The sequence below is a fragment of the Oncorhynchus kisutch genome, linkage group LG14 (assembly GCF_002021735.2).
Source record: "Oncorhynchus kisutch isolate 150728-3 linkage group LG14, Okis_V2, whole genome shotgun sequence".
Classification (NCBI taxonomy): Eukaryota; Metazoa; Chordata; class Actinopteri; order Salmoniformes; family Salmonidae; genus Oncorhynchus; species Oncorhynchus kisutch.
Window position 1 is genome coordinate 56,309,689 of NC_034187.2, and position 72,089 is coordinate 56,381,777.

The following is a 72,089-nucleotide window of genomic DNA, read 5'->3' on the forward strand; positions in this document are numbered from 1 at the left end:
TGGCCGGGGTTGGGGTAGCCAGGTGGAAAGCATGGCCAGCCGTAGAGGAATGCTTATTGAAATTCTCGATTATTGTGGATTTATCGGTGGTGACAGTGTTTCCTAACCTCAGTGCAGTGGGCAGCTGGGAGGAGGTGCTCTTATTCTCCATGGACTTTACAGTGTCCAAAGCTTTTTGGAATTAGTGCTGTAGGATACAAATTTCTGTTTGAAAAAGCTAGCCTTTGCTATCCTAACTAATTGTGTATATTGGTTCCTGACTTCCCTGAAATGTTGCATATCACTGGGACTATTTGATGCTAATGCAGTACACCACAGGATCTGCAAAGAAGAATGGGAAAAACTCCCCAAATGCAGGTGTGCCAAGCTTGTAGCATCATACCCAAGAAGACTGGAGGCTGTAATTGCTGCCAAAGGTGCTTCAACAAAGTACTGAGTAAAGGGTCTGAATACTTATGTAAATATGATATTTCAGTCATTTAAAAAAATGTTTTTGCAGAAAAAAAAAAAACGTGTTTTTGCTTTGTCATTGTTGGGTATTGTGTGTAGATTGATGAGGGAAAAAATATAGTTAATACATTCTAGAATATTGCTGTAACGTTACAAAATGTGGAAAAGTCAAGGGGTCTGAATACTTTCCAAATGCTCTGTATACTGAGACAGTGGGGCACTGTTTGGCCCGCACGGATACTTTCTCCTGTGATGGTTTCAGCAGAGAGGAAGAGGCGAAGCGAGAGGGCTCACTCTTGCCAAAATCTGCTCAGAATACGCCCAATGCGTTTTTATGGGCATATTATGTAGACCTAAGCTTGTTGCCGGCCTTCCTGCCTTTGGGACAACGACTCCCATTGTTTGGGCAGAGACATGAGCATCTCATCATTATATACAGATCTCTGGTTTTAGCTTCTTGCGAATTGGAAGGGAAATATCCAAATCTGAACCAATCATAGACGTCTATGTTTGGGCTAAATAAAGGCCGGTCCATCCTAATATTGAGTAGCACCCCCTTTTGCACAGCCTCAGTTTGTTGGGGGTGGACTCTACAAGGTCTTGAAAGTGTACCACAGGGATGCTGACCCATGTTGACTCCAATGCTTCCCACAGTTGTGTTAAGTTGGCTGGATGTCCTTTGGGTGGTGGACCATTCTTGATACACATGGGAAGCTGCTGAGCGTGGATAAAATCTAGCAGCAGCTGTTCTTGACACACTCAAACCATTGCCTGGCTACCATACCCCGTTCAAAGGCAGTTCAATCTTTTGTCTTGCCCAGTCACCCTCTGAATGGCACACATACACAATCCATGTCTCAATTGTCATGACATGAATAAGGGATCATAGCTTTTTCCTGGATTCACCTGGTCATTTTATGTCATGGAAAGAGCAGTTGTTCCTAATGTTTTGCACACTCAGTGTAGACGTCTATGTTTGGGTCAAATCAAGGCCAGTCCAGACCAAAAATGTACGTCCGTGGACGTTGGTATCGAAGCCGGACAGGACCAAAAAAATACGTCCAAAATACGTCAGTGTCGTTCCGTGCGCACTTCTGCCCTCTGGTGCCCATGCTTTACATTGAAACAGGTCAGATGTAAAGCGTTCTGCAGACACGAAAATCTAGTAGTGAGCAATCCATCCCTAACAATGCTTTTGTTCCTCAGAGAACCCAGGGGATCCAAGGCTTTTCTCAATGGAAGATGGTTCTTCCATTGACATTTTAAGCTAATGCGTCAACAAGTCTGCAAAGTCGCACAAAACTGTTATGGACATTTAAGTTAATGACCACTTCAAGAACAAAATCTCTGCAGAGAGAAAGAAGGCAGGGATAGAAAATGTACACCCCATCCCTCAGTACTTTGGCAGGAGTTACACATAACCTGTGTCATGCCAACACAGCCATGAGAGAGACAGAGATGAAGCTCAAGAGTGGACTGTAAATGATCATGATAATATCAGAGATGGAAACTCATTAGTAAGTTTGCTTAACACGAGTTAAAGTCCCCATGATATCATTTCCTTATTTTGTGGTCCTGACAGATGATATCATTTCAAATATATTACTGTCCCGTTTTTTTATAATACAGTAATAAGGGTTATTTTTTTCTACTTGGGTATTTCTTTCCTTTTTATTATTTTTCTTTCTGGCACACAAGGAAAAAGACTCGTTTTTGAAATCAATTGCTGATGACAGACTATTGTGTGTGTACGGGAACGCTTCTCGTTCTCTCCCACTGTTTTACGACAGTGTCCAGTAATTATCTTATTGCTGCTGAAACAATCTCAGAGGGCTCTTCAAACTCTTTTGATCTTCTCATTCACACACACACATGCAAACCTGCAAATAGATTCTCTCTCACACACGCACACACGCACACACACATTTGTGAAGCTTATTGCAAACCATTTGTACAATGACCAAGAATGGGCTAAAGTTACCCATTCAAATACACACCTATTAAATGTCTAGAGCTGCTGCAATGTGGGTGAGGGAAATATAGACCCATAACAATAACAGTGGGTCCCGGGCACAAATAGCTTTCATGTCAAGGTGGTGATAAAGTCCAACCACCCGGAACACCCTCTGCTTGTAAACACGCCAACTGGCTGGCTGAACATGTGAGTATGTTTGTGTGTCCAGGCATGTATAGTGTGCTTGTGTTTATGCAGATGTGTGTGTCCAGGCATGTATTGTGTGCTTGTGTTTATCTAGTTGTGTGTCCAGGCATGTACATCTGTTTACATTGTCTCCATGTGGTGTTGAGGAAGTGTCAGGGCATGGACAATGGTTTATCTTTGTGTGCTGTGTATCTACCTGCATCTCTCTCTCTCTCCACCGTCCTGAGCGAAGACGAGTTTGTAGATGCGTTCCTACGCTTTAGCGTGGGTGTTATGTCATTCTCTATTCACAGCATTCTGCGCTGTCTTTATAAGCGCAGACCGGAAAGACCTACATACGGTATTTAAGCACTGTGCTCGCTTAGCCTGTTTCAACATGTAGCATGTTTAGGTCTGTCTAACCTGCCCCCCGAAAAATCGACACGCTCCAGTCATTTTATTCAATTGAGCTTCATTTCACTTTTATTTGACTGGGTCTGGTTGGCTTGGGCTACAGCAGTGGAAACTCTCCATTTATGTAAAGCTGGCTTCCTGATTTACGACTGGCGGTCCAACTTGGCCTGTGTGCGCTGACAGACAGTGTGCGGGAGGGGCACTGTCAGTGTGTGTATGTACAGTGGGGTTTGAAATGATTGACACCCTTTGATAAAGATGAACAATAATGTCTGTATAAAATAAAAAGTTGAAATACTGAGCTATATGGTATGCTCAAAACAGTGGAGACATTACGTTAGTACAGTTGCTCAGAGAAAGAGACTTTGTTTAGCAAGTCATTTTCTTTCTTCAAAACGAATTTAGGGGTCAAGATTGACACCGCTAAAAGACTAAATAAAGTAGTTAAAAGTTCCATAATTCCAGCACGCAATGACATCAAGCTTGTGAATCTACTTGTTGGGTGTATTTGCAGTTTGTTTTGGTTGTGTTTCAGATTATTTTGTGCCCAATAGAAATGAATGGTAAATCATGTATTGTGTGATTTTTGGAGTTACTTTTATTACAAATAAGAATATAATAGGTTTCTCACCATTACCAATAACAGGGGAGGTTAGCATGTTTGATCTTTGACCCTCTATAACTTTCTCACTCATCGTTATTCACGATTCATTCAGGATAATAATGGTAGACATCCAAGTGTCTTCTGGTCATTGCGTGCTATGAATATATGGGACCAAATACTCAACTTTTGACTACTTTGTTGATAAGAATCTTTAGGGGTGTCGTTAATTTTGACACCTACCTTTTTGAGAAAAAAAAGATGACTTGTTAAACAAAATCTATTTCTCTGAGCAATTGTATGAGTATAAAGTATTTTTTTGCATTCAATATAGCTCAGCATTTGAATGATTTATTTTATACAGTCATTATTGCTCGTCTTCATCAAGGGTGTCAATCATTTCGGACCCCCCTGTGTGTGTGTGTGTGTGTGTGTGTGTGTGTGTGTGTGTGTGTGTGTGTGTGTGTGTGTGTGTGTGTGTGTGTGTGTGTGTGTGTGTGTGTGTGTGTGTGTGTGTGTGTGTGTGTGCGTGTGCAGGGCCCACGTGTGAGGGGACACACAAACCTCTTGAAAGGCAGAGTCTAGATTTACGCCACCTTGTCCGAGCTGGTGAGTGTGATTTATGCTGTGCGTGCATGAGCCAGTAGTATGAGCACTGAAACAGCACATGTGCTCACTGTTTATATGGGCAGGGAATATGTCCTTGCTTTGTTGTTAAGTGTTGAGCACATGCCCTGGGCATATGTCTGCCCTGTGTGAGCCTACACCGCTTTGTGGGAACGAACATATTCCACACAATAACAGATTGAGTGCTAATGAACATGCAGAGCGTAAAGGACAGCCAAGCCTTCTCCTCACTGGATGTATAATTCTCCACTGACCCCTGTTAAATGCGTTTATCATCTCTCACTTGAACATGTGACAGTTATAACCAATTTGAAAGGACAGCAGAGTTTAAGATGGCTGTTAAATGTCTCTACGTGTTCACAGCGGCTGTGGAAACAAGGCTACCGCTTGTATCCTCTGTTGACTTTGACATTTCAGGGCATTTTCTCGAAATAACACCTTGTATCTGAGCCAGCCCGCTACACTGGAATACGGTGGCAACAAGACTGCACAATAAGACCATTGGCACTGTATTCATGTCACCAGCTCCCGGCTAAAAGCCATCAACGGTCTCAGGAACAATGCGGTTAAATGAACGTCCATAAATGTTTATTTAACATGTTTGGTATGTGTTGGGAGATGTTATGGAGAAATACGTGTAGGATCATTGTTTTCATCAGAGTTGGTTACTCAGTCAAGCTCATCTTGCAATGGTTTGGCTGCAATGGGTTTTATGTACACTCTGTGGCCAATATGCTGCCTTCACGGAAGCTACCTCACATCAGCTCTTTGCCCGAGGGCCCGATGCATCAGCCGCCCCAGACGAGCTTTGACCCATAAATCTGTGTATATGTTCTAACTTCAAGCCACAGGTCTGCGCATAATCAAAGCAGTGTGAAGACCACTACCTAACTGCGAGTTAGGAGGGAGCGAGAGAGTGCAATTGTATTCTGACACGTGTGTACATAGATCCATGTTGTGTGCATCTGACGTGGATGTGGTAAATGTGTTTTTGATAGGGCTTGACTCCGTAACGCTTGTACAGTAGGAACTGACTGCAGAAGACTCAAGACTAGTAACGTTACGTACGTACTGCTTGGATCGAAGTAAGGTAGCATTGTGCGAGAGAGTCGAAACGGCTCATAGGAACTGGAGCCTATCTCCTTATTCTGTGGCGTGAGGTAGCTTGATGTGCAAGTACACCCCCTGGACAGGACGCTAGTCTATCGGAGCTTGGATCGAAGACTGCATCTGAATTTATCATTGACATAAAAGGGTTTTGGTTACAGTTGTACATGCATTCAAGTGTCAAAGATGTATGTATATTTGTGTGTGCGTGCGCAAAATAATATGCAATATATAGGTAATGGATTTAGGCATCCTTGTGTGTTTCATGTCTTTTACTTTGTACTTCATTCACCTCGTGTCTTAACTCAAACCTCAGATTTAAAAAAGTAATTTACCGGAGCCAATGGTCCCAAACCCGGGAGTCCCGGGTCTACAGGCAGCCGATAATTTTAAGAGAGAGCCTTCCTCTCGCTGTCTGGGTATTGTCTCTTCGTCTGTCTCTGTCTGTCATTCAATTTTACCATCAAGAAGCTACATCCCACGTCAAAGCAATGAGTTAGATATTATAGCATTATTCTCATCAGTCGAATCAAAACATGTGGCTTGGATTTACTTTGTTCACTTTTTTTTATCTGTTCTGGCCTGTTTGGATCTGTCCTCCTCCGAGAACCATTCATTTCCTTCATTGGGTGTCCATGTCCCGGCCTTTTTGCCTCTTTCTCTATTTCCTGAATGATAGACACACTACGTGCCACCATTTTGGCTCCAAAGTAATAACCGTCAACTGGGGCTGCTTTGAAAGTGAGATGGACATTGTCAGTTCTGTTTCACGGAATGTGTGTGTGCATGTATATACCTGAGTCTGGAGAGCTGGAAATTAGGCAGAGGCTGCTAGGTCCAGGAACCATGCTGGCTCTATTTAAATGGCTCTGCATGGGGACTATGGCAGTAGGCATGTGTCCATCTTGGCTCTAGCGCTTCACGTGTTTTATGTCTTTCCCTGCAGTGGAAAAAGAGCGAGGAGGGGACACAGGGAGGAAGAGAGAGTTACTATAAATGTCCGTTTGGACAATTCAAGCCCAACTTCTAGGGCAATGCCACCTCAGACTATTCAGCCTTCTTATTGGGGGGACTTTTTTTTTTTTACTTGAAGATTTGCAGAAAAATATTAGCAAAATGGTCATGGTGATGGCGAGAGAGTAAACCAGGACAGGGAAATAGAGAAAGAAAAGGATGAGCGCTCTTTTATAGGAACTGTGTGTCAATGCGTTGGTCTTGATTTATGACCTTTAAGTGTTTTGGCAAAGATGGAATATTGCTGTTATAGCCATAAAGTCCCTTTTTGAATTTTTGAGAGAGAGAGTAGTGGGAGGGAGAAAACGGGGAGAGCGGGTGGAGGGCATACGAGCCTGCAAAGAGTCGGCACACTGAACGTGTGCTCGAGTCAAGATGATAAAGAAACTGGAACAAGCCTTTGAATTCATCCAAAATGTTATTCTCCATGAGGGCATTTCATGGAAGCATGGTCCTAAAAATATTGACGGTTGCTTTTGAGCTTTGTAAAGAGCAGAGGCAGGGAAAGAGAAAAGGATAACAAAAGACAGTGCGAGTGGACACAATATAAACGTCAATCTACGTTCTGCTGGTCAGTCGTTTTTCAAGCTTCAGACAGCGGGTGCCACCAACTCTGTGGAAAGCATTGGGTGGGAGGAAGAGAGGAGGAATTTGGCTGGTAAGCTACAAAGACCTATGTCACCATCTGAAACCATAACATCCAGGCCTTTATTGATTCCATAACTTTGCCTTCCGGGTATAATCATTTTCTGATATGTGCAAATCAACTGTCCCACAAGCCAACATTCCATCTCTAGATTTTTGCTACCATGCAGCCAAAATGGCAAACTTTTGGGAATGGAGAAAGTGTGAAAGGCCCACACCTGCCAGAGTTAGGACAAGTACATGAGGAACTGAGATCGGAGGATGAAAAGGAAGTTTCCCTGTTGCACATAAACTAGACTGAGTGAAAGAATTGGTGAGCTACATATCTCACCGTTGCTGTCACTGCATTGCTCTGCCTTAACCTCAGCATAATGCAGGAAGGTCAAAGGGTAAAAAAAAAGAATTTAATAAAAAAAGGCTAAAACATTTTTTTTACAAAAAAATTCCCTATGACAATGACCTGTTAAAAAAAAGGGGGCTAAAACTCCATGGCACATCAAAACGCCTCAGATTGCTGGCCTTTGTGGGAATTCGATTTAAGAAAATATATTTTACGATTGAAAAACAAATGTTTCTCTGTATGAGGTTATATTAGACAAGAAGGATGGTCTGATCAGATATCCAAATCCTCAGCCTGAAGGCGACCAAAGTGTCAGTAACAATTGACATAAAACATAATATGTGAACTCCAGGTCTGCAACATGGGCACTCTACAGGTTCAGTGTGCCATATTGCCAGTAATAAAATGTTTGAGCTTCACTGCAATGGGAACAAAATGCGTTCATAGACTGTGTCCATGGATGTGTTCATGGAAATTTGGTGACTGGGCCGAGTAAAGGTAAAGTATCTCAGTACTATTTTGCATCATGGGATGGGATTCATAACCCAAAGAGCGGCTTTCATCTTATAGCAATTTGTGTTCATGCAACAGTGCAAAGTTTGCAACTCATTTTTGCAGAAGAACAACACCTTAAAAACATGAAACGATTGTCTATCGTTACTTTACTGTATTGTCTTAATATTTATATGAACATCTTTTGGGATCTTTTTGTTCTACCAGTGCCTGTTTCCCTTTAAGTTTTTGAAAAGCATCTATCTGAATTAAATATAAGTACTACATTTATTCTTTGCTAGGTTGCTAAGAACTTAAATGGGAATAGCTTTGTATCCATCATTGTTATTCATTGTCACCTTCTCTGCTTCTGTGTTGACCAACTTTCAAATGATTTATCGGGCCGGGACGGAATGTTGATGATGTCATTAAGATCTCGTGCAGTTCGCCGAATGCTGACTATAAACCACACTTGTCTTATTGTAACTTCTATATGTGAATCTGTCCGCACTGTAAGATAGTAGACTGATTGGAGGTGTTTTCCCCATAGGGAATCATCAGCTGGGACGCTCAACCTTCGGAGTGTATCTATTGGGCAACTTCATCCTGGAACCACCTGACGAGGGTTAGTGGTGCGTCTGTCTCATAGCTACCTTGCCTCATTACACCGTCACCCACAGAGCAATGCACGGCTGAGTGCGTCTGGGATGGAGGAACCTGCCGGCCCTTGGGTCCCCCAGGGGCCATTCACAGCCTGGTAATGTGGAGATAAGACGGACTGGTTCCAATGTCAACAAGGCTATCGCCGAGAGAGACATATGTAAATGACATGTCAAACGAATGTGGAAATGACGGTGTCATATCGGACTACAGAGAGAACTGCAGAGTGATGAATTAGCAACTGGCGCTCTCGCCAGCAGGGGAGGAGACGGGAAGAGACTGTGTATAAATATAGACGCCTTCACCCTTTCTACAGAAGCTCAGGCGGGCCATTATAAACTCAACACTCGCACAGAGAGACGGGAAGCAAAAGAGAGGGAGAAAGAGACACACCTGGAAACCATTAACCTGACAGCTGCGTCTCCAAAGGGGAGGGACTTTGGGGGATGCGTGCAGTCATGTGTCCCCAATAAAAAGGTTTCCCTCCATGGCCAGATGTTTTGCACTGATGGGTTTAACAGCTGCTGTGAAATATGCATCGATAATGTAACACAGGCACACACTTAGCTAAAAAACAATGTGTGGGAGCTCACAATCAGACAACGGATATTAATTGATATATCTCAAACACATTCTACGATGCTGCTTTCTAGGGTTTATCATTAGCTCATAATGAAAATACAAAACATCTGAAACGGATCGATGTTATTCAATTGCAACTACCTTTGCCCTACTTGGCAAAGGGTCCCATGTGGCTCAGTTGGTAGAGCATGGCATTTGTAATGCAAGGGTTGTGGGTTTGATTCCCACGGGGGACCAGTATGAAAATGTATACTCTCACTACTGTAAGTGGCTCTGGATAAGAGTGTCTGGTAAATGGTAAGAAAATTACTTGGTGTTTTACCTACTACAATGTAGAGATGAAGTAGGCACATACACCACAATGTAAAAAAAAAAACTATATTCTTAATTCAATCACTGCTACGTGATAGCTACAGTATGTTTGGCCTAGGAAACGTCCTTGGATGGAGATACTTTGGCAGCTTTGTTTAGTTGGGTTGTTTCTGTTATGAGTGACGGCTACATAGTCTCAGGAGATGGTGCATGTCACAGTTAGAGGGAGTAAACCAGGAGTGAAATACTTAGCCTCTGGGTCAGTGGTATCCAGCAGCCTTTGCTCTCCACTACAGTGACTAACCAATAATATATGCTAGCTAGGCCACACAGAAACGCAAATACATGTATATGCCAATAAAAACACAAACACATTTACAGTTTGAACAAAGATATATACATGATCAAAACACATTCACAAATGCTACATGCTCTCTAGCTTGCTATTAAATGCTTATTAATGAAACACACACGGAAACACTTTTCCAAGGACACATTCTGTTATGTCTCTTATGAGACTAAATTCCTTTTTGGTCAAGTCGCTCATCAAAATTGTACCAACTTTAGGAGTGTATTTTCTGTTAATTATTTTAGTAATTTTTGTCGTTTACTTTTTGGCCAACAATACTGAAGTACCAATACTGACTCATGCGCCCCCTCAGATGCAAATCGTTGTGGCATAGAGGTCGGCAAGTGTCAACAGAGATTGGTTGTGTTTTGCTCATTCAAATGACCTACAGTAGCCACAATAGAGCTACTTATAAGGAGCTTGCTGTAACTCACCGGATTGGGTTCAATTCATCAGCTTCACATACAAGCACTGTGTATTGCAACATCCCTAACAGTCAGGAACAGGAAACAACTTGTTAAGGGCCTTTCTATGTTCTGTTACTACTTCAGTGAAATTAGCATGTTCAAGTTTTTGGGACCAAAGTAACTGGTGGGACAAACACTAGGTGTAGGTGCATAATGAACATAGACAGGGTGAGGAGTGAAGGTAGAAGAGGAGTGCAGGTGGGAGAAAGGGTGAATTACAGTGGGGCAAAACAAGTATTTAGTCAGCCACCAATTGTGCAAGTTCTCCCACTTAAAAAGATGGGAGAGGCCTGTCATTTTCATCATAGGTACACTTCAACTATGACAGACAAAATGAGAAAGAAAATGATTTTTAATTTATTTATTTGCAAAAATAATGGTGGAAAATAAGTATTTGGTCAATAACAAAAGTGTATCTCAATACTTTGTTATATACCCTTTGTTGGCAATGACAGAGGTCAAACGTTTTCTGTAAGTCTTCACAACGTTTTCACACACTGTTGCTGGTATTTTGACCCATTCCTCCATGCAGATCTCCTCTAGAGCAGTGATGTTTTGGGGCTGTTGCTGGGCAACACGGACTTTCAACTCCCTCCAAAGATTTTCTATGGGGTTGAGATCTGGAGACTGGCTAGGCAACTCCAGGACCTTGAAATGCTTCTTACGAAGCCACTCCTTCGTTGCCCGGGCGGTGTGTTTGGGATCATTGTCATGCTGAAAGACCCAGCCACATTTCATCTTCAATGCCCTTGATGATGGAAGGAGGTTTTCACTCAAAATCTCACAATACATGGCCCCATTCATTCTTTCCTTTACACGGATCAGTCGTCCTGGTCCCTTTGCAGAAAAACAGCCCCAAAGCATGATGTTTCCACCCCCATGCTTCACAGTAGGTATGGTGTTATTTGGATGCAACTCAGCATTCTTTGTCCTCCAAACACGATGAGTTGAGTTTTACCAAAAAGTTATATTTTGGTTTCATCTGACCATATGACATTCTCCCAATCTTCTTCTGGATCATCCAAATGCTCTCTAGCAAACTTCAGACGGGCCTGGACATGTACTGGCTTAAGCAGGTGGACACGTCTGGCACTGCAGGATTTGAGTCCCTGGCGGCGTAGTGTGTTACTGATGTTAGGCTTTGTTACTTTGGTCCCGGCTCTCTGCAGGTCATTCACTAGGTCCCCCCGTGTGGTTCTGGGATTTTTGCTCACCGTTCTTGTGATCATTTTGACCCCACGGGGTGAGATCTTGCGTGGAGCCCCAGATCGAGGGAGATTATCAGTGGTCTTGTATGTCTTCCATTTCCTAATAGTTGCTCCCACAGTTGATTTCTTCAAACCAAGCTGCTTACCTATTGCAGATTCAGTCTTCCCAGCCTAGTGTAGGTCTACACTTTTCTGGTGTCCTTTGACAGCTCTTTAGTCTTGGCCATAGTGGAGGTTGGAGTGTGACTGTTTGAGGTTATGGACAGGTGTCTTTTATACTGATAACAAGTTCAAACAGGTGCCATTAATACAGGTAATGAGTGGAGGACAGAGGAGCCTCTTAAAAAGAAGTTACAGGTCTGTGAGAGCCAGAAATCTTGCTTGTTTGTAGGTGACCAAATACTTATTTTCCACCATAATTTGCATATAAATTCATAAAAAATCCTACAATGTGATTTTCTGGATTTTTTTTTCTCATTTTGTTTGTCATAGTTGAAGTGTACCTATGATGAAAATTACAGGCCTCTCTCATCTTTTTAAGTGGGAAAACTTGCACAATTGGTGGCTGACTAAATACTTTTTTGCCCCACTGTATATTATTTTAATGCCAGTGGGAGTTGGAGTGGGGCTCCAATACAAGCATGGTCCAACAGCACAGCTTCAATGGCCCTACTGTGTCTAACATCATGTTAACCCTGTCATTAGCTCCGAGTCAACAGCCAGGTAAACCATCCTCCTCCAAAGCACTGATGTTCAAAAAAGTTCAAATAAACGCTCCCCCTCTCTTGTCTCATTTTTCCTGCCCCAGCTCTGATATTTATTTAATGTTTCTGCATCCCTTGATTTCCCCTCTCTCTCTCACAGCATTACTCAGATTCTTCATATCCTTTTTTCTGAATGGTCGGCTTTGAGTTTGTGAAGAAAAAAATCTCACTTTTCCTCTATTCCTTGTTACAATGGTGCCCTTTCAGGTCCCGGAGAGACAGAAATGTATTTTTCAAGGACATTTTTTCCAAATTTCCCTTCGCCAAAATGCCCAACCTCTGCCACCTTGTCTGTTTTATGACAATGATAGTCGCCAATTATTGCCCATACTGTATGTCATGTGAATAATATCTAGTGAGCTTTCCCAGAGTCTTAGTCAGCTGAAACATATTCCATTCCTGGCTTACATCCAATTGCGAAGACATGCCTAAATCAATGGGAAACTTTTACCCTTTAAGATGCTAATGAAATGCTTCCTCAAGAGCCAGTCCACTGACAAATCCATGCTCTGAGCTAGACCAGTTGCAAATTCCAGGGTGGCTTGGAGAGACGAGAAAAATTACCAGAGATCTTGAGCTTATTAGGCAAAGACATGGATTTGAATCATAAATCCGAACCCTATCCCTACGGTGAGGTCATAGAATAGGTGCCTTAATAATGTGGTTTCTACACCAATATTAGTGTTAGCGAAGCAGATACAGATGCAGGATCTTAATTTGATCACCCTGTTGCAGGAGAACTTTCCTGCAATGCAGGAAATGTAACACTTGTAGTATATTTGAGGTTTACAAAGGCTTCAGAAGTTTGTCATTTCCACTTTGAAATTTTCCCTTACGAAATGTTATGAAATTTTCCCTTACGAAAAATGTATCAACCCTTACAAAAATGTCTGTTAATTATAATCCAAATAATTTATTTTTTAACTTTGATTTAACTAGGCAAGTCATTGAAGAGCAAATTCTTATTTACAATGACGGCCTACAGGATTGCAGGATTATTTTCCTGCTGTAGCAAACTGGCTCCAATTAAGGTCCTACATCTGAAGCAAGGTATTATAGTATCTAATAGAAATGTTTGAAAAGGATATTCAGTAGGCCTGGCAAAGCCTCTATCCTGACTAAAATCCAGTACATCCAGTAGTTACCTCACAGTCTCTAGTTCTGTTGAACATTAAAGCAAAAACCCAGTAAATCCAGTAGTTACTTCATAGTCTCTAGTTCTGTTGAACACGATGGCAAACAAATCACTGGTAAAAAAGGATTCAGTCAGAGGGGAACTTAACACACTTGACACCATTCTAAAACTCAGTGAGTAGCCTTGGTGTAAGAGCTAGGCCCCTTTCAGACTGTCTGCTCTTTCTCTTACAGATGTAGGATCTTGGTTTCTTCCCTCTTTTGTTGCTGAGAATTTTACTGCACAGCAGGAAATGCAAAGTTGTAGTGTATTTCATGTTTAAAAAAGCTTCTAAAGTTGGTCATTTCTACATACATTTTGTTGACTTGATTTGCCGTTTTCTTTATCAACACCTACAAAAACTTTCCATTAATTATAATCCACATAATAATTCACATTTCCTGCTGTAGCAATCTGGCTCAAATTAAGATCCTACATCTGTAAAATCACGGATTATGACTTAAATATAGAGATGTTGTAACCCCACCACAGTGTGAATGTCTCAAGACTCACTTCTATTTGTAAAAGGACCATGTTTTCCTGCTCACTCCATGTTCCCTGTCCTCCAGGCTTTCATAGGAGAAAGAGCACCATATGCCAATTTAAAAAAAACTCTGAATGAGAGAGATAGTGGCTTGTCTTGTAGTCTGCCTCCATGTCTCTCTCCCCCTCTCTCTTTCTCTCTCTCCCCCTTCGATCCCTCTCTGAGGAGTGATAGCTGTCTCAGTTTCTTGATGTTCTTCCAGTCCCTGCTCTGACTTCTGAAGATGGACAAAACAGAATTTTCCTACCAAACCCCCTCTTAGTGTAACATATGGGATTCACTGTTCAGTTTGGATTTCCATAGTAGGGAGCATCCCGATTGCCCCGTAAAATGTATACATTACTTCTTGTGTGCATCTGTTTCTGTATCCAACGTGTGCAACAGCCAATCATGTAATTCAAGGCAAGTCCTCCATTTGTGAACAACAATCAGAATTCATGGTGACTTGAAGTCACAAAGCTCTACGATTGACTCTCACATCACTGCTGCTTGAAGCTTCAGGATGTGTGTGCTGCGTGTTTGTGTATGTGCACTCACATTCCGTTTACCTACCTGGAGCGGTGCAAGTTTGGATTGCGCCAGTGGAAAGTCTGAGTCGGGACACAGCGGATGGCGCTTCCATCTCTATGTGTGGCCAGTAAGCTCTGACCCCTGAAAAGAGCCTGGGTATATCGGATCACAGAGGGCAGGCAGGTCACGTCTGTATGGCACGTGTGGGCGGATATGTGGATGTTTTGTCAGTGCTTGCACAGGTGGGAGCCCATTTCTTTCAGAAAAGGGGTGCTACAATGAGTGTCCAGTAATGCAAACACAAAGTGGTGCTACAAGTACCAAACGACCAGCTCTAGTATTTCGACTCAGCCTCAGAGACCAGTGAGGTCTCTATCGTCCAGTGGGCCATGAAGTCAATGGACTGACCCGCCATTGTGTCAAACAGCAATATTACGGCCCATGAGTAGAGAGTGGTGGTAGAGAGCGCGTAGAGAGCGCGTAGAGAGTGCGTAGAGAGCGCTTGCCTGGTAAAGGAGTCCTATTAAGGGTTTCACGTGGGCTCAAGACCAGACAGCCAAGTCCTGATAGTACAGTGAAACAGAAAAGTAACACACGTATAAAAATATAATCCTCTGTGACGTAAGGCATCCAGTCACTTGTTATTTACATGAGACCCCAATCCAGAAAACAGCATGGATGGCCATTATGAATATGTGCTGAGAATACTTCAACAGATGGTACCAGTAAACTTTCTGAATATGAAACTTGCAACTATAAATTCCTTAAATGGCATGTGATAATGCATTTTGAACTATGGGTAAACTCGTAGAGCCTGATACACCCGGCGTTATTACATTCCCTTTATGTTCACCTCACATTTGAGTGATTTCTGAAGGAAAAAAAAGTCACCTTCACATATTGTTTGGGGGAACCGGAAAAAAGCTTGTCCGGAGAAGACAAGATGAGTGCTACCATCAGTCCTGTGTCATGCCAACAGTAAAGCATCCTGAGTCCATTCATGTGTGGAGTTGCTTCTCAGCCAAGGGAGTGGGCTCACTCAGAATTTTGCCTAAGAACACAGCCATGAAAAAAGAATGGTACCAACACATCCTCCGAGAGCAACTTCTCCCAACCATCCAGGAAGAGTTTGGTGATGAACAATGCCTTTTCCAGCATGATGCAGCACCTTGCCATAAGGCAAAAGTGATAACTAAGTGGCTCGGGGAACAAAACATCGATATTTGGGTCCATGGCCAGGAAACTCCCCAGACCTTAATCCCATTGAGAACTTGAGGTCAATCCTCAAGAGGCGGGTGGACAAACAAAACCCCACAAATTCTGACAAACTCCAAGTATTGATTATGCAAGAATGGGCTGCCATCAGTCAGGACGTGGCCCAGAAGTGAATTGACAGCATGCCAGGGTGGATTGCAGAGGTCTTGAAAAAGAAGGGTCAACACTGCAAATATTGACTCTTTGCATCAACTTCATGTAATTGTCAATAAAAGCCATTGACACTTATGAAATGCTTGTAAATACTTCAGTATTCCATAGTACATAGTAAATAACATAGTAAATATCTAAAGACACTGAAGCAGCAAACTTTGTGAAAATGTATATTTATGTCATTCTCAAAACTTTTGGCCACGACTGTACAGTATGTGTGGCCCAATGTCCATTGCATAAATATGTATGGCGCTAATGTGCCTGCCAATCATTGATGGGGCATCATGCTCCTCCTGTATGTATTAGCATGGAAAACTGTGAATACAGAGTGAGCTTAACTTACCATTGACCTGGAGGCTCTGTGATGTGGTTTTGCGGGACGGGTGGAAGTGGCAGTTTCATGTGGCCTGAGACTCACTGCCATAGGTGAACAACGTCGCAGAGGCACATCTATGACACCCCCAAGACGTCTAGGACTGCCGCCCCCCACTCAGAGTCAGCCACACAGTCGCCTTTCAGTTACACTAGGCCACGAGCTTTCAGGCCACAAGCTTTCAGGCCACAAGCTCTATTCTGATGAATGGAAGTGAGACACTGATCTAGGATCAGTAAGTTTATCTGTGCTAATGAAAAAAAAAGACGTTCATTTCTAAATCTCTAACTGTACACCATCCATGGTAGACTCACTGTAAATTCACAAGGGGTATGCAATGGAAGGATGCAGATAGCGTAGCACATGATCCAATTGTGAAACTGTTCCATTACAGATGCTCTGATTATTTGGAGTAATACGGTCGCTGAAGTTGGAGACTTTTATTTCCCTCAACCAACTTTAAACATCAACTTATCTGAGCAGCTAACCGATCGCTGCAGCTGCACATAGTCCATCTGTAAACAGCCCAGCCAATCTACCTACCTCATCCCCATACTGTTTTTATTTGATTTACTTTTCTGCTCTTTTGCACACCAGTATCTCTACTTGCACATCATCATCTGCTCATTTATCACTCCAGTGTTAATCTGCTAAATTGTAATCATTCGCTCCTCTGGCCTATTTATTGCCTACCTCCTCATGCCTTTTGCACACACTGTATATAGACTTTCTTTTTTTTCTACTGTGTCATTGACTTGTTTATTGTGTTATTGGCTTGTTTATTGTTTACTCCTCCATGTGTAACTCTGTGTTGTTGTCTGTGTCACACTGCTTTGCTTTATCTTGGCCAGGTCGCAGTTGCAAATGAGAACTTGTTCTCAACTAGCCTACCTGGTTAAATAAAGGTACAATTAAAAAAATATGTAAAAAAAAAACAACAACTATGAATAAAGAGCACAATGCTAGATGCAGATGTCATTGACGTGATAGACATGAACGCAGCGGTTAACGGACAACCACTGATAAACCAACAGGATGCACTGTACAGCTCAGCCAGACACATTCATACAGGCTAGCCAGGACACAGATATTCAGGATTTCTCAAACATCCTTAGCATACTGTCTTCAGTGCCTTACCTGCAGTCGATTGACACACCCTGTGGTTAACCACAGCAAAAACATTCAATGACACATTGCCCACAACAAGCCATGCTGAAAACATCAAAAGATATGCACCCGATTAGTGTGAGTAACCTCTTTACATGCACCACGGCCGCCTTGTCTTACGGTCCAACCCTTCGAGTCTAAACAGAGGGGCTGTTTACAATGTGTTCGAATCGTTTCACTTGATTGATAGCCCTCGCCAATGGTGCTCACACATACGGTACATTCATCAAAAGTTGGCCTGGACAGCTGAACATGAAACGAGCGTAACAGATCCCCTCCACCCCTCATCTCCTATATTTTGCTTCTCTGTGACGAAGTAAAAACATGCAGGGTTTGGTTTTTGCCATTAACAGGACCCTGGGGAAATAGCCTGGAGGGAAACATGTTTTGAAAATACAGGAAACAGACTGGTGGTGAGGGTGAAAATGAAAAGAAAATAAGTTTGGCTGCTGAAAATACTTAAGAGGACTACATCTGTGCATTAGTGGTGTATTAGCTGACCTGTTTTGACTATGAGCAGCACTGAGCGGATCTCTGCTCATTGCTGGAAAACATCAGGAGCACCTCTCCTTCCTTCCTCCGATCCCTGGCTCTTGAACTGGACGATTTCAGCTTGTGACGGTAGTCTGTTGAGGAAACTACACTGAACAAAAATATGAACGGAACATGCAACAGTTTCAAAGATTTGCTGTTTAATCAGCTTCTTGATATGCCAAACCTGTCAGCTGGATGGATTCATTTGGCAAAGGAGAAATGCTCACTAACAGAGATGTAAACACGTTTGTGCAAAACATTTGAGAGAAGTAAGCTTTTTTTGCACATGGGAACCGTTCTGGAATCTTTTCTTTCAGCTCATGAAACATGGGACCAACACTTTACATGTTGTGTTTATATTTTTGTTTAGTATACTTCAGTTAGAAGTAGAGTTGAGCTGAACCAGAATGTATCCCTGTGTCCCTTCACTCAGCCACACAGCTGGCCATTTGTAGGTCAAATCATTGAGAAGAAAATTCATGATACAATTAAAGGTGCAGTTATAAAATGTGATTTTCCTTTTCTTTTTTTAATGATAATTCCACACTATGAGGTCGAAATGACACTTTGAAAATGAGAAAATGATGATAATTCCCACATCATGACATCACAATGTGATCTGATTATAATAGACCAATGACTGTTCATCTGGGTAAGGGAGTGGGCTCTAGACCATCCTAACATCCAATCAGGGCTGTGTTTGTAAATATCTTCAAATTTGTGTCCTAATGTCCACACGGTCAGACTGAGCATTTGAAGGGCCAAAGGAAGCTCAGGGAAATAAATGACTAAATATATATTTATTTATATTTATAGTTATTTTCATTAAATATTAAAGTTTTGAGGGAGCGATTGCAATTGGCATGTTGACTGCAGGAATGTCCACCAGAGCTGTTGTCAAAGAATTTAATGTCAATTTCTCTATCATAATTCTCCAACTTCATTTTAGAGAATTTGGAAGTACGTCCAAAAGGAACACCTCTGCCGATGACATAACAGTGGTATGCCTGATCACCAACAACAACAAGACAGCATATAGGGAAGAGGTCAGAGACCTGGCCGTGTGGTGCCAGGACAACAACCTCTCCCTCAACGTGATCAAGACAAAGGAGATGATTGTGGACTACAGGAAAAGGAGGACCGAGCATGTCCCCATTCTCATCGAAGCGGCTGTAATGGAGCAGGTTGAGAGCTTCAAGTTCTATGGTGTTCACATCACCAAAAAACGAACATGGTCCAAGGACACCAAGACAGTCATGAAGAGGGCACGACAAAAACCTATTCCCCCTCAGGAGACTGAAAAGATTTGTCATGGGTCCTCAGATCCTCAAAAGGTTCTACAACTGCATCCTGACTGGTTGCATCACTGCCTGGTATGGCAACTGCTCGGCCTCCGACTGCAAGGCACTACAGAGGGTAGTGCGTACGGCCCAGTACATCACTGGAGCCAAGCTTTCTGTCATCCAGGACCTCTATACCAGGCGGTGTCAGAGGAAAAATTGTCAAAGACTTAGCAGACTATTCCCTCTGCTACCGCACAGCAAGCGGTCCCGGAGTGCCAAGTCTAGGTCCAAGAGGCTTCTAATCAGCTTCTACCCCCAAGCCATAAGACTCCTGAACATTTAATCAAATCGCTACCCAGACCCCTATTTTACACTGCTGCTACTCTCTGTTTATTATCTATGCATAGTCACTTTCATAACTCTACCCACATGTATATATTACCTCAATTACCTCGACTAACCGGTGCCCCCCGCACATCGACTCTGTACCGATACCCCGTGTATATAGCCTCTCTATTGTTATTTTACAGCTTCTTTTTTTTAAAGGTATTTTTGTTAAAACCGCATTGTTGGTTAAGGGCTTGTAAGTAAGCATTTCACTGTAAAGTCTACTACTCCTGTTGTATTCGGTGCATGTGACAAATACAATTTGATTTGATACATTGATTTAGAAAAAAGAAGGAAGGGAAATGCTCCAAGGATGCAATAGTGGGTCTTTGTAGATAGAAGGTGCTCTTTGTTAAAAGAAAGGAGGACCAAGGCTCTCTTTATATAATTCATTAAAATGCCTTTATTTGTATGGCATGTTCAATGGAACAGATTTTAATACTCCAATGCGTTTCGGCCGCATGGCCTTCGTCAGGGAGAACAAAGATACGATAATACAATGTCTTTTTTTCAACAAAGCATTTTCCAAACAAACCTGATTGAAGAGGGAGTGGTTACAGAATAGATAATAGTCAATATTCATTGGTCAACACCTAGTAAACAATACCATACATTCAGAAGTGAAATTAGATATGTCATCAAAATGCATTTTAATATTAAAAGTTTTCTAACTATTAGAAAATACAAATGATTTTAGAATAGGAGTGGGCAAAATGGCGAGAGTAGGAGAGCACACTAGATCACAGCAAACATATATTGATTTATTACACATACAGTGAATATTTAAAAATGCCATTAGAAAGACTGCATGTTTTTTTTTTTCAAGCCACGTGTTTCCTTTTTTCACACATTTCAAAGATCCAGTCTTGTCATTGACAGTGACCATAAAGAAGTGTTGAGGACCAACCATCCGTTTGAGCTCAATAATAAACTTAATTGCCCTTAAGCCTGTATCACTAGGCCTGAAACAACTCAAACTTCTATTCCACGCCAAATATGCAGTGGCCTGTAAACATCTTCAGTACTTTTAATCCATGGACTAAAAGGTCGACACATACTGAGTTTGATCCAATGCAATGAATATGCACACTATGAACCAAAATAGACTTAGTGCCATGTAAATTGTGTTTTTGTGACTACTTGTCACTCTTTGTCCCCATTATCGATGTACAAACATGGCTGGTGAAAGTGTTGCCATGGTGACCCCAGAAAACTGACATGAATATCAAAGGAACATCTGTAACACTTCTGGTACACTTGACACAGTATGCCTGTTCTACGCTTTTGAACAAAGGGCACTGCGTGCCTTGGATCAGACTGATGCCTGTGCATTTGAAAAGGTCTTCAAATGACAGAGGATGGTGAATTATGTGAGGTAAGGGATCTGAAGTGAAACAATTGAAAAGCAGATGAAAGATGAAGAGGCCTGACCATGTAGACGAAAGAAAGGTCTGACCACCATGGCTGCGTTTAGACAGGCAGTCCAGTTTAGAATTTTTTATTTTTACACATTTTTCAGTAATACATTTTGACCAATCAGATCAGCTCTGAAAATGTGAAAAGATCTGATGCGATTGGTCAAACGACCAATTAGTGGGAAAAAATATCAGAATTGGGCTGTTTGTGTAAACGCAGCCCATGAATGATACTGTATAATGTATCCATCCAGATGGAAAATGAGAAACACGGGTGTCATTCATCAGAGACCAATTAGAAAGTGAAGGATGACTATCAGAGGATGATCATGTTGATAATGATCATGAGTGGTGGTATCGCATAATATTGATAATTAGGAAAACAACAAAAAGACTGTATGATGATATTGAGGGGAAGATATGTTTATGCCTACTTTCTTTTCTAAATGATGGAACAAGGTGAATAGATGACAAATTGAGAAACGTGTTTTGTTCAGGAAATGTTCAACAGGTCACAACGAACACAATTTAGCTGTGCTACAGTAGCTCTTGCTTTTGTCACATGCTAACACACTGGCAACGAGTTGTTGTTTTCCTAAACATTGTCAACTCACTATCAGCACTTCATTCCTCATCTCTTGCCTCATCTATTGAGCTGTTTTCATCATTAAACAGAAATGTCACCTGCAAAGTTGAGCTTTTCTATCAGCTGTTCTATACTTGCATAAAGTATATCAATTGACTCAAATTAGACTTCTGTACCTGAGTGGGACGCCCAAATTAAATTAAATTCAAATTAAATGTCCATTCCATCCTAAACTCAACCATAAATTGAGGTGAAACACCACGGGTTCCACTGGAACACACCTCTGACATAACCACTTTGATTGGCTGCCTGGCACCCTCTGGTGTTGTCAAAGATGATTGATTATATAGACGAGTGACCGCTCTAACAATGGAAATACATGTCCTCAAAGATGGAAGGCAGGCGGGAGGAGGTCAGATTAGGTGGGACTATTCTAAGTATCCGAAATACCACATGCTTCCACTTATATCAGTGCATTCATAACAACCTAACCATTACAAAACTTCTATTTGTTCAAATAAGCATCATATAGCAAATTAGCAATTACATTTTTTCATTGACCACATTCTAAGCTCTCATTGAACTCCACTTGTTTTCATGAGCAGATTTTGGGTGGAGTAAACCCTCTTGCTTTGCCTCTTCCTCTCTGGTTTTGTGTCCCAGGGTGCCCTTCGACCCCAGTCTTCGGTCTCTGTGAACTTGATGGGGTCAGGCGAGGCGGGGAGGGTGGGCCAGGCAGGGAGCAGGAGGAGGAAGGATGGGAAAGAGACAAACACTCAAATACATTTTTAATTCAATTCAATTGATTGCTACAAATCAAAAATGTTAAAAAGGAATGACCCCTACCCCGGTAGATGGTTTTAACCACAGCAGAATATCTTGTCAATGGAGATCTTCAATTGTAGGCTACTCAGATAGCAAGGGAACATTTATCACATGGGAGTGGTAACAACAAGTGAGAAAAACAGCATTTGTAAAAACTAGGAGCTACTTTGGGGTGAGAATGTGGACGATACTGCAGGTGGGAAAGTATGGAGGACAATGATGAATGGATGGATGAAGAGTTGCACTATTGTCAAATCGAATTTGATTGGTCACATACACATATTTAGCAGATGTTATTGTGGGTGTAGTGAAATGCTTCTGTTCCTAGCTCCAACAGCGCAGTAGCATCTAACAATTCACAACAAAACACAAATAAAAAAGTATAAGAATGGAATTAAGAAATTTATAAATATTAGGACAAGCAATGTTGGAGTGGCATTGACTAAAATACAGTAGAATAGAATACAGTATATACATATGAGATTAGTAAAGTAGTATGTAAACATTATTAAAGTGACTAGTGTTCCATTATTAAAGTGACCAGTCTATGTATATAGGGCAGCAGCCTCTAAGGTGCTGGGTTGAGTATCCGTATGGTAGCCGGCTAGTGATGGCTATTTAACATGATGGCCTTGAGATAGAAGCTGTTTTTCAGTCTCTCTGTCCCAGCTTTGATGCACCTGTACTCAAATAAAATAAAATAAAATGGTATTGGTCACATACACATGGTTAGCAGATGTTATTGTGAGTGTAGCGAAATGCTTATGCTTCTAGATCCGACAGTGCAGCAGTATCTAACAGGTAATATCTAACAATTCCACAACAAAAAATAATATCTAACAAAACCTAATACACACAATCTAGCAAAGGAATGGGATAAGAATAATATAAATATATGGATGAGCAGTAACAGAGCGGCTAAGATGCAATAGATAGTGTAGTTTACTGTATACAGTATATACATATGAGATAAGTAATGCGAGATATGTAAACATTCTTAAACTGGCATTATTAAAGTGACCGGTGTTCCATTTATTAAAGAGTACTGACCTCGCCTTCTGGATGATTGCGGGGTGTCCTTCCTGTGACTTCGGGTGCTGTAGGTGTCCTTGAAGGCAGGCAGTGTGCTCCCGGTGATGCGTTGGGCAGACCACGCCACCCTCTGGAGAGCCCTGCGGTTGTGGGCAGGGCAGTTACCATACCAGGCGGTGATACAGTCAAACAGGATGCTCTCAATTTTGCATCTGTAAAAGTTTGTGAGGGTCTTAGGGGCCAAGCCGAATTCCTTCAGCCTGTTGCGCCTTCTTCACCACACTGTCTGCGTGGGCGGATCATTTCAGATCGTCAGTGATGTGTACGCTGAGGAACTTGAAGCTTTCCGCCTTCTCCATTGTGGTCCCATCGATGTGGATAGGGGGGTGCTCCCTCTGCTGTTTCCTGAAGTCCACGATCAGCTCCTTTGTTTTGTTGACGTTGAGGGAGGGGTTATTTTCCTGGCACCACTCCACCAGGGCCCTCACCTCCTCCCTGTAGGCTGTCACATCATTGTTGGTAATCAGGCCTACCACTGTTGTGTCATCTGCGAACTTGATGATTGAGTTGGAGACGTGCGTGGCCATGAACAGGGAGTACATGAGGGGGCTGAGCACGCACCCTTGTGGGACCCCTGTGTTGATGATTAGCGAAGTGGAGGTGTTGTTTCCTACCTTCACCACCTGGGGGCAGCCCATCAGGAAGTCCAGGACACAGTTGCACAGGGCGTGGTTCAGACCCAGGACCCTGAGCTTAATGATGAGCTTGGTGGGTACTATAGCATTGAACTCTGACCTATAGTCAATGAACAGCATTCTTACATAGGTATTCCTCTTGGGATAGGGCAGTGTGCAGTGCGATTGCATCATCTGTAGATCTATTGGGGCAGTAAGCAAATTGAAGTGGGTCTAGTTTGCCAGGTAAAGTAGAGTTGATCTGATCTGATCCTTAACTTGCCTCTCAAAGCACTTCATGATGACATAAGTGAGTGCGGCGGTAAGGCCTATTGTGGGACTAAAGATGCGTTTCAATGGTTTCGGAGTTGGAAAAGAGGGTAGTCTATTATGCGAGGGTAGGGCTGAATACTAGCCCAGCTAGGGTGAGATACTTTTGTAAGACGAGAGTGCTTACTATGAGAATAACAGAAGGAAGTTGGGGATGTCCTATGGGTTGGTAGATAGACGCTTCATGGTGCTATCTGTAAATGCCATCTGACTTGACTTTCCCATGAGCTTTTCATACATTTAACAATGCATCTATAAAATACACCAAGTTAGAGATGGCTTCCCTTTTCTCACAACAGATATCAGACAATTCCATATTTTCACTTCCCAGAATCCCTCAATAACCCAAAAGCCTAAAACCGCATTTCATCCACAGCACAAATGTAATATATTACGACTGTTTTTATTACGGCCATACAGGGTACAGAGAATACAGCGACGATGCATATTGCAAAAGTCTGAGAAGAATATGCACTCACAAGCCCTACGTGCAAATGTGGTGTCTGAAGAAACAAATATGACTGATATGTAACTGTATGTTTTGTCAACTGTCAATAAAAGGACAAAGGGAAGATAATGAGGAACGTCTCACTAACATCTCATAAAGCGTCTAAGGAGAGGACAAAGATGAGTTCAAACGATATTGAGGATTGGTCCCAGTCGTTCAAAACATCAAACAATTCAGATGTTTTCCATCGAAATCCACCGCCCAAAAGGGACCCGTAAAGCACATAGAATTACATCAGAGAAAAAGAGGTAGAAGAGAGAAAAGTGAGAGAGAGAGAGGGAAAATTCTTGAAGTATGAGAAAATGTTACTTGCTCTCCTCCTCTCTCTCTCTCTTTCCTTCTCTCTCCCACTCTCCTATCCACCCTCCCTTTCTCTTGGTCAGTCAAATCAGAGCTTTCCAAGAGCAGGGAGAGGGAGCTTTGGACTGACTGACAGACATTGGTCAGGGAGAAGGGTACAGTCTAGCCAGGTAAGCCTTATGCATTTGTATTTTCATTGCCAGTTCTTTAATTCTAAAATTAATATTGACAATAAATGCCTCAATAAGAATAAATCCATAAATAATAAGTTATATTAATAAAAAGTAGAGCAGAGTACATTATTATCTGATCATCCTATATGTACATTTGTACAGTTGTAAGCGATGCATATTCGTGTAAGTACTGAATAATGGTTGTAAATATGTTATAGGTAAGATAGAATCCAAATTACCTTGGCCTGTAAACATTTTATATATATGTACTGAATTTCACAGTTTCTATGTAGACATCAATGGAAGATTGTGCGGGATTAGTGCCAATATACAACATAATGCAATCCCCATCCATTATACAATCCAAAACCAATACAATACCCTGGTGTATTGACAGGCATTTAAAAATATATATTTCATTGTACATTTTAATGTGTGTATGAGTGTGCTTGAATGTGAGAGAGCTGGAGAGGGGAGAGAGGTGGGTTGTGGGAAGATGGTGCAAAATCCCAAAAAGGACGCAAAGCAACTGGAAAACACTTGACAGTGCATTTGACACAGATTTCTGCAGACAGAATTCCTATAAAATATATTGCTTTATTTTGTGACTATAGTGTTATTACCAGCTGTCACAGGTATTAATAAGGAAACTGTTGGCTGATGTCAGGATTTTGAGTCTACTACTGAGTTTCAGACCAGGATGGAAATCCCAGAGAGTTGGAAACAGCAGCTTCACTGTTAAAATCACCATTCTACCTATCACTCAGAGAGATGGCAGTAGGCGCAGTAGTAGCTGACTAAACTCAACTCCATAGTGAAGGAAATTTCTGATGAACTCCACCAATGGAGTTGAGCAGTGACGAGGCATTATGGAATTCAGCTCCGGCTACATCGATTCGCCACCGTCAAATTCTGAAAATGATGAAATGCTTACCTTGTACATATGTTTGTCCTCTGTAGTTTTGTGCCTTTCTTTGTTTGCTGAAATCCATACTTTTTCAATATACGTTCATCAAATACAACCACAGACTGTTTGCTCGTTTCTGTTTCTCGAAGATGGCAACTCAGTGTGAATGTGCATGTGCCAATTTAATCTCAGATGATTTAGGCCTAGATTGTGTGATTTGATTGGACAATGGGTATTTGGAGATCTTGGCATTCGCGCTGAGTTGCCATCTTCGATAAACAGAAACAAGCAAACAGTCTGTGGTTGTATTTGATGAACGTATATTGAAAAAGTATGGATTTCAGCAAACAAAGAAAGACACAAAACTACAGAGGACAAACACAGATACAAGGTAAGCGTTTCATAAATGAAATGTTTTGAAGTATTGACCTTGGGCTGATGTAGTCGGAGCTGAATTCCACAAAGCCTGTTCTCTGCTCAACTCCATTGGTGGAGTTCATCAGAACTTCCTTCACCATGGAGTTGAGTTTAATCAACTAGCGCAGTAGCAACCATCACTGTAGAACCTAGGTGCACTTCAGTGTTTTTCCCTCTGCCTAATCCTCTTCTTCCTACCTTCCTTCCTCCCTCCCTCCTTCTGTGATGTTAGCCATATGTTGTGACCGTGAGTAAGGCTGTTGTGAAGTTTTGGTATTCCCGTGCCAAAGATATTATACGATTGTAAACCCTGAGATTCATAGCCTCGCGGGATTGGAGGCAGTGTAGCTCTGAGGGACTGAGTGAATCTATCCCTGAGTGATGAGTGTCTGTGAGTCTCCTCATGCTGACAAGATACTTGCCCTCCGAGGGCCTCGATTTATGAGGTTTTTGCAGGCTGCCGAAAATTGAATAACCTGTTGTCGTTTCCTGCTGCTACTTTGTTTCCTATTCTCCTTTACTACCATTTCACCCCCTCATTTTTTGGTCTCTATATATTTATCTTTATCCCTCACTCAACTCTCTAGGTGCTATGACGTTATGCTGCTCTTGAATGGTCCTGCATTTCCAGGTTGAGAAAGGCAGGGCCTGGTTAATGCATTGAGAGGAATGTTACTTGGGCTGTACTGTTTGTGCACACAGATAATTTGAACAGGATCCACTTTTGTGCTTATCAATTCTGGGGAATTTACATAATACATAGTAAAGGTTACTGGACATATAGTAGGTCGAGGCATTAGGCTGGTGATAGGGCAGCCATGGCTTTCCTTATTGTGATACACAGAAGGTATGAAAAATGCCATTGCTGAGAGGACTGAGGATAGGCTGGTTAGGGTTCAGTCAGGTGAGAGAGGGAGAGATTGTGGGTACACTGCCTCTGGCCTACGTGGCACGGATTGAGACTCTGGTTCCAGTTCAGACCATTGCATCCAAACCCCCTACTGGAATGTGGATAGTGACCTTATTGGGTCCCACCGGTAAACCACATTATCCTGCATGGCTGTACATTGTCCAAACACAAGCCTAACCCACACCAACTGGGCCTTGGGATGAATCCCATCCTTATAATGGGCTGTTAGTGAATGGCAAACTGTTCAGGACCAGTCCGTGGTTCGACACGTGCCACAACCACGTTGCTGTAGGAAAATAGGAACGCTGGTCGCAGAGTATATTGAATTAGTCTTCAAAACAAACATGTTTTGACAGGGCCATAAACAACTACAATTATATTCCAGCTCATTATAGCCACTGTGATAGTTGTTGTTCTTACATAAATTCAGGGGAATGTTTATTCTTAACTCTCTTGTTTCCTAGGGAAATTCTTTGAGTCTTTGAATATCCTCCACTTTGAGGCAACGGTTCTACAGATTCCCATGAATAAGACAACCTCTTGATAAGAAAACCCCTTGACCTGTAGGCACCGCCACAGCAGAGAGTTCATCCGTCTGCCCCGGCCTTTCCTTGAAAACTGTCATTTTTTGAAGTGATCTACTCTCAGTTTCTCATCAACCAACAAAGACAATTGCCCTCCCCCTCCACCTGAAGGCAGCTTCCAGCCAAAAATGCCTCTTGTCCCATCCTTCCTCATCCTGCTCCTCACCTGCCCTGCCCTCCTGACCCCATCAGCTTCCCAGGGCCTGCAGCCTGGGGGTCAAAGGGCACCCAGGGACACAAAGCCAGAAGGTGGCGGGCAGCCAATCAAAGTAGTGATCTCTGAGGCGTGTGTTCAGGGGGACTCCAGTCAGACCCAGGGCAAGGAACTGGACCTTGAGCCTGGTTCTGCTCTAGTCCTTACCCATCGGATCCGACTGGTTCCGGGGTCGTGCGCAGGCGGGTGCGAGGCCGAGTTTGCTGCCCTGCGAGACCGTCTGGAGAGGCTGGAGAAGGAGGTGTCATCATTGAGGGAGAAGTGTGGAGGCCCAGAGGGGGGCTGCTGCACGTCCCAGCAGAGTAAAGGTACAGTAGTACTGCTGCCAGGTGACTCACTGATCAACTGGGTCTGGTTTTGACCATCACACGGCATCACCTCATAGCTCCTCCCATCTCACTGAATCACCCAACTTTTTCTCATTTGAGCACACACACATACGCAGGTTGCACACACACACAGCTCTCACGTGAATATAACAAACTATCAATCACTTACTTCAATAATGATCACATTTTGACCTGGCAGACTACCTCCATGCTCATATGATCTAACTAACCTGAGTAATGAGGACTCTGCTAACAGGCTCAACCAATCAAAGCAAGTATAGGACAAGGTCCAGCTCTAACTTGCTGCCCAACGTGATCTCAGACAATGCTCTTTATCTAGCTCTCTACCCTTCTCTCAATGCGGGACACTTTCAGCGGCAGCACCAATAGTGTATCCACTAATCAGTTCAAAATATCAATACGCTGTAGTGTCTTACCGCTTTACTCTGCGTCTGTCCGAACCACCTCTCTAGGTGCAGAGTGCTCCATCAAGCCGGAGGGAGACGAGTGTCCTAATGAGTGCAGTGACCAGGGACGCTGTGAAGACGGCAAGTGTGTCTGCTTCCCAGGGTTCAGTGGGCCCGACTGCAGTTTGTCTGACTGCCCCGGCAACTGCAATGACAAGGGGAAGTGTGTGAACGGGCAGTGTGTGTGTGACCCAGGTTTCACGGGGCCAGACTGCTCTTCAGAGTCCTGTCCTGGAAACTGTAACAACAAGGGGCGATGTGTGAACGGGCAGTGTGTGTGCGACCCAGGTTTCACAGGGCCAGACTGCTCTTCAGAGTCCTGTCCTGGAAACTGTAACAACAAGGGGCGATGTGTGAACGGGCAGTGTGTGTGCGACTCAGGTTTCACGGGGCCAGACTGCTCTTCAGAGTCCTGTCCTGGAAACTGTAACAACAAGGGGCGATGTGTGAACGGGCAGTGTGTGTGCGACTCAGGTTTCACGGGGCCAGACTGCTCTTCAGAGTCCTGTCCTGGAAACTGTAACAACAAGGGGCGATGTGTGAACGGGCAGTGTGTGTGCGACTCAGGTTTCACGGGGCCAGACTGCTCTTCAGAGTCCTGTCCTGGAAACTGTAACAACAAGGGGCGATGTGTGAACGGGCAGTGTGTGTGCGACCCAGGTTTCACAGGGCCAGACTGCTCCACCAAGGCATGTCCTGGAAACTGCAAAAACGGGGGGAAATGTGTGAACGGTAAGTGTGTGTGTGATAGCAGTTTTACAGGCCCAGACTGCTCCACCAAGTCCTGCCCTGGCAACTGCAGCAACCGTGGAAAGTGTGTGAACGGCCAATGTGTCTGCGATAGCGGCTTTACGGGGCCGGACTGTTCCGCCAAAGCATGTCCCAATAACTGCAGCAACAAGGGAAGGTGCGTGAACGGGAAGTGCGTGTGTGAAGTGGGCTTCAGCGGACAGGACTGCGCCGCTAAGGGCTGTCCCAATAACTGCAGCAACAAAGGGCGCTGCGTGAAGGGGAGGTGTGTGTGTCGCCGTGGTTTCGCCCCCCCGGACTGCAGCCAGTGTGAAGCTGGGTTCACTGGAGCTGACTGTGGCACCGGTGAGTCATCCAAATATTCTCTATAAAACTCTCTCAAGGCTGCAATAGCCTTTTATATTGTCCAGTGAAAAAGAGTGCGTACTGTATTAGCCACAGGGCAGTGTTGATATATCATAGTGTGTGGAATATAGTATTCCCTTCTATCCAATTCCACATACTATTATATTTGCCACGCTATGCTTTCAAGTACCGTATGGACTTACAGTGTGTGGACCACTACCATGTGTTGCAGCTTGAGACGCTGGGTAAAAGGGTAAATCCCTTTAGCTAATGCAAGGAAACATTGTATGGCATTGCTGGCTTGAATGACTGGAATTAAGCACAAAACCCCTCCCCTGTCTCTAGCCATGTCTGGTGTGTCCCAGCTCAACACCAAGGACATCACTGAATCCTCTGTTACCCTCTACTGGACACCACCTCCAGTCCAGTATGACACCTACCACGTCACCTTCGCCAGCCAGGTAACAACACCCGACACACCCTACTCACAATTTCTTAAGAGGTTGTGAGTTGTGAATCTGGGTCCTAACTAAAGCACAAAGTAAACTGAACTTGAGAAACAACTGTTAGACAACAGATATACATTATTGGGGCAGTGACATATGTTTTGTTGGTTTTGGCTCTGTTCTCAAGCACTTTGGATTTGAAATGATACAATGACTATTGAGGTTAAAGTACAGACTGTCAGCTGTTATCCATATCGCGTGAACCATTTAGAAATGACAGCACTTTTTGTACATAGTCCCCCCGATATTAGGGGATCAAAGGAATTGGGACAAATTCACTTATATACACACTAAACTATTGACTACTTTAAGGCTGAGATCCTGCTAACGGGATCGATATGGCAACAGCCAGTGAAAGTGCAGGGCGCCAAATTCAAAACAACAGAAATCTCATAATTACAATTCCTCACACATATAAGTATTTTACACCATTTTAAAGATAAACTTTTTGTTAATCCAACCACCGTGTCCGATTTCAAAAAGGCTTTACGACGAAAGCACACCAAACAATTATGTTAGGTCTGCACCTAGTCACAGTAGAACACAGCCATTTTTCCAGCCAAAGAGAGGAGTCACAAAAGCAGAAATAGAGATAAAATGAATCACTAAGCTTTGATGATCTTCATCAGATGACACTCATAGGACTTCATGTTACACAATACATGTATGTTTTGTTCGATAAAGTTCATATTTATATCCAAACATCTGAGTTTACATTGGCTCGTTATGTTCAGTAGTTCCAAAACATCCGGTGATTTTGCAGAGAGCCACATGAATTTACAGAAATACTCATCACAAATGTTGATGAAAATACAAGTGTTATGTATGGGACTTTAGATAAACTTCTCCTTAATGCAACCGCTGTGTCAGATTTCATAAAAGCTTTACCGAAAAAGCACACCATGCAATAATCTGAGTACAGCGCTCAGACAACAAAACAAGCCATACAGATATCCGCCATGTTGTGGAGTCAACAGAAGTCAGAAATAGGATTATAAATATTTGCTTACCTTTGATGATCTTCATCAGAATGCACTCCCAGGAATCCCAGTTCCACAATAAATGTTTGATTTGTTCGATAAAGTCCATTTATGTCCAAATACCTCCTTTTGGTTGGCGCGTTTAGTACACAATCCAAACTCACGACGCGCGGGCAAGTCCAGGCAAAAACTAACTCTCATGTGAGCGCGCGTGACCAGCTCATGCCACTCTGGCAAACCTCTGACTCATTCAGCTCCCAATCCCCCCTCCTTCACAGTAGAAGCATCAAACAAGGTTCTAACGACTGTTGACATCTAGTGGAAGCCTTAGGAAGTGCAATATGACCCCATAGAAACTATATTCGATAGGCAAAAAGTTGAAAAACTACAAACCTCAGATTTCCCACTTCCTGGTTGGATTTTTCTCTGGTTTTTGCCTGCCATGTGAGCTCTGTTATACTCACAGACATCATTCAAACAGTTTTAGAAACTTCAGAGTGTTTTCTATCAAAAAGTATAGTATGCATATATTAGCAACTTGGCCTGAGTAGTAGGCAGATTACTCTGGGAACCGTATTCATTCAAGCTAAACAATACTGCCCCCAGCCATAACAAGTTAATAAACACAAGTGATTTTTTTAAATTCGTAGCACGCAATGATTACATCAAGCTTGTGACTCTACGAACTTGTTGGATCCATTTGCTGTTTCTTTTGGATGTGTTTTAGACGATTTTGTGCCCAAAAGAAATGAATGGTAAATAATGTATTGTGTGTCATTTTGGAGTCAATTTTATTGTAAATAAGAATATAATATGTTTTTAAGAACTTCTACATTAATGTGGATGCTACCATGATTGCGGATAGTCCTGAATTAATCTGAAAATCTTATTTACAACGGCCTAGGAACAGTGGGTTAACTGCCTTGTTCAGCGGCAGAATGACAGATTTTTACCTTGTCAGCTCAGGAATTCGATCTAGCATCAGTTACTGGTCCAACTCTCTAACCATTAGGCTACCTGCCACCCCAACTCCCCCAAAATGGGGGGACTGTGTACAACAAGTAATGTCATTTCTAAACGGTTCATCCGATACGGATGAAAATACACTCAAAAGTGCTGGAGTACAGAGCCAAAACAACAACAAATGTGTCATTGTTCCAATAATTTTGGAGCTCACTATATTAGCTGAGAATGGTCTCATGGCATGAAGCCCAGTTCTCATTCCAGGTTTTAAGACTTGTTTTGGGGGCAAATTTAAGGTCATGTTGAAAAGTCATGGTGCTGCGTTATTTCCATTACAAATCCCCAAAATGTTTGCCTAACATTTCCCTGAGAGCCCAAGGGAATTCAATGATGACATACAGTAGATTACAACATGCCATGTAAAAAAAACATGGACTCCTTTGCCTTCAAAACCAATCAAATGTATTTGTCACATGCTTCATGAACAACAGGTGTCGACTAACAGTGAAATGCTAACCTGTGTGGCCTTCCCAACAACGCAGAGAGAAAAAAAGAGAAATCATAGGAAAAAAAACACAAGGAATAAATACACAATGAGTAATGTTAACTTTGCTATATACACACATGGGCTAACAGTACCGAGTCGATGTGCAGGCGTACGAGGTAATTGAGGTAGATATGTACGTATACAAGGCATTTGGAAAGTATTCATACCCCTTGACTTTTCCCACATTTTGTTACATTACAGCCTTATTCTAAAATATATTAAATAAAAAATGTTCCTCATCAATCTACACACAATACCCTATAATGACCAAGCGAAAAATATATAGTGTAAAAAAATTGATAAAATACCTTATTTACATAAGTATTCAGACCCTTTGCTATGAGACTCGAAATTGAGCTCAGGTGCATCCTGTTTCTATTGATCATCCTTGAGATGTTTCTACATTTTGATTGGAGTGCCCCTGTTGTAAATTCAATTGATTGGACATTATTTGGAAAGGCACACACCTGTCTACAGTGCCTTGCGAAAGTATTCGGCCCCCTTGAACTTTGCGACCTTTAGCCACATTTCAGGCTTCAAACATAAAGATATAAAACTGTATTTTTTGTGAAGAATCAACAACAAGTGGGACACAATCATGAAGTGGAACGACATTTATTGGATATTTCAAACTTTTTTAACAAATCAAAAACTGAAAAATTGGGCGTGCAAAATTATTCAGCCCCCTTAAGTTAATACTTTGTAGCGCCACCTTTTGCTGCGATTACAGCTGTAAGTCGCTTGGGGTATGTCTCTATCAGTTTTTCACATCGAGAGACCGACATTTTTTCCCATTCCTCCTTGCAAAACAGCTCGACCTCAGTGAGGTTGGATGGAGAGCCTTTGTGAACAGCAGTTTTCAGTTCTTTCCACAGATTCTCGATTGGATTCAGGTCTGGACTTTGACTTGGCCATTCTAACACCTGGATATGTTTATTTTTGAACCATTCCATTGTAGATTTTGCTTTATGTTTTGGATCATTGTCTTGTTGGAAGACAAATCTCCGTCCCAGTCTCAGGTCTTTTGCAGACTCCATCAGGTTTTCTTCCAGAATGGTCCTGTATTTGGCTCCATCCATCTTCCCATCAATTTTAACCATCTTCCCTGTCCCTGCTGAAGAAAAGCAGGCCCAAACCATGATGCTGCCACCACCATGTTTGACCGTGGGGATGGTGTGTTCAGGGTGATGAGCTGTGTTGTTTTTACGCCAAACATAACGTTTTGCATTGTTGCCAAAAAGTTCAATTTTGGTTTCATCTGACCAGAGCACCTTCTTCCACATGTTTGGTGTGTCTCCCAGGTGGCTTGTGGCAAACTTTAAACAACACTTTTTATGGATATCTTTAAGAAATGGCTTTCTTCTTGCCACTCTTTCATAAAGGCCAGATTTGTGCAATATACGACTGATTGTTGTCCTATGGACAGAGTCTCCCACCACAGCTGTAGATCTCTGCAGTTCATCCAGAGTGATCATGGGCCTCTTGGCTGCATCTCTGATCAGTCTTCTCCTTAGCTGAAAGTTTAGAGGGATGGCCAGGTCTTGGTAGATTTGCAGTGGTCTGATACTCCTTCCATTTCAATATTATCGCTTGCACAGTGCTCCTTGGGATGTTTAAAGCTTGGGAAATCTTTTCGTATCCAAATCCGGCTTTAAACTTCTTCACAACAGTATCTCGGACCTGCCTGGTGTGTTCCTTGTTCTTCATGATGCTCTCTGCGCTTTTAACGGACCTCTGAGACTATCACAGTGCAGGTGCATTTATACGGAGACTTGATTACACACAGGTGGATTGTATTTATCATCATTAGTCATTTAGGTCAACATTGGATCATTCAGAGTTCCTCACTGAACTTCTGGAGAGAGTTTGCTGCACTGAAAGTAAAGGGGCTGAATAATTTTGCACGCCCAATTTTTCAGTTTTTGATTTGTTAAAAAGGTTTGAAATATCCAATAAATGTCGTTCCACTTCATGATTGTGTCCCACTTGTTGTTGATTCTTCACAAAAAATACAGTTTTATATCTTTGTGTTTGAAGCCTGAAATGTGGCAAAAGGTCGCAAAGTTCAAGGGGGTTCGAATACTTTCGCAAGGCACTATATATAAGGTCCCACAGTTGAAAGAGCATATCAGAGCAAAAACCAAGCCATGACGTCTAAGGAATTGTTCATAGAGCTCCGAGACAGGATTGTGTCAAGGCACAGATCAGGGGAAGGGAACCAAAACATTTCTGTAGCATTGAAGGTCCCCAAGAACACAGTGGCTTCCATCATTCTGAAAAATGGAAGAAGTTTGGAACCACCAAGACCCTTCCTAGAGCTGGCTGCCCGACCAAACTGAGCAATCGGGGGAGAAGGGCCTTGGTCAGGGAGGTGAGCAAGAACCCAATGGTCACTCTGACAGAGCTCCAGAGTTCCTCTTTGGAGATGGGAGAACCTTCCAGAAGGACAACCATCTCTGCAGCACGCCACCAATCAGGCCTTTATGGTAGAATGGACAGACGGAAGCCACTCCTCAGTAAAAGGCACATGACAGCCCACTTGGACTTTGCCAAAAGGCACCCTAAGGACTCAGATCATGAGAAACAAGATTCTCTGGTCTGATGAAACCAAGATTGAACTCTTTGGCCTGAATGCCAAGCGTCACGTCTGGAGATAACCTGGCACCATCCCTACAGTGAAGCATGGTGGTAGCAGCATCATGCTGTGGGGATGTTTTTCAGCGGGAGGGACTGGGAGACTAGGCAGGATCGAGGGAAAGATGAGCGGAGCAAAGTACAGAGAGATCCTTGATGAAAACCTGCTCCAGAGTGCTCAGGACCTGGCTGGGCGACGGTTCACCTTCCAACAGGACAATTACCCTAAGCACACAACTAAGACAAAGCAGGAGTGGCTTCCCGGACAGGTCCCTGAATGTCCTTGAGTGGCCCAGCCAGTCCGGACTTGAACCCGATCAAACATCTCTGGAGACACCTAAAAATAGCTGTGCAGTGACGCTCTCCATCCAAACTGACAGAGCTTATAGCATCATACCCAAGAAGACTTGAGGCTGTAATCGCTGCCAAAGGTGCTTCAACAAAGTACAGTGTAAAGGGTCTGAATGCTTATGTAAATGTCATATTTCATTATGGTGTATTGTGTGTAGATTGATGAGAAAAACAAACAATTTAATCAATTTTAGAATAAGGCTGTAACATAAAATCTTGAAAAAGTCAAAGGGTCTGAATACTTTCTGAATGCACAAAACATTAAGAACACCTTCCGAATACACCTTCCAATTCAGTGGGGCATGGACTCTACAAGATGTCGAAAGTGTTCCACAGGGATGCTGGTCCATGTTGACTCCAATGCTTCCCACAGTTGTCAAGTTGGCTGAATGGTGGACCATTCTTCATACACACGGGAAACTGTTGAGCGTGAAAAACTCAGCACTGTTGCAGGTCTTGATACAAACCAGTGCGCCTGGTACCTACTACCATACCCCGCTCAAAGCCACTTCTTTTGCCTTGCCCATCCACCCTCTGAATGGCACACATACACAATCCATGTCTAATTTGTTTAACCTGTCTCCTCCCCTTCATCTACTCTGATTGAATGGGATTTAACAAGTGACATCAATAAGGGATCATAGCATTCACCCGGATTCACCTAGTCAGGCTATGTCATGGAAAGAGCTATGTCAGTGTGTGCTGCGTTTACCGTGAATGCAGTCTCCGCTAATGGCGGAACATTGCACAGAAATTATAATCATGTTGTTACCTTGAACCTCTACGATACGGATTCAATAGAGCCCTTCATTTTCTATACCAAAGAGTGGAAAATCATGCCAGAATAAATTAATCCAAAAAGTTTGACCCTGAGAACAGTAGCACACCACAGTTTGACAGCTGAGCAGCAGAGGTCCATCACACAAATTAAAGGTGAGTCCATACGCAACACTTACCAGCAGGGGATCCTCAGGCCATGTCAGAAACAGATTATTATGTTTTTCAATTTCAATTCAGTCATTAATTTCACTAAGCCTTTGAAGGCTTTCAAATGGCAAAACATGAGTTTCACTGAGCAAAACCCATTAGTGGACTATTGGAGTACATAACATGGTTTATAGATGCTGTAAATGTGCAGATATTCAAACGCTTTGCCAAAAGAATTAGCAGTGGAGATTTTTGGCAGTTTCTACTTAATGACGTTTGGCGTTAACAAACGGTCACCTCAGTAAATACTGGTTTGCTTCTACTGGTTCAACTTATATCATTATATACTGGTTCAACTTATATAATTATATACTGGATCAACTTATATCATTATATATTGGTTCAACTGTATATGGTTGGATTCACAGCCATAGTAACCACAGAATGGAGGACATCATATTTTAAGTGTGTTGTTGTATTCAATTTGTTCAGCAGCTCATGGTATCAATAAGTGGATTGAAGAGATCAAATCCAGTATCCAATATCAAAGGTAGCTCATGGATGAAGTAATTGAATTCCAGTGAATTCACAGAGACATATGCTACCAATTGCATTCAAAGCTGCCTTTGTACTCTTTATTTTGAGTATAGGATGTTTGTAGTGTTTCAATGATTTGCACTACATGAATGATGTAATGTAGTACTGAACGCTTTACTTCCTATTGAGTTCCAGTTCAGTTAACAGACAGTAGCCTGGACACTGTGTATTAAAAAAAAGCCTACATTCTTATGATCTAATAGAATATCCGGGACATGTGTGCAAATGTCCCACTGTAATTGTCCCTTAAAGGCCTAGTGTAGTCAAAAACGTGATATTCCTGTGTTTTATATACTGTATATTTCCACACTATGAGGATGGTATAATAACAATGATGATAATGCTCTTTTAGTGTAAGAGCTGTTTGAAAAAACTGCCTTAAATTTCAACCTGTTTTTGGTCCTCCTGTGTGGCTCAGTTGGTAGAGCATGGTGCTTGCAATGCTAAGGTCGTGGGTTTGACTCCCACGGGGGACCAGCATGAAAAAGTACAAAAATGTATGCGCTCACTACTTACTGTAAGTCGCTCTGGGTAAGAATGTCTGCTAAATTACTCAAATGTGGGATGGAGTTTGAGATATCACCTGGCGGTAAATTAGTTAATAGACCAATAAGAAAGAAGTCCAAACCTCTCTGGCAATAACAGCTAGTTCTCAATTCTCCTCAGACAGTCCTAGCAAAATTCTTGCTTGAGAAATTGTATTTTTAACCATGGAAATTGAAAAGAATCACTGAAAGGTACTTAATTGATACCCAGAAATGATATGATTTGAGATTTAAAAAAGAAAATGGCTGCATTGGAGCTTTAATAAAACATATGCTCCCAATCTGCACAGAGAGGTGATGTCAGACTTACACAATGACAAACTGGATTGGTACTCATCATACACATGTTGTTGGACCTTGCTATTAGAGCAGACACAAGCACTCTCGAGAAGCAGTGTCTATGTCATTAAAAGACAAATCTACAACCCTGTAACAAAGAGAAACAGCTTAATGGCAACCAAAAGGACCAGAGGGAAAAGGTAGGGAAACGGTAACAAGATTAAACAACCTAGCGCAAATCCCACTCCCCTCTTTTTCCGACTTATTAATATAATTCTTTCAATGTGTGAATGAGATTATTGTTCTTCATAAAAGGGTTCCAGAAGAAAAAGAGAGAGAAAAACAGTAAATAGAGACTATTGTCGGTTAGTCGAGTGACGTTTTGGCCACAGCATCAGCACCAGGACGCATTCCCTAAACTCATCTCAAAACAACAACAGGGGAAACAGGCTATTTTTCCATACAATGACAGGGGTAGGTGTCAGAAGAAATATGGCGTTAGGGAGAACATCCTTGTACAGGGAACGCATAAAACTGAACAGAGGAGAGAAAATTAGGGATGAGGACAATTGAGCAAAGGAGAAAGTCAAGGGAAGGATAATGGGAGAAAGAGCGAGTGGGCAGCAAGGAAGAAGAAAAGATGCAGATGGGGGATGCTTGTTGCTAGGGCAGCCATAAACACTGTCAAAAACATGGCCCTGGCCAGAGAAATGACTTCATTGGTCGGCAGCTGTGACACATAGCAGAAGAGAATGAATAAGGGAGATATACATTTATCTCATGTTTACAGATAACAACACAAGGACACAAAACGGGGAGAAAACCCCACATTGTGCAAGGTAAAGCACAGCAACACACTCATCTCTTGAAATAACTGCTGAAAGAATTAGAGGCGTATGACACACAGACACTGAAGATCAATGCTGGGCAACCTGGCAACCCAGCTGGGTCCGATTTCCCATATGAGAAAATATATTACACAATGGAGAAAAACTTGGAGAACACCCCCACATTGGAGTAATTGGGTAAGCCCTTAAACTACTGCTTTTAAATGAATGGAAATACTGGCGTTTTCCAATACATAGATTGAAGAATAACAACCTGATACTGTTTTTGTTTTAATAGCATCTTTTATAAGTTGGTTTTTCAAATGATCACATACCAATAAAGGATATTGTGAAAGTTGGAACGGTTGACTATAGTTGAGTGGGGTTGCCAGATGCTTTGTGAGCTACTGGATTTCCCATATATGTTAATAATGAAATAGTTTCACAATACTACTATTACATCATTGGAATATGAGGCTGTTTATCTCATTGCCAAGAAAATAATAATATAAAGAAAAGCTGCCCAACCAAGTTATAATTCCCAACAGAGACATCATTCTATTTTGTCTGATGATGTTGTACTGCATAGCTGTTGAGTTCTGTAGTAATGTGATTGTGAGGCCCCATTGTGGACAATCAATTGGAGTCCAGTTGCTAATTTAGAGTTGGCTTGGTTGACGTTTCCAAAATATCTGAATATAGGCTTCGGCATGACAGAATATGTAAATTACTACTCCCCCTGCTGGTAAGCATACGGTACATGCACCCATTCAAAATAATATTTAACACAGGTTCTGACTACCATTACTTTAGAAAATTAACTGAAATACCAGTAGGCCATTTCATCATAATTATTGATAATCGTCCTGATGTCCGTTCTAACATTAACTGTATCGTTTTCTGTGCCACACAGAAAGAGGGCGATCAACAGATAACATCTCAAGTTGGAGGGAAGCTCACGACCTACACCCAAACAGGACTGGCGGCCGGGCAGGAGTACACGGTGACAATCAAGGGAGAAATAAATAGGAGAATGGGCACTGAGAGCACAGTAGAATTCACAACCCGTGAGTCAGGAAACCACATTTTGTATCCCCTTATTAACATATGTTATTTTGGTTATCAATAGATATAAATGCTAAGTCGTTTTCCCCCCCATTGCTTTTCCCCGACCCACCACCCAGTTATCTCTGGACCCACAAACCTTCGAGTTGTGAAGACAACCACAACATCTGCAGTTGTCCAATGGGAACAATCGCAAGGACACGTCGACAGGTATCGCTTAACTGTTGCACCCAATCAGACAGACGGAACAGCCAAGGGAAGACAAGACCTGACCCTGCCCCCTGAGAGGGACTCTGCCCAGATTGACGGTTTGGACCCGGGACATTTGTATGACATCACACTAGTGGCTGAAAAGGGCGGGATCAAGAGCAAGCCAGCAACAGTCCAAGTCACTCCTGGTGAGTTTAATTGGATTGGCTTACTTTAGTTACTACATTGCATATGAAAAAAATCCAGGGACTAGATTGTATTTAGAAGCAATCTTGATTCATTAGGCCATATTCTTTATTTGTTTATTTGGAAATGAAGACCATAAAAATAGTCAAATATTTTAAGATAAGAGTTATAGTCATGAAACAACAAATAAATGGTGAACTAAGCAGAAGAAGCAGGAGAGAAAGAGAAAGTCATCATTATGTTTAAACGAGAGAGAAATCTCTGAAACAAATTGGATTCCCTGGCAATGTGAATGAATATGCAAGAGAGGCCAGCCCTGCTCCTGTGAACTGTTATCCCACTAAAGTTAACATGTCTAGACACGTCATTATTCAATAGAGCAGGTCATTGGAAGTGAAATTAAAATAGCTTGAAATGAATCGAGGTACCGTATAAAAACTGCTCCTGGTGCTAACCTGATCTCTCTTTGTAAAATATATTTTCATTTTCATTTTTCATTCTCTCTTTCTCGACAGTAGCGGCACACACTTAACTCACAACATTGAATATTTCAGCACCCGAACAATGAATGGCAAGGTTGTTTTGATGACCAAATGTAATACTCTTTCCACTTCTCCCTGCAGGTTTGGACAGCACATAGGGCAACTATTTATTGCACTAATGTCAATGCAGGTGTTGTTGGAAAACAGGATAATTCAAGGTGTTCAGTTCAAAGATAATATTTGTTGATTTTCCCATTTGGATCTAACAGTGCTTCCCTCTTGTAGTCGGATCAAAAAAACATATTGTTTTCTTTGGTTCCAAATGATCGCTTCATGCCTTTAGGAAAATCCACAAAGACAATATCCAGGGTGACCATGGACACTGTGACCATGCAGGTAGCACCAGGAGTAGCAAGCCATGAAGACCCAGCAGGGAATACAAAGCCTGTGAAGGCCATCTACTACTCAAAAGCCAAGGGTGAAGAACCAGAGAGTGGAAAGAATAGGAGTGGACCCGGCTCTGTAACAGTCAAAGGCTCCAATGGAACCAAAGAGGACCCATCTGTCACAACCAGTACAAGACCACTTGTCAACACAAAATACATGGTTGTACATAAACCAGGTGATAGAATAACCTTGCCCAGGAAGCCATACATTGGAGACTCTATCCGTTGTAATGGTACAAGTGTAAGTCAGGGTGGGAGCAGAGTGGGTCACAGTCTTCTGAAAAGGCCTTCAAGCAGAAACCCATTGGTGGGGCCAAAGGTCACGGATGCCTTAAAAACTGACGCTAAAACAGAAAATCCCATTGTTGGGGACTGGACTATAGTTATAACTGTGAAAAACACTAAGCTGAAGACATGTCCTCTTGGAGAAAAAGATAGAACTTCGACAAAGACATATCCTGTTGGAATCCTTCCTGAAAATGCCACTCCGAGTTCTGGTTCTGAACAACCAAAAGTGATTCCCGGCTTAAAGGACCTACCTGATAGAAAAATGGGTACAGAGACTGAAACAAATGAGCCAGGGCAAGGGACTGATGGCTTGGAGAGATGGCTTGGAAAATGAGGACAGTGCCCTAAAAGTGTCTGAAACAAGACATTAAAAAATAGCATACTCAGATGTTTTATTTTATTTTACCTTTATTTTACTAGGCTAATTCTTATTTTCAATGACGGCCTAGGAACAGTGGGTTAACTGCCTGTTCAGGGGCAGAACGACAGATTTTGTACCTTGTCAGCTCGGGGATTTGACCTTGCAACCTTTCGGTTACTAGTCCAATGCTCTAACCACTAGGCTACCCTAGAGATAATGTTGCAGAAGTGGGTATCAACAGAGATGGAGAGAAAACAACTGATGTGGGATTGTTTGGAACCAAACAAAACGAGACAAAGACTGAGAGTGGGCGGCTCACCACCTCTTCGCCGCCTCACTCCAAAGGGCCCCTAACCAACACCGCTCATATCTAAATATGAGACCATTCCTAAACAGGACACGTTCACCTTCTTCATCTCCCACAAAACTAAATGAATCAAAGACCGGTATGGGTCAACCCATAACTGACAAACAAGTGGTGTTTGCAAAGACATTGCCTGTTTCCCAATCCTCAACCCTCCATCCAGATGCTGAGCCAGAGAGGGCACCAAAATCATCCATTGAATCAGAACAGAGTGGCAAAGAAGGCTATTCATCCTCATCCTCCACTTCAGAGGAATCAGACTCTACTAAAGAAAATGCTGCAGTGGCAGAGAATGGTATTGCAGTAACAGTGGACGGTATAAGCAGACGCAGACAGGGCCACTGACGTGGTGTCGTCTGGAACTGAACGAAACAAGTCAAAGACTCGGACAGTGGGCAGCACACCACCCTTTCGCCGTCTACCTCCAAAGGGCACCCAACAACGCCGCTCACACCCAAATATGGGACCATTCCAAAACAGGACACGAACAAACCTGAGACCCCCATCCATCAAGAGGTCCCATTCGCAGACCTTTCCAACCTAAACTGACAAACATGGACAACGGCATCGTCATTCACACCACTCAACCGGAGGAGCAGGGCACCTACAGCACCAGCCAGAATGACACAAACACAGACCTTAAGCCCGAAACTCTCATCAAGAGAACAAATACCACAGCTAGTAAAATAGCAGGAGATCATGCATATATTAGAAATAACGGTAGCTTGAGCCAAAGGAGCCAAGATTCAAAAACAGGTCATCGTGACAAAGGGAGCCAAGTGAGTAAGACTGCTGATTCAACAGACAGAGCAAACCAGATAAATGGATCAGATGCTACTACTACTGGGAAAAACAGGCCAGCCTCTAAACTCAGTGGGGGTTCAGAGCATAACCTCGGGAGGGTTCGTACTTGTTTGGGGAGCGCCAGAGGGGATGTACAGAAATGTCATAGTAACCCGGGAAGAGCATGGAAGTAAGAACGAGGCGGAGGAAGAGGAGGAAGAAGAAGTGGAGGAGGGGAGAGTGAGTCAGAGGAGGATAGTGAGGAGGAAAATGTCATGGGGGTGAGTCAAGGTAAGGAGGGAGGGGAGGAGAGGAGAACCCTGATACCAATAGCAAAAGTGATAACCAGAGACAGAACAGCAACAGTAATACTACGGCTAAAGTTGGTGACAGGGGTACAATCAAGTTCTCCAAAGTCCTTTCAGGGTCGGCTCGCTCATTCCCATTCCAGAATCTCCATCCACAGACACGCTATTCCCTGTCCGTATTTGGGAAGGGTCCCGGAACTACGAGCCAAAATTCACAGACTCATCGTCAGCACAGGTACTGGCCATAGTTAAAATCTCTACCAACTACTACAAGGGTTCATTGGCTCATTGTTCAAGCACAGGACTTCTCTTTTCTTGAACTATGCAAGTTATTCCAGACACCCAGTTAGATGCCGATACATCCTCACACCATTTTAGGTGAGGTATACTTGCACAGCTGCTTGATCCATGTCCATTTCAAGAGTCGTCACACTCTTGATACTGTAACTTCCTGAATTACAGTACTTCATCATGTCTGTCGTTAATTTGCCTCATCTGCTTATTGATACCGTGAGCCGTGTTTCTTTTGGTTTGTCCTTGACAACCAAGAGCTTTTAATTCAAATAAATGGTAAATAATTCCAAAACTTTAATTACAAATTATAAACTGGGTGGTTTGAGCCCTGAATGCTGATTGGCTGAAAGCCGCGGTATATCAGACCGTATACCATGGGTATGACAAAATATAGATTTTTACTGTTGTAATTATGTTGGTAACCCGTTTATAATAGCAATAAGGCACCTCTGGGGTTTGTGGTATATGATCAATATACCACGGCTAATGGCTGTATCCAGACACTCTGCGTTGCGTCGTGCCAAAGAACAGCCCTTAGCTGTAGTATATTGGCCATATGAACCACACCTCCTCAAGCCTTATTGCTTAAATATACAATGATCAAATAAACATGGATCTGTGCTAATCATTTGTATTTCGTGTTAACCCCTTGCTTATACCATGCTGTGCAGTGATTAGTGCAACTGTGATGTGTGTTGTTCATACTGGGTGCATTGTGGAAAAACAGGTATGATTGCCAAAACACCCAGAGAAAATGGGCTGTTGCTAACTGGGGAACTATCTGAAGCGCATCCCATCAACGAAATGTGAGCATGAGTTCATCATCTTCAAAATGTAGGTTATGCTGAGGGATGCTCTCTAATATATAATCATTACAGTGCTAAATCTTACACAATAAACCCGGGATTACATAGCCTCCCTGGTCTATATACGACATGTCATATACAGCCTGTTGTTTTCCATTTTGTACATGGACAGTATGTCAACCCAAACACATCCATGTGTTAAGCACGTACAGAGCCTTCAGAAAGTATTCATACTCCTTGACTTATTCCACGTTGGGTTACAGCCTGAAATCAAAATGGATTCAATATATGTTTTTAGAAATTTGACCAAATTTATTGGAAATGAAATACAGAAATATCTATTTTACATAAGCAAAATCAATACTTTGTAGAAGCACCTTTGGCGGCGATTACAACTGAGTCTTTTTGTCCAGCACCTGAATTGTACAATATTTGCCCATTATTCTTAAAAAAATTATTCAAGCTCTGTCAAGTTGATTGTTGATCATTGCTACAGTAGACTGACATTTTCAAGTCTTGCCATAGATTTTCAAACTGATTTAAGTCAAAAATAGTAACTAGGCCACTCAATATTCACATTCGTTTTGGTAAGCAACTCCAGTGTAGATTTGGCCTTGTGTTTTCGGTTATTGTCCTAATGAAAGGTGATTTTGTATCAAAGTGTCTGTTGGAAAACAGACAACCAGGTTTTCCTCTAGGATTTTGCCTGTTCTTATAGTTGTATTCTGTTTCTTTTTAGCCTAAAAAACTCCCCTAGTCCTTGCCGTTGAAAAGCATACTCATAAAATGATGCAGCCACCACCCAGTTTGAAAATATGAAGAGTGGTACTCAATAATGTGTTGGATTTGCCCCAAACAAAAGGTTACTATCTTTGCCACATTTTTGTGGCAAACAGGATGCATGTTTTGGAATTTGTACAGACTTCCTTCTTTTCACTCTGTCATTTAGGTTAGTATTATGGAGTAACTACAATGTTGTTGATCCAACCTCAGTTTTCTCATATCGCAACCATTAACCTCTAACTGTTTTAAAATCACCATTGGCCTCATGATCAAATCCCTTCCTCTCCGGCAACTGAGTTAGAAAGGACGCCTGCATCTTTGTGGTGACTGGGTGTATTGATACTCCATCCAAAGCCTAATTAATAATGCCACCATGCACAAAGGGATATATACAGGGCCTTTGGAATGTATTCTGACCGCTTGACCATTTCCACATTTTGTTAGGTTACAGCCTTATTCTAAAATTGATTAATTCATTTTTGTCCCTTGTCAATCAACACACAATACCCCATAATGACAAAGCAAAAACAGGTTTTTAGTTTTTTTAAATAATTTATTAAAGATAAAAACTGAAATATAAAAAATTTACATAACTATTCAGACCCTCTATTCAGTACTTTGTTGAAGTACCTTCGGCAGCGATTACAGCCTCGAGTCTTCTTGGGAATGACGCTACAAGCTTGGCACACCTGTATTTGGGGAGTTTCTCCCATTCTTCTCTGCAGATCCTCTCAAGCTCTGTCAGATTGGATGGAGAGCGTTGCTGCACAGCTATTTTCAGGTCTCTCCAGAGATGTTCGATCAAGTTTAAGTCCGGGCTCTGACTGGGCCACTCAAGGACATTCAGAGACTTGTCCCGAAGCCACTCCTGTGTTGTCTTGGCTGTGTGCTTAGGGTCATTGTCCTATTGGAAGGTGAACCTTCGCCCCAGTCTGAGCTCTGGAGCAGGTTTTCATCAAGGATCTCCCTGTAATTTGCTACGTTCATCTTTCCCTCTATCCTGACTTTCCCCAGTCCCTGCCGCTGAAAAACATCCCCACAGCATGATGCTGACACCACCATTCTTCACTGTAGGGATGGTGCCAGGTTTCCTCCAGACATGATGCTTGGCATTCAGGCCGAGTTTAATCTTGGTTTCATCAGACCAGAGAATCTTGTTTCTCATGGTCTGAGAGTCTTTAGGTGCATTTTTGGCAAATTCCAAGCGAGCTGTCATGTGCCTTTTACTGAGGAGTGTCTTCTGTCTGGCCACTCTACCATAAAGGCCCGATTGGTGGAAAGCTGCAGAGATTGTTGTCCTTCTGGAAGGTTCTCCCATCTCCACAGAGGAACTCTAGAGCTCTGTCAGAGTAACCATTGGGTTCTTGACAAAGGCCCTTCTCCCCCAATTGCTCAGTTTGGCCGGGTGGCCAGCTCTAGGAAGGGTATTGGTGGTTCCAAACTTCTTCCATTTAAGAATGATGGAGGCCACTGTGTTCTTGGGGACCTTCAGTGCTGCAGAAATGTTTTGGTACCCTTCTCCATATCTGTGCCTCGACACCATCCTGTCTCAGAGCTCTACGGACAATTCCTTTGACCTCATTGCTTGGATTTTGCTCTGACGTGCACTGTCAACTGTGAGACCTTATATAGAGGTGTGTGCCTTTCCAAATCATGTCCAATCAATTGAATTTACCACAGGTGTACTCCAATCAAGTTGTAGAAACATCTCAAGGATGATCAAGGGAAACAGGATGCATCTGAGCTCAATTTTGAGTCTCATAACAAAGGGTCTGAAAACTTATGTAAATGTTATACATTTACAAAAATGTCTAAAAACCTGTTTTTGCTTTGTCATTATGGGTTATTGTGTGTAGATTGCTGATAATCATTTTTTTATTTAGTCAATTTTAGAATAAGGCTGTAACGTAACAAAACGTGGAAAAAGTCAAATACTTTCTGAAGACACTGTATATATATATTTTTACACATCTACCAATCGGTGCCCTGCTTTGTGTGGTTGAATCTGTGCTTAAAATTCACTACTTGATTGAGGGACCTTATAGATAATTATATGTGTGGAGTACAGCAACTGGGGTAGTTACACAAAAATCATGTTAACCACTATTATTGAACACGGAATGAGTCCATGCAACTTTTTATGTGATGTGTTAAGCACATTTTTACTCCTGAACTTATTTAAGCTTGCCATAACAACGGGGTTGAATACTTATTAACTCAAGACATTGATGATGATTTATTTTTTGATCAATTTCAAAGATTTTCTACAAACAAAATTCCACTTTGACATTATTGTGTGTAGATCAGTGACACAAAATCTCAATTTAATCAATACAAATCCACGCTGTAACACAACAAAATGTGGAAAAAGTAAAGGGGTATGAAAACTTTCTGAAGGCGCTGTACTCATGAAATTTACTCTGATATTCATGAGACCATTCAGCTACAACCGCCATTCACTGCTGGTCTGATCTTCTCTCACTTAGGGTAAGCTTTAAGTCAGCAACCTTCATTGACTCCCTTCATCACTCACAAATCCCAGGGTAAGACCACGGTTGGTCCCTATGGTTTTTCCTGATCTTAAGCGTGAAATGTACAGATTTTAATCCTATGAGACTTTTTTAAATGTATTTGTAAAAAAATTAATAAAGAACAAAATTCTACAAGGTTTTAACGATTAGCTAGTTTTTTTTATATATATATTTTTTTACAGAGGGCGAGGTCTCAAATGGTATTTGGAATCATTATGGCAGGATTCTGCTCACTCATGGTTGAAAATCTGTTGGTCAACACATTTCTTATTCCTTAGAAATGATCTTTCTCTTGCTTTATCTCTCCTATTCTTGTATTCAAATTATTTGGGGTATGTATTTGTTATCAACATCTCTTCGATTTTTCCTGTCTTCTGTTGTAACCATTTAAACGTTTCTCTTTCCTGCCAACCTTTCTTCTTTTTTTCAGGATCAAAAGACCAGCTCAACATTAATATCTCATCCTTTTCCCTTGCTGCTTTCCAGGGTCCAACATCTGCATTTAACAGTGACACCTTTGTCTGTTTTAGTATATGCTGTACTGTGTATACTGTATATATGGTTGCACTGTACATATATACCCAAACTCAATGGGAGCACTAATAATAACAGCGTGAGTAAACAAGAAAAGTATGAGTGCACCTACATTTTAAGGTATATTGATCTTTCTTCTCCTCACATGTAGTATGACTTACCTCAAGTCTCCATTTACTCTTTCTCAAATACATTGTAGCTCTGTTTCCATGTCCATCATTTTTCTCTCTTGATACTTTTTTCTTTCTTTTTTACAGTTTTTCTTTGTTTTCATGCATCTTTCAGTATATGTTCGTCTTTCTATCTTTTGTTTCTCTTTTTCGCTCTCAAACACACTTAATATTCCCGTGTCATGCCCAGGTCCAGAGCCTCCCTCAGGTCTTGTCTTCAGTGAAGTGACTGAGACGTCTTTCTCTGTGTCCTGGACAAAGCCAAAAGGTCCCGTGAGTGGCTTCAAGGTCACCTACACTAACACACAGGAAGGTAGGTGCTTACACTAAGGTTCTGGGGGTCAAAATCCTGGCTGTTGAGTCACGTCAGTTCATTGTGCATTCACATCGCAAGTTGCCCGTTCTATTCCAGGGGAGCCTCTCTCCGCAACGGTGGACTCTGGGGATTCCACTCTGGCACTGTCAAAGCTCTCTCCAGGGTCCTCCTATGAGGTCAGTGTGATATCCGTCCTTGGACTGGACGAGAGCGATGCAATCAAAGACCTGGTTATGACACGTACGTTTACTTCAGTCATACGGTTGACTTTCAGTTTTAGGATGAATACTAATTTACAGGAAGTTGTCAGATTGTAAATTATAGGAAGTTAGACTATCAACATACCCTTTTTTTTGGTCCTTGGTGGTGTCTTGGTCAACGAAATTAAGTTAAGCATTCAAAACCACATGTATTTTTTGTTTTGTTTCTTACTGTCGTGTGTATAGTGTTTTCTCTGCATTTATATGGGTTCTGTGTTCATAATTGTTCTAGCAGGTGCAGGATCTGGGAAAGATCTGTGCATTTTCAAATTTTCTCAAAGTGTCTATTCTGGAGCTGTTTAAACTTCAATTTTCTTTAGCAAGAATGAGATTAAAATCTAATGATGTATCGAAAGGATTTGATTTCACGTTGTGATAACTAATGCTTCCTTTCTCTTGCCTTCATTTTTTTCAAACCCAAACCGATCTCAGTCCCTGACCCTCCGAGGGATCTCCGGGCCATTAATGTCACAGACACCAAGGCCTTGCTGCTATGGCGACCAGCACTGGCAACAGTCGACCGTTACGTCATAGTTTATGGCTCTGAAAAAGGTAAAGGGGTATCAGAAGTTGGATATCCATTACAACAATACCCTGTGGGGCTTTTAAAAGCCCGAGCCGTATTAGAGCTTTTCCTTTCCAGTTGGAGCTTTCACACAGGCCACAGGCAAGATGAGATCATAGTATTTGTATTGGACAGTCAGTTTATGACCACCCCAACAGCATTACAATATAAACACTGAGAAATAAATTAAATCCTGCTGCCTACCTCTCTCCACTGCCAATCACCTGCTCTCTCTTTCCGCTGCTTACTTGTTTCTGTGTCAACCAAGGGTCAGATGATGCCAAGATCACTGTATCGGGCAATGCGGCGGAGCAGCAGCTGAAAGGCCTACAGGGCTCCACTAGGTACACCGTCACAGTCACCAGTCAGCTGGGCAACCTGGACAGCTCTGCCGCCATCACCGTCTTCACCACCACCGGTGGTCAGTCCGCACAGACTCCTTCTCAAACTACCTTAATGCTTAAACCAATCAACTCACCCGAGACCGAGCAGAAAAGGAAGGCTGATGTTTTCATTTAATTATACAACTGAGCTTCTTGTGATTGTGTCCATGTCCATCTGGCAGGATCCAGGGGAGACGGGGAAGTTCCGCGTGACCTGAAGGCCAGTCAGGTGACTCCTCGCTCAGCGCTGTTGACGTGGAAAGCACCCTCTGCCGCCGTGGGAAGCTATAAGCTGACCTATCAAACGGAGGGACAGGAGATAAAGGTGAGGAACACTGATTAAAAGGTGGAGACAGACACACATTCTATTTTATTCAGGACAGTAAATTCGGACAAAATGCAACAAACTCTGGTCTAGACAGATGACCTATTTCTTCTCAACAGGAGGTTACCATTGACTCCACAGTAACAGAGTTCAAATTGACCAGGCTGCATCCCATGTCCAAGTACACCGTGCATCTACAGGGGGAGAGGGGAGGGAGCTATACTGCTACAATTTCCACTGAGTTCACCACAGGTAAGTGGTCAAATATATTTGACTTTATAAAGAAACTTAAACAAAACGAAATACATACATCGAAAGCACAGTTTCATAAAGTTAGGCTCTCTCTTTGATTTTGTCTGTCAGGGAATCTCCGATACCCCTTCCCAAGTGACTGTTCCCAGGAGCTGCTAAACGGGATACACGAGTCTGGAGAGGTGGAGATCTTCCCCAGGGGAAGGCAGGGGAAACCAGTGCTGGTCTACTGCGACCAGGTGACTGATGGAGGTGGCTGGACGGTAAGAGAAGATGACTGTGTGAGGGACCATGTGTCTATACTGTTGGTGAAGAGAGAGATTGCTATTTAAAATGTATTCAGCTGTAGACAATAGGAGTGGCAAATGTAATACATTTGACTGCATAATAACTATGTCCCTTAAAGGAAAATACCACTCAAAAACTAACTTTTGCTATTTGGTATTTCATTAGTCAACAGTTGATACAGTCCCAAAATGTTTTGCATGTCAGCAATCAAGTTTTCAAGATATGGAACTTTCAAAATAAGTTTATCTTGAAGACATGATTGCTGACATGCAAAACATTTTGGGACTGGATCAACATTGGACTAATCAAATACCAAATACCATAATAGTTTTGGAGTGGTATTTTCCTTTAACTGACCTGAGAGGGAGTTAACAGTTGATTAAGGATGGTATATGTCCGCTGTATGAGTGTGTGTGCTTTACAGGTTTTCCAGAGAAGGATGGATGGGAAAACGGACTTCTTCAGAGGCTGGAAAAACTACAGCAAAGGTTTTGGAGAACTGAGTGGGGAATTTTGGCTGGGTGAGAGTCATTCGTCACGCTAAGTTTGTTTTCACCCACTTCAGCAGCAGTGCACCAGCATTACATCAAACAGAACTGCTATATTGACGACGCAAAAGCTAAACTATGTCACTTTTACGTAAACAGTGCAAGCCCTCGTGACAGATCAACTCTGTAAATAGACCCGTTGCTGGGCAGATAAATTAAACAGTATAACGCCAGATGAGAAGGATCAATTTAATGTGGAAATTTATGGCAAGACGGTAGAAAAAAAGTGACTACTAGCACTATTGGTGCACAAACAGAAGGACAACCAAGAGCAGTAGCAGAGGGCCTATCACTCTTCAAAACCCTTTAACTTTTTTGGAGCGATTGGCTGGGCATTAACGCCGGTAGCGCACTATCCACTATTCATTCTAACATTGAGGCGCATCATGCTCATTTCTACTGTGTAGATCTGGTGAAAATAAGTCTTCAGCGCCCCCTAGAGCCAGTACATATAGTTTACTTCAGGAGCTCGGCAGTAAGCAGTTTTTTGTGTGCTATAACACCTTGTTTCCCACTCATCTCTGTCCATATATAGGTAATGAGAACCTACACAATCTAACCAGCATGGCACCAATGACCCTACGTGTGGACCTCCGTGCAGGGGACGAATCAGTGTTTGCCAAGTACTCTGCATTTACAGTGGACACTGTTAGAAGGAACTATGCTCTCAAAGTGTCTGGGTACAGCGGTACAGCAGGTACGGACAGATTCTGTCCACTGAAAATGATGGACCTCTTATTGTGCATACTTCCACATAATCATTAAACCCGTCGCTTATTGTTTTCTCATTATCCCTCTATTCCACACCTACTGTTTCCCTCCTCACGCCTGCCATCGGTCTTTCCACTCTACTTCCCTTTTCCCCTTCCCTCTTGACTTTTTCATCCCGGTAGGTGACTCTATGAGTTACCACAACGCGCGCATGTTCTCTACCAGAGACAGAGACCCCACGCCTTTCATCACCCGCTGCGCCATGTCCTATAGGGGGGGTTGGTGGTACAAGAACTGCCACGAGGCCAACCTTAATGGCCTCTACGATACCAGTGTCAATCACCAGGTAATGCCAGCCGACTTCATACCTCATTTCACTATTTCAGAGTCTATATCACCAAAGTAATCCAAGGCAACTTTTCCAGAACAATCAATTACATGTTCGGGGTGGTTTGCTAACTGAATCGTCTCTGTGTCTCAGGGTGTGATCTGGACTGCCTGGAAAGGCAAGGACTTGTCCATCCCTTTCACCGAGATGAAGCTCCGACCAACATCTTTCACCCCTCCAACTCAGGGATAATGACAAAGTGGTGGATGGAAAATGAGAAGGGGGGAGAGGCAATGTTTATGAACACACACACACACACATCCAGGTAACTGCTGAAATAAAGGAAACACCAACATAAAGTGTCTCGATAGGGCGTTGGGTCACCACGAGCCAGAACAGCTTCAATGCACCTTCGCGTAGATTCTACAAGTGTCTGAAACTCTATTGGAGGGAGGCGACACCATTCTTCCATGATAAATTCCATAATTTGGTGTTTTGTTGATGGTGGTGGAATCTCCCATCTCCCCAAGTGTTCAATTGGGTTGAGATCTGGTGACTGAGACACACACACACACCCTTTAAACCCCCTATTCTCCTTTGAGACCTCTCTTTCAAAGTCACTGAGATCTCTTCTTCTAGCAATGGTCGCCAAAATAATGGGCAACTGGCTATTTTTATACATGACCCTAAGAATGATGGGATGTTAATTGCTTAATTAACTCAGGAACCATACCTGTGTGGACGTACTTGCTTTCAATATACTTTGTGTCCCTCATTTACTCAAGTGTTTGCTTTATTTTGGTAGTTACCTGTACATAGGCACACATGCAAACCCACGCTCAGTCATGCATGCATACACAGTACATGCACCTATTAGCTACCGTTTGAAAATCTCCCAATGCCTTGCTCTCCAAACTAAAGCAATTGGATTTTTTCAAATGTATAGAGGACAGTTATCTGTATGTTATATTGTACAGTTCCTAGATTATCTTTGAGATTTCCATTTTCTTTTTTTACTCTAAGTATTGTGGCACCCCTTGCGTAAGCTGTAAAAATGTATGCACTGTCCCCTGGCTATGAGGTACAAGCGTGGAAATGAGCGGTGAATAACGGAGATTTCTGTTTGTACTTGACTGGCAATTATCGAGTTTTGGTGTTTGTCCTTTGTTTGTCTTATTTGTGGTTATATGTCCTGTATTTTCCGTTGCCCCAATTCTCAAATTGTAGTTGCTACAATAATAAAATAATGGTGGAACATGGGCGGCAGAAGCACTGGGTGTTCCGTTGTATGAGCAAGTACATGTACGTGAGTGAGGTTTTCACTGATATAAGCTAGGTGATAGATTTGGAGGCCTTGAAGATAAACTGTGCAGTGACAAGGAGTGACAATACAGAGTTATTTTTGACGTTGAATACCCAACACTCTACCAAACTCCCCAAATTGTCCCAATGCATTCCCACTGGTCATTACTCATTGCCAAAGATGACACCTACTGCACTTTTACTCAAATGAAACAGTACCACTACTACAAGGCAATTCATGTCCACAATCAGATCTATTTGAACATTCTATTACTACATATACACTGAGTGTACAAAACATTAGGTACGCCTGCTCTTTCCATGACATAGACTTTCCAGGTCACTTGTTAAATCCACTTCAATCAGTGTAGATGAAGGGGAGGAGACAGTTAAAGAAGGATTTTTAAGCCTTGAGACAATTGAGACATGGATTGTGTATGTGTGCTATTCAGAGAGAGAATGGGAGAGACAAAATATTTACCTGCCTTTGAACAGGGAATGGTAATAGGTGCCAGGCGCACTGGTTTGAGTGTGTCAAGAACTGCAACGCTGCTGGGTTTTTCACGCTCAAGCTTCCCGTGTGTATCAAGAATGATCCACCACCAAAAAAGACATCCAGCCAACTTGACGCTAAATGCAAAGCAATTAGGAAGGTGTTCTTAATGTTTTGTACACTCAGTATATATAGTTGAAGTCTTTTACATACACCTTAGCCAAATACATTTAAACTCAGTTTTTCACAATTCCTGACATTTAATCCTAGTAAAAATTCCCTGTTTTAGGTCAGTTAGGATCACCACTTTATTTTAAGAATGTGAAATGTCACAATAATAGTAGAGAGAATGATTTATTTCAGCTTTCATTTCTTTCATCACATTCCCAGTAGGTCAGAAGTTTACATACACTCAATTAGTATTTGTTAGCATTGCCTTTAAATTGTTTAACTTGGGTCAAACGTTCGGGTAGCCTTCCACAAGCTTCCCACAATAAGTTGGGTGAATTTTGGCCCATTCCTCCTGACAGAGCTGGTGTAACTGAGTCAGGTTTGTAGGCCTCCTTGCTCGCACATGCTTTTTCAGTTCTGACCACAAATTTTCTATAGGTTTGAGGTCAGGACTTTGTGATGGCCACTCCAATATCTTACCTTGTCCTTAAGCTATTTTGCCACAACTTTGGAAGTATGCTTGGGGTCATTGTCCATTTGGAAGACCCATTTGCGACCCAGCTTTAACTTCCTGACTGATGTCTTGAGATGTTGCATCATTGTATCCACATAATTTTCCTCCCTCATGATGCCATCTACTTTGTGAAGTGCATCAGTCCCTCCTGCAGCAATGCACCCCCACAACATGATGCTGCCACCCCCATGCTTCACGGTTGGGATGGTGTTCTTCAGGTTGCAAGCCTCCCCCTTTTTCCTCCAAAAAGTACGATCTTTGTCCCCATGTGCAGTTGCAAACCGTAGTCTGTCTTTTTTATGGCAGTTTTGGAGCAGTGGCTTCTTCCTTGCTGAGTGGCCTTTCAGGTTATGTCGATATAGGACTCGTTTTACTGTGGATATAGATACTTTTGTACCTGTTTCCTCCAGCATCTTCACAAGGTCCTTTGCTGTTGTTCTGGGATTGATTTGCACTTTTTTCACCGAAGAACATTAATCTCTAGGAGACAGAACGCTTCTCCTTCCTGAGCTGTATGACGGCTGCGTGGTCCCATGGTGTTTATACTTGCGTACTATTGTTTGTACAGATGAACGTGGTACCTTCAGGCGTTTGGAAATTGCTCCCAAGGATGAACAAGACTTGTGGAGGTCTACAATTGTTTTTGAGATTTTGGCTGATTTCTTTCAAATTTCCCATGATGTCAAGCAAAGAGGCACTGAGTGTGAAGGTAGGCCTTGAAATACATCCACAGGTACACCTCCAATTGACTCGAATGTTGTCAATTAGCCTATTAGAAGTCTCTAAAGCCATTACATAATTTTCTGGAATTTTCCAAGCTGTTTAAAGGCACAGTCAACTTAGTGTATGTAAACTTCTGACCCACTGGAATTGTGATTCAGTGGATTATAAGTGAAATTGTCACAATGCCTGGAGTGGTGGGTGTGGAGTCAAACGCAGAGAGCAGAGGATACTGGGAAAACTGGACTTTATTTTGGTTTCCAATGCGAACGCCCAAAACAACAGGCAAAAATTATAATTTTTGCCTGTTGTTCAGGGCACAAACGGACAGGAACACTACACGCACTACCTGACTAACAGAAAACAAGCCCGCACAAAAACAGGCAGGCCTAACAGGCTTAAATAGTACTGAATCAAAAAACAAAATAAGAGACAGGTGCAACCAATAAGACAAAACAAACAGAAAAGGGGATCGGTGGCAGCTAGTAGACCGCCGCCCACGACCGCCGAGCGCCGCCCAAACAGGCAGGGGAGCCACCTTCAGTGGGAGTCGTGACAGAAATAATCTGTCTGTAAACAATTGTTGTTAAAATTACTTGTGTCATGCACAAAGTAGATGTCCTAACCGACTTGCCAAAACTGTAGTTTGTTAACAAGTCATTTGTGGAGTAGTTGAAAAACGAGCTTTAATGACTCCAACCTAAGTGTATGTAAAATCCGACTTCAACTGTATGTACTGTGTTCCATTTAATTCTGTAGACTGAGTTTTAATATTTCATTCTATCGGATTGATACCATTAGACCTTCCATTGTTCACTTCATGTATCACTACATGCAAAGTTCCAAGCACACACATTTCCTCAAACAGGTACACATTTCCTTCAGATCCACCATGCTGAGGAGAGGGAGAAAGGTATAATTTTTAGGTTGTAGAATTATCAAATAAGAAAATTGTAGAAAACATTGATAATACAGATTATTCTTAAACTTTTATCGTTTATTTATGTACTGCTAATGTAAATACGATAAACTGTGTTTACGTGTACACATTTCTCACAATACACAGAAGAGAACAAGAATCCCGGCTAAATCTACTGAGACTCCCAGGTAATGACCTCTATTTCTACCTAACACACACACAGACAGAGTCCATCTTACCTGGTTATATGGTCAACTCTGCACAGGGATGCTGTAACACACCAGGTGGAGGTTCCTGTATCAAACCAGGTTTCTGATCAGGTTTCAGATCAGATTAAATAGTTTGGATGGCCCAGCCAGAGCCCGGACTTGAACCCGAGCGAACAACTCTGGAGAGACCTGAAAATAGCTGTGCAGTGATGCTCCCCATCCAACCTGACAGACCTTGAGAGGATCTGCAGAGAATGGGAGAAACTTCCCAAATACAGGTGTGCCAAGTTTGTAGCGTCCTGTCCAAGAAGACTCTAGGATGTAATCGCTGCCAAAGGTGCTTCAACAAAGTATTGAGTAAAGGGTCTGAATACTTATGTAAATGTGATTTCTGTTTTTTTATATACCTGTTTTTTCATTGTAATTATGGGGCATTGTGTGTAGATTGAGGAGTGAAAAACAAACTATTTAATCCATTTTAGAATAAGTCTGTAACATATCGGGGTGGCAGGGTAGCCTAGTGGTTAGTGTTGGACTAGTAACCGCAAGTTCAAATCCCCGAGCTGACAAGGTACAAATCTGTCATTCTGCCCCAGAACCGGCAGTTAACCCACTGTTCCTAGGCCGTCATTGAAAATAAGAATTTGTTCTTAACTGACTTGCCTAGTTAAATAAAGGTTAAATAAATAAATTAAATAAATCGTACTAGGTCATTTAAGAGTCTAATGTGTTACATAAGAATAATATGTTGACATAGGATATTCATTTGTATAGCAAATTACAAAATTACTTTCAAAATCCTTGTAATTTAATTAATTGTAGCAAGCCGTTGCCAAACCATTTGAAGCTGCTAGGCGACAAGGCTACAACGTGGACAAATTTGAACAAGTAACCAGCATAACACCCTTCTGGCTCAATGTGGCAGAGACATTCATCAATGATGTATGCAGGATTACAAGTCTAAAAGGATCCCTGTAGATCTCTCTCATTTCGCTTCAATTCAAGATGCTGGCGATCAGAGAGGCTTTAAGCAGTGGGAGGACAACACAACGGACGAGTTTACCTTGATTGTTGGCTGTCTGACTGGGCTCGTCCTCAATAAACTCATGAATAATTTCATGAAGGAGTGCAGGGGGACATCAGTAAGCACGAGTGTCTGACAGACCTGGGTGGTCATCCTGTCTGGGTTGGCGCCCCCCTTGGGTTGTGCCATGGCAGAGATCTTTGTGGGCTATACTCAGCCTTGTCTCAGGATGGTAAGTTGGTGGTTGAAGATATCCCTCTAGTGGTGTGGGGGCTGTGCTTTGGCAAAGTGGGTGGGGTTATATCCTTCCTGTTTGGCCGGTGTCCTCGGATGGGGCCACAGTGTCTCCTGACCCCTCCTGTCTCAGCCTCCAGTATTTATGCTGCAGTAGTTTATGTGTCGGGGGGCTAGGGTCAGTTTGTTATATCTGGAGTACCTCTCCTGTCCTATTCAGTGTCCTGTGTGAATCTAAGTGTGCGTTCTCTAATTCTCTCTTTCTCTCTCTCTCTCTCGGAGGACCTGAGCCCTAGGACCATGCCCCAGGACTACCTGACATGATGACTCCTTGCTGTCCCCAGTCCACCTGGCCGTGCTGCTGCTCCAGTGTCAACTATTCTGCCTTATTATTATTCGACCATGCTGGTCATTTATGAACATTTGAACATCTTGGCCATGTTCTGTTATAATCTCCACCCGGCACAGCCAGAAGAGGACTGGCCACCCCACATATGCTCTCTCTAATTCTCTCTTTCTTTCTCTCGGAGGACCTGAGCCCTAGGACCATGCCCCAGGACTACCTGACATGATGACTCCTTGCTGTCCCCAGTCCACCTGACCGTGCTGCTGCTCCAGTTTCAACTGTTCTGCCTTATTATTATACGACCATGCTGGTCATTTATGAACATTTGAACATCTTGGCCATGTTCTGTTATAATCTCCACCCGGCACAGCCAGAAGAGGACTGGCCACCCCACATAGCCTGGTTCCTCTCTAGGTTTCTTCCTAGGTTTTGGCCTTTCTAGGGAGTTTTTCCTAGCCACCGTGCTTCTACACCTGCATTGCTTGCTGTTTGGGGTTTTAGGCTGGGTTTCTGTACAGCACTTTGAGATATCAGCTGATGTACGAAGGGCTATATAAATAAATTAGATTAGATTTGATTTGGGTGTCAACATGGACGTTTGCAATTTTCTTTGTGGATGGGGGAATTTCGTAGTTAGCATGACCGTAGTAAACGAGCAGGAGATCAGTCGCACTCCGGGACCACTGCCTGTTGGCCAAAGCACCATCGACGACCAATGCCGTCACCTGAGAGTGCTCTCACATCCACAAAGAGGTTTAGAGGAGTCCTTGGGGCCCTTAGTCTCCAAGAGCCACAGTCAGGTAGCCAGTAGCACACAGAGATGCCCCAAACTGCAGCAGGGACAGAAAGAGATCACAGGTTTATGGTTCCATTACCAATTAGTCCCGTAACAGTATGGGTGTTAAGATTTGCAGTAGGCCTAAATATTGCAAATGGTCCATTCTGGAAGCTCTTTTTTGTCATGCTACTGTTATATTACTACATTAGAAAAATGTGGTATTTTGTGTTGATTGGAAACGGTTGCCCTCAATGTAGTTGCACAATGGCCTAGTGGAATCCCTCTTTCACATGTTTTTCAACTAAACAGTAGCCTATGAATACTGTGGACACTGTTGCACATGGACAGCTCCCAGTGCTGAATTGCCAAACTCAGAATTTAGGCCTGCTTCAACATTAATGAGCTACTAATTGTAATTCTGGAGCAGGGGAAGGAACTGAACATAAAGAGACATACATCAGTGTGGTGTCTTCTGCTTCACGTTCCTTATCAAGCCACTAGAGGGGTACTCAACTACTATTTGAGAATGTTCAGTGATACACATTTCCTAGGTGGCAAATGTCCGGATGGATATCGGCCTTTATCGGCGCTGTGGTACAGCATGCTCGATGGACGTCCTGTGGACCCTTAGGGGACAGGCTGAATTTCTTCAGCTTCCTGAGGTTGAAGAGTCGCTGTCGTGCCTTCACATTTCAGCTCCCAGCTGATGTGTACGCTGAGGAACTTTACGTTTTTGACAGTCTCCACGGTGGCCCCATTGATGAGAATGGGGCGCGCCCAGCCTGGTTCCTCCTGAAGTCCACAATCAGCTCCTTTGATTTGCAGTCGTTGAGGGAGGGGTTGTTTACCTGGCACCACGCCATCAGTGCCTACCTCCTCTCTGTAGGCCGTCTCGTTGGTAATCAGGCCTACTACTGTTGTGTCATCAGCGAACTTGATGATGGAGTTGGAACTGTGTGAGGCCATGGAGTCATGGATATACAGGAGGGGACTGAGGATGCACCCCTGTGGGGCCCCCGTTTTGAGGATCAGTGTCGAGGAGGTAATGTTGCTTACCTTCACCACCTGGGGACGGCCCGTCATGAAGTCTAGGACCCAGTTGCATAGGTAGAAGTTCAGACCCGCAAGCTTTGTGGTGAGCTTAGAAGGCATAATTGTATTGAAGGCCAAGATGTAGTTTATGAACAGCATCCTCACATGCATTCCTTTTTTTCCAGGTGGGTGACGGTAGTGTGCAGTGCAATGGCGATACCGTGGACCTGTCGGTGCGGTAGGCGAATTGGAGAAGGTCTAGTGTGTCAGGGATGGAGAAGGTGATGTAGTCTTTGACTAGCCTCTCGAAGCACAGCCAGACAATTCTGATCTTGTTTTTCACCAATTGGTCTTTTGACCAATCAGATCAGCTCTGAATAAGATCTGAAAAATATCAGCATTTGGTTACGCAGCCAGAGGGGGACACAATTTCCAATTTGACCAGTAGTGGGGTATTGTCCACACTACTGGTCAAATAAACCACACCCTAGCTACACATACAGTGTTTTCAGAAAGTGTTCATACCCCTTGACTTATTACATGTGTTACAGACAGAATTCAAAATGGATTAAATAGATTTTTTTCTCAACCATCTACACACAATACCCCATATTTTTGTAAATGTATTGAAAATGAAATACAGATATCTAATTTACATGTTAGAATCACCTTTGGCAGAGTCTTTCTGGGGAAGTCTCGAAGAGCTTTGCACACTTGGATTCTTTTCAAAATTCTTAAAAGTGCTGTCAAATTGGTTGATCATTGCTAGACAACCAATTTCAAGTCTTGCCATAGATTTAAGTCAAAACTGTAACACGGCCACTCCGGGACATTCACCGTCTTCTTGGTAAGGAAATCCAGTGTAGATTTGGCGTTGTGTTTGAGGTTCTTGTCCTGCTGACGGGTGAATTTTTCTCTCAGTGTCTGGTGGAAAGCAGACTGAACCAGATTGTCCTCTAGGATTTTGCCTGTGATTAGCTCAATTCTGTTTCTTTTTTTAGCTTGAAGAACTCTCCAGTCCTTAATGATTAAAAGCTCACCCATAACAGATTCAGAGGGGTTGGGTTAAATGCAGAAGACACATTTCACTTGAGTGCATTCAGTTGTACAACTGACTAGGTATCGCCCTTTCCCATGATGAAGCCACCACTATGCATGAAAATATGGAGAATGGTACTCTAATGTGTTGTATTGAATTTTCTCCAAACATTATTATATTTTTTTGTTTTTTGTTTGAATCCATGGGGTGATGCACAATTGGCCTAGCGTCGTCCGGGTTAGGGAGGGTTTGGCCGGTAGGGATATCCTTGTCTCATCGCGCACTAGCGACTCCTGTGGCGGGCCGGGTGCAGTGCGCGCTAACCAAGGTAGCCTGAGCGGTTTCCTTCCTCTCTGGGAACTGAGTTCAGAAGGACACCTGTATATTTGTAGTGACTGGGTGTATTGATACACCATCCAAATTATAATTAATAACTTCACCATGCTGAAAGGGTTATTCAATGTTTACTTGAACCCATCTAGCAATACATACTCTTTGAGAGGCATTGGAAAACCTCCTTGGTTTTTGTGGTTGAATCTGTTTGAAATTCACTGCTTGACTGAGGGACCTTACAGATTATTGTATGAATGGGGTACAGAGAAGAGGTAATCATTCAAAAATCATGTTAAACTCTTATTGCACAGAGTGAGGCAAGTGAGGGAAAAAATCTCAATTTAATCAATTTTAAATCGGGCTGTAACACAACAAAATGTGGAAAAAGTCAAGGGGTGTGAATATTTTCTGAAGGGACTGTATACCTGCTATGAATCCAAGTCTCCTGAGATATGGGGCTTTCTCCTTGGACTTCTCCCTGCGCAGGATGTTGTTTCCCATGTGTTTCTGCTACCAAGCAGGAGAACTGATGTCCATTCTCCCCTGAGCAACAAAGACCAAGTGCAAGAAAATAGAATGAAAGTTCCCTTTACCCTACATATAATTATGTTAAGAAACTGTTTTGTATTTTAAACTAATACTAAACATACAGCATATTTACACTGGCCTTGTCATTTCCATAACATGTTCCACACTCCACAAACTGATAATGGTGCAAATGGCCTAGGATATGCCATTGATAGTCTACTGATAGTATGACCATAGAGGACATGACTTTTTTTTTACACGCCATAGACATGCATATAAAAGTAGGCCTATTCACACTTCACCCGTCTTCATTCGTTTTATTTTCTATAATTCAATACCTTTTGCACCAATTATACAGCTGTTCATTTTCAAACAGCTGATTGTGATCCTACAACGTTAGTGCTGGTTGTGATCCTACAACGTTAGTGTTATCCTTCGGACATCTCTAAACTTCAGCCGTACCCTAGTCGTAACCCTTACCTAACCTTAAGCCTTAGCTAACCTTAACCATTTTAAAACATCCGAGTTGGGACGGCCCAAGGATCCCGTTCCTATCAGCCAACCAGCCATTGAGAATCCATTTTGTTCGGTTTTGACAAGATGGTATACAGTTAGTCAGATTTGACTTTTCGTAGCAGGTTAGAACTTACGCAACAGGTTAGGGGAATTAGGTTAATGTTAGGAAATGGGTTGCAAAAATGCAACAACAAAAAAACTACCTTTGACGTTAACTTAACAAAAGCTGTATCCCTTCTTGCCATGACCCTTTTGTTCTCCCTGGCCTGTACGGTATTTTGATTCGTCTGAGGCTATGATGTTTTAAAATTGAAAGTGAAAGAGTTCTCCCCACTAAACGCTGACACATTTAGCTAAGACAGTTTACCTTGACAGCGTTTAACAAAATAATAGGGGTAGAAAAGTAAAGTGCAGTAAGCTGTCTCACCTTTCACAAGGGGTCTCGGTTTGTGGATTCGTTCGCCCATCTTGATTGAAGATGCTCAATAATTCTCGACCGTGCCAACCTCAAAGCGCTGGTTTTTCCTTCGAAAACACTCGCAGGTGAGTTAATTTCTCTGAGGCCCACATGGTAATTTGAGAAACATTTACTGCAACGACGAAAAAATCTTTAGAATAATCAGGGCCGTCAGCTTTGTAAGAAAGCTTGGAGTGACTTTCATTGCCCTCTGGCACAACCCCTAGACATGTTTTACAGTTTTAAAGCTAATGTCCTGCAATTCTACGTATTTTGACATGGCTTAGGCCTACTGTATGACCAGGCTGGAAAATAAAATAAAACCACAGGTCAGGTGTATTCAAGATGCTTTGAACATTAAATAAACACTCAATTGTACAACTTTGAGATCTTTGGGAATACATTTAAAGTATGCTAATATATTTTTTTGAGGTGGTTTGACACATTATTCAGACAGTAATGAAATGAGATGAGGAAACAGGCAAATGGGAGAAACCGTGGGAAGGTTGGAAGCAGGGACTGTTCGCTCTCAGGTGGAAAGTACGTGACATGTGCCAAGGGCTAAATTTGGCCCGTGGATGGTTTTATTTGGCCCCCCAAGTTTTCGGTGCAAAAATAAATAAAACATTTGTGTGGAATTTCCATTGTAGGACATAAAAGACTCAAATCATCAGGAAATCATCTCCAAGTGATCTTAATTTAAGAAGTCTGTTCCCAAGTATTCCTACGCATAATAGAGAGACGCGTGATCGTATATAAATGTAAGCAAGGTTTGAAATTCTTATGTTTTAGTCAAACATATCTGTTTGGGCTTCTTGCTGCCAATTCGCAGTCTAGTTGGTTATTCCTGCACTACACCAAGGCTCTGCACAGGAAATATTAATGGTTGATGGCAGTGGGTAACCAAATCATAGATTTCAGTCTCCTTGTCAATAGACTGCTTTCAAGCTAAGGACATACATTTTGTAATTTGGGTGAACTTTCTTTAAAACAGGTCTGGAAGAAAATCCTGTTTGGTCTCCAGGAGGGTTCGCCACCCCAATCTATGTTTCCCAAGTGCTGTTTTTTTTTTAAATGTTCTTATTATAACAACAACTAAATTATCAATCACAAACCTTCAAGAAAGATCTAATGAATATCACTATTCAGGTGGTTTATGCGCACTAGTTTAAGATCCTTGCCATCATCGTACTCTACATAGACATAATATGATGTGTTTGTGTTGTGAGTCCCCCTACCATCTCTGCTTAGCATGTGCACAATATTAAAATGTCAAATTATATTTGAGGCCTGGAGCATTTTATATCCAATGCTTATTTGTAGGACTTATTCAAAACTGTCCATGAATGGCTGCAAAATACATAGCCTCATATACTTCATTTTCAAACACTCAAGTGGGCATATCAGATTTCAAATATGTGATTACACTGGCATAGTTACACATCAGGTCCCGCTACCAAACCTTCCCTGCTAAAACATACTGTAGGTCTCTGTCTACTGCCCTATCATTGTCACAGTCTTAATGCCAATCGCCAAACGAGGGGACAAATGCAAGTGTGGATTAAATCGACTTTAGTAAACACTGTCAAACAGATGCATTCTGCAATAGGCATGGGAGTAACGCCTCGATTACACCGGTAGCGTTATTGCATTTTGGTACACCAGAAGTACCTTTATTTCCAATGGAATGCTGTGTTTGCCTTGCAACATTGTGTTGCAGAGGCAGTTGCGGTGCATTCTGTGTGGTGCATACATTGGATATATTGAACATATACATACAACTGTATGCATAGACTGCTTGACAGAAAAGGTAGTAAAAGGTGAATGTTAAACTTTTGTTGCACACATATCCAGATGATGCTGCGTACCATTTAGCGCAATGACGCTGTCGGTGTGATCGAGGCGTAACAGCAACCTAATTTTGTTGGCATTGTACATAAAACAGTGCTACTGTGCTGCTCTCTCCATCCAGCTCCACTCTGATCTTGATTAATCCTCTTGGTCCCTTACATAACTAGACCAATCATCTGCTTCAAGGTGCCGTGGCTCACAGTGCTGTGATAGGACAATGATAGAGGTTCCGCTCGTGATGTTAAATTGCAGGCGCAGATGCTCCGATTTAAAAACGCACTGACTAGGCACTAACTAGTCAGGACATGACTATAAAAATAAAAGCAGTACTTTTCAATGCGTGAGATGTGAGGTGCGGCGTCTGAGCATGACAGGGTCAAATGTGTCTCACGGCCAATGCTTGAGAGTTGGCAGCTCTGTTTAATAAGATGTTATGTTTGTACCACAGTGTTGTGAAAGATCTCGAGGTCTTGAGGTGGATGTGAGCAGCTCGAGTCAAGACCCAATTCATGCACAATTAAAGGGCAACTCCACCACTTTTCAACCAAATTTCCATTCTCTCCAGCACAATACAAGTGTCAACCAGAGGAGGCTAGTGGGAGGCGACTATTGGCTCATTGTAATGGCTGGAATGGCATGAATAGAACTGTATCAAACATATCTCAACCACATGTTTGACCCAGTTCCATTTAGTCTATTCCAGACATTACAATGAACCCGTCCTCCTATAGCTTCTCCCACCAGCCGCCTCTGGATTGTCAACATATGTGAAAACAGCACATTTATACGTTTTGTCTGAAAAAAATATAACGTTATAAAGTTCTACCCAATGACATCAAAAGATAAAACAGAGATTCACGGTGACGTGTGGAGCAAGAATACCCTCCCTTGGGCTAGAAACTCATTGCAGGTTTTGAAAATTCACTTTTTTACTTTTAACCCTGCCCTGTGATTAGCAATGTTTCAGGACCTTATTTTTTTAGCCACATATCATAGAAACGTGCTGTTTTCACATACAGTGACTACCTCATGAAGCTGGTTGAGAGAAGTGTGCAAAGCTGTCATCAAGGCAAAGGGTGGATACTTTGAAGAATCTCAAATATAAAATATATTTTGGTTACTACATGATTCCATATGTGTTATTTCATAGTTTTGATGTCTTCACTATTATTCTACAATGTAAAAAAAAAGAACAAATAAAGAAAAACCCTTGAATGAGTAGGTGTGTCCAAACTTTTGACTGGTACTGTATGTAGACACTGGTTTGGTGCAGGAGATGAATGAGGTTGGAAAGTGGCAGAATTGTCCTTTAATTACTGTGCCGGTCTGAAATTGTTAAAGAAACTGATATAAAATGTTATTTATTCTGAATATGACTCATTTTTGTAAAATTGTGAACCTACAGACAGATTACTAAGAATATAGCACAGTTTAAAACAGGTTAATTACTGCAAGCTTACATATTGTTACCATGTAAATGCATAGTTTTAGCAGAGACTGTAGAGGAAGCTTTCCTGAATAATCTCTGCTTTTAATAGGCGTAGGTTTAGAGCCTGACCGATATGTTTTTTTGGGTCCGATTCAGATTGAAATTCCCTTTTTTCTTTCAATTTATTGAATATCGGTTATCAGTGAGGTTATAGACCGATATAGTGTTAAAAGGCCAATATCGGCATATAATATCAGTGAATCGATATATATCGGCCTGTCTCTAGCCTAGGGTTAGAGCGTTGGACTAGTAACCAGAAGGTTGCGAGTTCAAACCCCCGAACTGACAAGGTACAAATCTGTCGTTCTGCCCCTGAACAGGCAGTTAACCCACTGTTCCCAGGCCGTCATTGAAAATAAGAATTTGTTCTTAACTGACTTGCCTGGTTAAATAAAGGTAAAATAAAATATGCTAACACAATGCCAGTTCCTCTAAATATACCCAACATTGCATAAAAAGTGCTCACTTTGCAGGAATGCTGTGTTGGAAGGGAATTTGTCTGAGCTTGGTTACAGTTCTCCTAAGGCAAGGAAGACTGGAACCACCATTGCTGGCATAGTCTTCAAGGTGAGAATCAGTCATGACACATTTTCCGCTTCCTGTGATGTAGCTGTTTCAGGGTTGAGCTCAGCACAATCAATACCCTAAGTATGATTATACTTTGGGTTTCCTCCCTCCACAGGATGGGGTGATACTTGGAGCTGACACAAGAGCCACTGACGACATGGTGGTAGCTGACAAGAATTGCATGAAGATCCACTACATTGCACCTAACATTTAGTAAGTGCCACAAAGAATACACCTCGTACAGTATAATAGTGTAGCTTGTGTAACCCCTATGTAGATCAGCATCAGCCCCTGCACAATGGTAGGCAAAGACTGGGGCTTTTGTTGAAGTCTATTTGAGTCACCATGCTTCACCCACTAATCTCAGTTTTTATTGTAGCTGTTGTGGAGCAGGTGTGGCTGCAGATGCAGAAGTCACCACTCAGATGATGTCATCCAATGTGGAGCTGCACTCACTCAGCACAGGACGCCCTCCCCTTGTTGTCACGGTTACCCGACAACTGAAACAGATGCTCTTCAGGTGAGCGAGAGCATGAATGAGTCTGTGACGATGGGAAAATAAGACCACTACAGTGGCCACTCTCATAACACGGTTTGAATGCTGACAATCCAGTTACTTTCCAGACCATAATATAAAATAACAGACACAGCAGTGCCTTCGTCAATGATAGCACATCCCTCATTTGATTACAACAACCAGTTTTTATCAAGAACATTTTGATGATGCTGTTACATTGTAGCGCTCTACACCTGAATTGTGACTTCCACTCCAGGTACCAGGGACATATTGGCTCCTCTCTGATTGTTGGAGGTGTGGATGTGACTGGCGCTCACCTCTATAGCGTCTACCCACACGGCTCCTACGACAAACTACCATTCCTTACCATGGGTATGCTCTCCCATTAGTTTATCTCATCAATTCTTGACTCTCTGTCATTGGAGATTTGTTTTTGCACCATCTGTCCATGCGTTTCAGTTCATCGTAATCCCAGATAGTGTTGTCTGTATTGTTTGTCTTTGGTCATTGTCTATTGCCATCAAATAATTAATCTGGGCCGTGTGAAGAGCTTCTAATGGTATGAAATTGTATTGAATACTGAAACATTAGATAAGGTAACATTACTGCCGTTGTTTTTGCAGGATCAGGAGCAGGGGCAGCTATTTCAATATTTGAGGACCGATACAGACCAAACATGGAGGTGAGATGCAGTTATTCTCATTGAACAGTTGTTCATTTCATAAAATGTATTGCTCACCTGTCTTAATTGTCTATCTTGCTCAGCTGGAAGAGGCTAAAAAGCTGGTGCGGGATGCCATTACAGCTGGGATTTTCTGTGACCTGGGCTCTGGCAGCAACGTGGACCTGTGTGTCATCACCCAGGCAGGGGTTCAGTATCTTAGGGGCTATGACCAGCCTGCCCAGAAGGGGAAAAGGTGAGCGATACAAGTTTCTACTGGGCTACAACCAACAACATTTTGTGAATATTACTTGATTATTCATAACAGGAATTTACAATATACTCTCTCTCTCTTTCCTTTCTCTGTCTGTTTCCAGAGAAGGGCAGTACAAGTACAAGCCTGGCACCACTGCAGTTTTGACAAAGACTGTCACACCCCTGCCTCTGGATGTTGTTGATGAATCAATTCAGCTCATGGACACTCAGTGAAATGTATGCTGCTGCAGGAATCATCAAACACTCTTGTGAATTCCAACACTCATTAGCAAAAGTATCTACTTTAATTCTAAATAGCCAAGATGAACTTGTGAATTGATAATGGCATTGGGTTTTGCATAGCTTATTATACATACTTGGCAGCTTTTTTAATTCAATAATTTACTTTCAAAACAGTAATTGCAGTGTATGAAACATTAAAAGGCAATAAAATATTTCTTACATGCGATAATGGCATTAAGTATCATTAACACGCATTGGTAATTTGCATTGTGATCGCCTTACTGGTACTTAATACCAAAATACAATGAATGCATTTAGACATTTTTATTAGACCTACATGTATTAGCTGGTTCTACAAGAACACGCATGCAATAGCAAATCACTGAGTACGGTTCCATGCACACAATAATGCGACTATTGTGGCTAGTCAGATTAATGTAATAGTTTGATTAAAACGTTCACATGCTTTGCAAGAAGAACGATTTGGACACATTTCAAATCAGGCTAGCTGACGGAACTCTGATAAATGCAAAAAAATTGGGAATCAAAATAAATGTTCTACAATGTTATTTTTGGGAAGAATATTTGATTCTGAGTTCGGACATAAAGTTTTAATGTGAAAACTACTTCTAAACGCCGATTTATTCAGAGGAGAATAAAAAATAAAATTTAGTTTTTTGTTTTTGCTCAATCTGATTGGGTGGGCCTGGCAGTGCCTGGCTCCCCAGTGGGTCCACCCAGGCCCACCCATGCCTTCACCCCTGCTTAGAATTTTCACTTATATCCTATATATGTCCAAACCCCCGAATCAAATATTCTTCCCAAAAATAAAGTGGTAGAATGTTTATTTTTAATTGGCGATTTTCTGCATTTATCAGAGTTCCATCAGGTAACCTGATAAATGGTGTGTCCATGTAAACAGGTTTATTAGGGAAATCGTTCTTCTTGCAAAGCATGTAAACGTTTTCATCAAACTATTATATTAGCACGTAACCGCACTCACTTTGATAACCCCCACCCCAAACCATACACACATCTGAATCTAGTCATGTTGAATATTTCTGTCTCTATAATTTGTATTACTAGAGTTATTACATATTACTGCTATATATGCCGTTACTACTGTTCTTTGAAACCGATTTATGCTTGATCTGGCAATGTGTACCGGAAGCCCCGTATGGAGGGTGTGACACGCAGTTGCGGAGCCTCAATAGGCCAAATCAATGCTTCCCCCAAAAAACTGTTTACAATGCAGAGGGCTCTGTATAGCTCCGCATTGACATAACTGGTTGATGGCTCTGTGCTGCTGAGCGAAGCTCAAGAAGTATTAAGCCAGCAGCATTCCACCCTGCATACCACTGCTGGCTTGCTTCTGAAGCTAAGCAGGGTTGGTCCTGGTCAGTTCCTGGATGGGAGACCAGATGCTGCTGGAAGTGGTGTTGGAGGGCCAGTAGAAGGCACTCTTTCCTCTGGTCTAAAAGAAATATCCCAATGACACTGCCCTGTGTAGGGTGCTGTCTTTTGGATTGGATGTTAAACGGGTGTCCTGACTCTCTGAGGTCATTAAAGATCCCATGCCACTTATTGTAAGAGTAGGGGTGTTAACCCTGGTGTCCTGGCTAAATTCCCAATCTGGCCCTCAAACCCTCAAACCATCACCTAATAATCCCCAGTTTACAATTGGCTCATTAATCCCCCTCCTCTCCCCTGTAACTATTCCCCAGGTCGTTGCTGCAAATGAGAACATGTTCTCAGTCAATTTACCTGGTAAAATAACGGATAAATAAAATAAATAAAAAATGAATGCCCTGACTTCTGCAGAGGCCCGGATCGCAGTAAATGCTGTATGGCCAAAACAGACAGCTGAGTGACCATACATGCGTTTACCTCATGGAAAAGCAGATGCTCGATATGACGGGTGATTACTTGTCCACAAAAGAACAGCTTCACTTTCTCCAACACCACCCATTGGAGTAACGATAAACAGGGCGTTTTTACAAGCCAATCATGAATCTCATTGGCTCTGCAAAGAAAAGGACACCAACGTGCGTCGTTTGAATTTTGAGCTGGTCTTATGGTCACGGAAAATATGAGTGTCGGCTGGTAAGTGTGTAATTTTTGCACGTTATAAAGTTATGCTAGCCCTGCATTTTTTTGCAATGTTAGATATGGCATGCTTGCTCAATATAACGTTAGCTTCCCAACGCTCTCTGAAGAACTATCGCTAGCTTTCTTTCCTCCCTTAAATGAATTTGTCAGTTAGCTAGCTAACTTTTGTTATTCTTGATTTGCCAAGTTCTTTGCTTTCATACCGATGCCCGTTTACTAGTTAGCTTGTTGTGTGGCCAGTTCGCTAGCTATCTGCTATCTTTGAGTGAATGTTGTTTTGCATTGTTTCCAGGTTTCCCCCAGCATAACAACATTCACTCAAAGATAGCATGTGTCACTGAGGGGGTTCGATTAATCTGGCCTGTGGGTACACCGGACTATGGCGGTCACGTTATCGAGCGAAAATTGGGGGGAGAGGCTTGCGGTCTCAAATAGAACAGTAATCTGCGCCTCTATCATTTTGTCAACAAGGCAGCATGGTGCATCGTCCAGACGCCCCAATCTTTGTATTTTTTTGTGCGCCATTTTAGCATTTGTAAGAACATTTCCTGCAATTCTCAGAATTTCACAATTGAGCTCATTTCCAGTGATTCTGCCATGTAAATGAGACATTTAGCAGTTGCCAAAAATGTTCTGCAATTCTATGCCCTTTTCCATGGCTAAGGCTGTGTTCTTTTGCTCCAAATTTAACAAATAAAATC

The 72,089-nt window shown here is 42.3% G+C and overlaps 4 protein-coding genes across 5 annotated transcripts in view; all 4 read left to right on the forward strand.

Annotated features, from left to right (window-relative positions):
* The first annotated feature begins 25,331 nt into the window (after nt 1–25,331).
* On the forward strand, nt 25,332–54,353 carry LOC109903590 (tenascin-X). Its single transcript, XM_020500385.2, has 17 exons — nt 25,332–25,412; nt 28,114–28,755; nt 29,250–30,338; nt 30,684–30,799; nt 40,408–40,561; nt 40,679–40,957; nt 49,296–49,418; nt 49,518–49,661; nt 50,114–50,233; nt 50,515–50,667; nt 50,812–50,954; nt 51,074–51,206; nt 51,318–51,469; nt 51,919–52,015; nt 52,578–52,739; nt 52,936–53,099; nt 53,235–54,353. Exons 2-17 carry the CDS (start codon nt 28,362–28,364, stop codon nt 53,331–53,333), a joined length of 3,522 nt encoding a protein of 1,173 aa, XP_020355974.2. The 5' UTR covers nt 25,332–25,412; nt 28,114–28,361; the 3' UTR covers nt 53,334–54,353.
* On the forward strand, nt 40,998–42,580 carry LOC116353399 (uncharacterized). Its single transcript, XM_031788598.1, has one exon. The coding sequence runs from the start codon at nt 41,771–41,773 to the stop codon at nt 42,503–42,505; it is 735 nt and encodes a 244-aa protein (XP_031644458.1). The 5' UTR covers nt 40,998–41,770; the 3' UTR covers nt 42,506–42,580.
* Nucleotides 54,354–63,296: 8,943 nt separating the features above from the next.
* psmb10 (proteasome 20S subunit beta 10) lies at nt 63,297–69,505 on the forward strand. Its single transcript, XM_020500384.2, has 8 exons — nt 63,297–63,782; nt 67,510–67,603; nt 67,719–67,816; nt 67,983–68,123; nt 68,377–68,492; nt 68,744–68,802; nt 68,886–69,037; nt 69,159–69,505. Exons 1-8 carry the CDS (start codon nt 63,718–63,720, stop codon nt 69,268–69,270), a joined length of 837 nt encoding a protein of 278 aa, XP_020355973.1. The 5' UTR covers nt 63,297–63,717; the 3' UTR covers nt 69,271–69,505.
* Nucleotides 69,506–71,133: 1,628 nt separating this feature from the next.
* The window catches only part of LOC109903586 (LIM/homeobox protein Lhx9), a 9,533-nt gene continuing 8,577 nt past the window's right edge, over nt 71,134–72,089 (forward strand). The window contains exon 1 of one of the 2 annotated variants that reach the window (XM_031788599.1): nt 71,134–71,382. The gene's annotated coding sequence lies outside the window, so the exon portion shown is untranslated. The remainder of the gene's footprint in view (nt 71,383–72,089) is intronic. The other variant, XM_020500380.2, reaches the window with a different exon arrangement.

Coding starts and splice junctions, on each gene's coding strand:
- LOC116353399 (XM_031788598.1), top strand. CDS start 41,771: ATGCCTTTAGGAAAATCCACAAAGACAATATCCAGGGTGACCATGGAC.
- LOC109903590 (XM_020500385.2), top strand. CDS start 28,362: ATGCCTCTTGTCCCATCCTTCCTCATCCTGCTCCTCACCTGCCCTGCC. Junction 49,662..50,113: donor CAAAGACCTGGTTATGACAC/GTACGTTTACTT, acceptor AACCGATCTCAG/TCCCTGACCCTCCGAGGGAT. Junction 52,740..52,935: donor TGGGTACAGCGGTACAGCAG/GTACGGACAGAT, acceptor TCATCCCGGTAG/GTGACTCTATGAGTTACCAC.
- psmb10 (XM_020500384.2), top strand. CDS start 63,718: ATGCTCAATAATTCTCGACCGTGCCAACCTCAAAGCGCTGGTTTTTCC. Junction 63,783..67,509: donor TCCTTCGAAAACACTCGCAG/GTGAGTTAATTT, acceptor CTCACTTTGCAG/GAATGCTGTGTTGGAAGGGA. Junction 68,124..68,376: donor CTGAAACAGATGCTCTTCAG/GTGAGCGAGAGC, acceptor CTTCCACTCCAG/GTACCAGGGACATATTGGCT.